Source organism: Lupinus angustifolius, chromosome LG01, assembly GCF_001865875.1.
Source record: "Lupinus angustifolius cultivar Tanjil chromosome LG01, LupAngTanjil_v1.0, whole genome shotgun sequence".
Classification (NCBI taxonomy): Eukaryota; Viridiplantae; Streptophyta; class Magnoliopsida; order Fabales; family Fabaceae; genus Lupinus; species Lupinus angustifolius.
The window spans coordinates 29,181,683-29,239,498 of NC_032009.1; the positions used below are offsets into that span (position 1 = coordinate 29,181,683).

Below are 57,816 nucleotides of genomic sequence, written 5' to 3' on the forward strand. Positions count from 1 at the left end.
TGCTACACCTATTCAACCCCCCCTTCTAGGTGTATTTTAGCCACTGATACCTAACAAATTTATGACTTGAAGCAAATGTGGGAGACATGCATAAATGTATATGATGTGTATAAGGAAGAAGGCTCCAACATGAGGGCTTTGTTGTTCGGCACAATTAGTGATTTCCCTGCATATGGTAATCTGTCTGGATATAGTACAAAAGGACATTTTTCATGCCCTGTATGAAAAGACAATACTCATTCAATGAATTTTGAACACTATAAGAAGAATTTCTTCCTTGGCCATCGTAGATTTTTGCTTTCAGATCATCACTATCGACGATGGAGAAAAGCATTTGATGGAAACAATGAAGAAGGTCATGCTCCTTTTCTGTTGACAGGTGGCCAATTATTTCAAAAGCTAAAGGGTTTGAATACTAACTTTTGTAAACCTTTTGCAAAAGAAATTGTCACAAGTGGGTGGAAGAAAAGGTCAACCTTCTTCGAATTACCATATTGGAGTTCATTATATGTAAGACATTTCCTCGATGTTATGCATATTGAAAAAAAATGTGTTTGAAAGTCTACTTGGTACCTTACTCAATGTCCCTTGTAAGATCATAGATGGCTTGAAATAAAGGTTGGACTTGGTTAGTATGGGAATAAGAAAGGAATTGGGGCCGATAATGAAGGGAAAACGTACATTTCTACCTCCAGCAGCTTATACTTTGTCGAGGAAGGAGAAAATGGAATTTTGTAAATTTATTCATGGTGTTAAAGTTCCAAAAGGGTACTCTTCCAACATTCAGAACCTCGTATCAATGAAATACCTCAAGTTAAAAGGTCTTAAGTCTCATGATTATCATGTACTTATGGAGCATTTCTTGCCTATTGGAATATGGTCAATTCTACCTTAAAGAGTTCGAGGAACCATAACTAGGTTATGCTTCTTCTTCAAGGAAACTTGTAGCAAAGTAATTGACCATGAGAAATTACATACATTTCAAAGACAAATTATTTTGATTTTGTGTGAGCTTGAAATGTAGTTCTCACCTTCGTTTTTGACATAATGGTTCGTCTAAGCATTCATCTTGTTAGAGAGACACAACTATGTGGCTCTTCCTATTTGAGATGGATGTACCCCTTTGAGCGCTATATGAAGACATTAAAAGGGTATATGAAGAACCGATCAAGACAAGAGGGTTGTATTGTCGAGTGGTATGTTGTTGAAGAAGCTCTTGATTTTTGTACCGGATACCTTACCGGTGGTGATTTCATGGGCATTCCAAAACCTCGATATGCAAAAAAGAAAAACATTTGCTAAAGGTATTACTGGGACTGAAATATTGACTATAACAAGAACCAAATTGGAGCAAGCACACTTATATGTTTTACATAATGTCGACGAGGTTGAGCCATATGTTGAAACACATAAGGAGATGCTAAGGAAGTGTTACCCAAGTAAGAATGAAAATTGGATTTCCAAAGAGCATAATCAGTGTTTCATAAAGTGGCTAAAATATTACAATAATGAGGAGTTGAATATAAATGCACATTCGGTCTCCGAAAGATTGAAATGGTTAGCCAATGGTCCAAGCCTTCATGTCTTATCCTACATTGGTTACCTAATTAATGGGTTCACATTTTATACGAAAAAACAAGATGATCAAAGTAAAATTCAAAATAGTGGTGCGAATCTTGTTGCTCAAAATAATGGGTTCATTATGTATGTGAGTGCAATGTTTTATGAAGGAATTTTAAAGTTAAAGGTATATCGTAGATTTCTTATGCGTTAGCTAAGAGAGTCTAATGTATATATAAAGGTGTGCACATCACAACATTGTGTATTTGGTTATAATGCATATATTTAAGTAATTCAGTAATTAATAATTGGAAGGTAGCCAATTAGGTTATAAAGTAGTTACAAATAACAAAGAAATTATGTTCTCACAACATAAAGTGATTTAGTTAGAGATCATTATGTATTGTTATTTAGTCTTATTAGATGTCAATACAGTTGAAAATCCATGTAAGGTTGCATCTGCCTATTAGGTGGATGATGAGCTATTTCAGAAAGTGTTAAGCAAACACTTATAACTTCATCTATAATGATAGTGATTTTTATAGCTTATTATGAGACATCTAATTATGAGATATGATTGCACAATTGTCACTTGGTTGTTGATATAAGATATATTGAAAGATAATTAAAGTTATATTGTGACAAAAGGTTACATTGTTATATCCCATTTCAGGAAACACTTCAGAGTGGTCAAATGTCTATAGAGCATATTGACACAAACTCCAAGATGCAGATCTGCTCACTAAAAGTTTATCATCTAAGATCTTTCTCAAGTACATTACTCATATAAGTATTGTATTATTTAAAGATATTTCGGTTTAGTGGGAGTTTGTATATGGGTGTTCTTTCAGTATAGATATAAAGATCAATAAAGTTTTTCTGCAGAATAAGGTTTATAGTTCAGTTTCAATCTGAAATATATTTATGTGGATCTCGCTAAAGTAAAGGAGAACCAGTTGAAAATCGACATGTATAGATCACCTTCATGTGATTCTCATGTTGCATATTTCATGATTAACCTAATGTCATTTTGTTGTGTTAATATTAATGATCATTGATTGGTTTAGTTATGATTGATATAATGAAAGTCACTTTGGTTCTATATATTAATATAATTAATGAACGAGATAAGGATATGTCTAAGGTTCATAATGACGTATTTTTTAGCTCATAAAGTCTAACACAATTTGTAAAATTACATATGTGACTAGTGGGAGATTGTAAGGAATTTTGGGTCACACATGTAATGTTTAAATGTGTTTAAGGTTATTATTTTAAGTAGCCAAATTAAAGTGATCTAATTCAAGTAAAATATATGGTTATAGACATAATTGTCATGAAAATTAGTGTGTGAATACCTAAAGTCTTATTTCTACTTTTATGATGAGCAAAATTAGAAATAAGAAATCAAGTAGCATCACTCTTCATGGAAGGGAAGCACTTCTTATAAATAAGGGGTTATGGTCCCCGATTGTAGGCCAACCAGATAAGACAACATAATACTAAACAATATAAACCACAACATAAGTCATTCTCTTCATCCCATTAGAGGAGAAACTAAGGCTAAGGATGGTCTACAATTGGAAGACCAAAAAAACCTACACGTTCTACTATGAACATGCATTTGTATACAAGGACATTAAGTTGATGGATACATGATGAAGGATGACGTAAAGTTCATTCACCATATTTTCTATGAATATATTAAGGTACGCTTCCGCTCTAGTTTTTATATTTATTCTCGATAATTTGACATGAAAAATCTTGACTATATATGATGATAGTGTTCATCATCTTTAGTATATGTAGTTTGTATCTTTAAGTATAAAGTCTCCCACTATTAAAATCTCTATCTTAAAGATTTTATCAGACATGAAGAAGTAACAAAACAAGAATTGCTAAAGACTATATGCCCAATTATGTGGCCTATATTGTATACCTAAGAGAAGGATCATGCAAATATCCAAGAAGCCTCTTCTTATTTGGATACATATTGTGGCGAGAAATCATAAATTGTGAGATAAATTCTCTAAATCTAACTCTACTTGGAATTTATTAGACTTTCCTCCTAGTTCCAAATTTATAGATTGCAACTGTATTTTGAAAACAAACTAAAACTAGATGGAACTATAGAAAATTACAAGGTTCATCTCATAGCCAAAGTTTTAGGTAAATAAAGAATGTATATTTTTTCACAAGTCACCATAATAACTTTCATTAGGGTGGGTATTAATATTAATTATTGTGGTTCATGATTTAGTGTTACACCAAATAGATGTTAAAACTATTTTTCTTAACGGTGAGATAGAAGAAAGTTTCATGGAGCAATATGAAAGATTTATAATTCATGGACAAGAAAGCACCCAAACAATGAGATGAAAAAATTTGACAATTTAATTGTATCAAATAAGTTTAAGGTAAATGACAATGACAAATATGAAAATAACATTTGAAGTATCATGTGTTTATATTTAGATAACATTCTTATATTTTGGTTCAAACATTTGTATCATCAATACTATAAAATCATTAGTTTGTTACAATTTTGATATAAAAGATCTCATTAAAGTGAATTTAATCCTTGAAATCATCAAAATGATAGATGAGTAATCCAGTTGGAATAATAAAAAAGATGAAAGACTAACCTTCTAAATATGTTGCATTTAATTGAGGTCTTAACAATATAAATTATTAAATCACGTTTACTAGAAAATATAGATAAATGAGACTATAAAATAATAAAACTTATATAGAGACTAAAATCATAATTTAAAAAACTCAAATTAACATCAACAATTTAAGGATAAAAACATTTCAATCTTACTCTATTAAAATTTTAAGTGTTTTTTATGTTTTCCGTTTTTGAAAATTTGTGCATCTTTTGGTTTTGTCCTTACAAATTATTATTTGTTCTAAGTACTTGAAATTTTAAAACAATTGGGTTTAGTATAAATCAGTGAGGATAAATATAATATTTATACATTGTCAATTGTCAGTATTAAAAAATGTATATGCAATTAATATATAATTTATCTTTTATTTGCATTATTTTTTTCAAAAAATTAATAATAATTGAAATGAATAGCCAATAGTAAATGATAGAGTGACAATACATAAAACAAATATAATTTATACATTTTTTTTCTGATTGAAGTTAAGTGATGTGATACACCACCACTAGCGCCACAGTAGCCAATGTCTAACCTATTAATTGCTAGCATAAAGGGTAGTGATGCTAACATATCATTTAACTTATAAAAGGGACTCAATTCACATATTTTTTAGATTTTAGGAATTCTAAAAAATAAAATTTTCAGAAATGAAAATCTTTTAAAATTTTTTGATTAGGTGAAATATATTTTTTTGGTCCCCGCAAATATGCTATTTTAATCTTATTCTCTCCAAATATGTTTTTTTAGTTCCTATAGTCCATTTCATCTCATTTGTAAGTGTGGATGAAATATCTTATTCGACAAATTAGTGTTTAAAGCGAAAGTTAATTTAAATAACCAAAATCAAAATGATAACAACAATTGGGATTACAAATAATTAAGCTTTTTAATTAAACTAATGGAATCATCCCTCCTATTTCTATCTAATTTACTAATCAGTAGTGTGATGATGACTAGGTATAAGAAGTTATTGATTGTTGTGCATTAGGGGGGAAAAACTTTGTTTTCTCATAAACTTTAGCTATACCAAGGTTTCAAATTTGAAACTGTAAATTTGGAAAGAATTTTACCTCATTATTTAGTCTCACAGCTACATCTAGTGTGAATAAAAAAATAATGGTGACTAGTTCTCTTAATTAGTACCAGAATGATTAGTCTGTCAACTATATAAATCATTCATAATTTGGGATCTACACAATGAACCTTACCTAATAATGGATAGTTGAGAAAGTCATATAATTTAATATGATATATTATAAAAAAAACATTAAATTTATTGTTTCACTCTTTCTTTCATGATACATCTATATAAACTGGAAATATGGTTTAAATGTAAATAAGTAATTGAACATATATAATTTTTTTAATTTTAATATTGCCTTTTTCTATAACACTTCTCTATTCCAAGCCAAAAATAAAATAGTATTAATGAATATAGGTTGAATTTCTGTTACGGTGATTACTTGGCATTATTGCAGAGTATTTAGCACGTAAATGTGTAAAAGATTGATAAATGAAAAAATAACAAATTAAATGGCATTCCATTTAATTTGAACACAAGAAACGTGTAAAAGATTGATAATTAACATTTAGCACGTAAAAATTAGCATGTAATAATTAACATATTTCATTATATAGAAAATTTTGTTACCTAATAATTAGCATATTTTATTTAACATAATTCATTTATCATTCAATCACGTTTTAAACTTTTTGAAAGTTTTGTAACAACTCGAACAAAAGATATCTCAGCTTTAAATATTACATTCAATATAAAGAAATATCACAAGTGAACAACATTTTAAAATTGTAAATTACTATTTGTCAAATTCTCATTTTACATCTCCAATTCATCTTCCAAAGGAAACAATTTATAAATTATGTATTTTTCTGAAACTTTGATTATTTTGTGTCTTTTTCTTGGTTGCTTTTTATCTTTGATTTTGCAGTGGAAGATTGTTATAGATAAAAAACTTGACATTTTTTAAGAGTTGTCAAAAACAATTAGATCAAAGATTATTGACTTGTTCTTTTTGAAAAGATAATTATTTTGTAAGAAGTCCTAAGTCCTAACATCTAAAAACTGTACATTTGATCCTAAAAAATAGGAATATGATTGTAGTGTCAACACGCTGGCCGTTATAAAAATATATAATCTCACAGAAAATAATATATTATCCTATAAAATTACTATAAAATTTCCATACCCTATAATAAAAGTGACGTGTGTGTTATAAAGTGCTATTTCACCTATTAGACAAGTAACACATCCCAATTTTCTGTAATGTAAGAAAGTTTATAACCTGATTTTCTAGTACTCAATCTAAAAGCCTGTGTATTTATTTATAATGCCAAAAGAACTCCTATTTTATATATACACGTTAGAAAGAATAGGACTTGGTAACCTCTGAAGAAGGAAGACAAATAAATACGATTTTGGAGTTCAATTTGTTGCAGGTGTTTGAATTGATGCTGTGATAGGGATTAATTATAATAATTTGTGATTAACGTAACTGGAAAGAAAGACTAAGGTTTTCAAAATAAAATCTGCAGCGCAGAACTTTTCATAGCCTCTTCTGGGCAGACAAGGGAAATTAAATACTAGGAAATTAGGGATAGAAACTATAAGGTCCTGGGCTAATTAATCAAGGCCCAATTCAGTCATTACATTATAAAATAAAAGAGATACTAATTAGAATTATAGTCCACTAGCCATTTGGGTCTTTGCTTGATTCTGTTGGGCCTTGGTGGATTCCTATCATTTCCATCCTCTGCAAGACCAACCTTGTCCTCAAGGTTGTAGTGATTAATAGTGGATGGGCCTTCGTGTGATGTTGCTGGTTGGATGGTCTGTGGATCCAAAAGTGGAGCTTGATCCAACGGTGCATGTGCCTTCCGTGTGGGCATTAATTGAGGTGCGGGAAGTGGGGGCCAGCTGTCCTGCCACACGGTTTGAATTGATGGTGAGATGAGGTTTGGAGCCAAAATTCCAGTCTTATCCGACGGTCCAGAGGATGGTCTTGTTTCCTTGGGCAGTGTAGAATTCTTGGAAGGGGAATCCATTAAAGGCCACAGTTCCCCATGATAGCCGTTTGAATTGTGTGGAGGAGGGTTTACCACAAATTTTAAAGCAGGCTTTTCAGAATTCCTTGAGGGCCGTGAAGCATGAGACAAAGAGCCTTTAATTATAGCAGAGTTGGTGGGATCCCACGGTTGAGGGGCAATAGTGAGATCCAACCGTGGAGATGCAACATAGGGGCTTTTAGTTGGAAGTAAAGATTTAGAACTTGCATTTGTACTTTGAACCAACGTTTTTGTAGTCCCTTCTCTCTCTCTTAAATCCTTCTTCTTTCCACGAAAATCCCTCCCATTATTTGTGTTATGTGTGCCTCGTGCGAACGAAGGTGATTGCTGGTGAGGCTCATCATTGACAATCTCGTGAGGGATATCCAGAGGAAAGTGTGCACTAGTTTGAGGAGGGTCACCCATAAATTTCCTTAAGAGGGAAACGTGGAACACTGGATGTATGCGGCTGCCGCCCGGCAAGTCGAGTCGATAAGCCACTGGACCGACGCAGTCAACCACCTTGTAAGGATCATAGAACCGTCGACTCAGTTTGTGGTGGTCACGCCGAGACACGGAGTGTTGCCGATATGGATGGAGGCGGAGGAGGACCCAATCACCTACTGCGAAGGTAATATCTGTTCTGCCACAGTCGGCGTGATTTTTCATCCTTTGTTGAGCATGTTTAAGATTCTGTTTAAGTGTGATGATTAGTTGTGCTCTGTTATGCAGGACCTCATCGACATGTGGATCCGTTGCTATAAAGCGAACATAATCACGGATGGCTGGTGGTATACGGCCATACAAGGCTTCAAATGGCGACATATTAATTGATGAGTGATGAGATGTGTTATACCAGTAGTCTGCCATGGGAAGAAAACCGAACCACTTTTTTGGTTGGGAGCCTGTGAAACTGCGAAGATAGGTCTGTAAGGTGCGATTTACCACCTCTGTTTGGGCGTCGGACTGAGGGTGATTTGTTGTGCTGTAACAGAGAGAGGTTCCCAAAAGTTTAAAGAGTTCCTTCCAAAAAGCACTGAGAAACAAGGTGTCTCGGTCCGACACGATGGATTTAGGCACCCGTGCAGTCTGCAAATGTCATTAAGGAACCGGTTGGCTAAAGTCTCTGCTGCGAACTTGGTTGGTAAGGCCACATAATGAGCATATTTAGTTAATCGATCCATGATTACCCATATAACTGTATGACCGTGAGAGTTTGGTAAGTGAGTAATGAAATCCATAGAAATGTCTTCCCAAACTTTATCTGGTATTTTCAAAGGTTGAAGTAACCCTTGGTATTTCTTTGGCAGGTACTTGTTGTACTGACAAATAACACACTCACGGATATGCAGCTTAACATCCTTTCCGATGCCTGGCCAGTAAAAAGAGGCACTGAGGCGAGAGAGAGTCGGCCTCCAACCTGAATGACCCACCGAAGGGGTGGAGTGATATTCCTTGATCAACCTTGCCCGTAAACTGTCTACCACAGGTATAAAAATTCGATTATTATAAAACAATAATCTTTGTGTGAACTTGAACTTGGTATTCCACTGTGCATCTTATTCATGACTTGTAATAAAAGATTGTCCCTCTGTTGTTATTTAGTAAGAGCGGAGGTGAGCAAGGATCTCCGGACAAAGGGAATAAATAGTCATGCACATTGGCGCATCGGCTGTGTCGCATCTAGATAGAGTATCAACCACACGGTTTGAGGTACCGGTCCTGTATTTAATGTCAAATTGAAACCCAATAAGTTTAGATGCCCATTTTTGTTGTTCTGGGGTGTGAAACCCTTGGGTCATTAAGTACTTTAAACTTTGTTGATCTGTGAGAATATGAAACTTGCGCCCAACGAGGTACTGACGCCATTTTTTTACAGCTTCGGTGACTACAAACATCTCCCTTACATAAGCGGAGGCGTGCTACATCTGGGTAGACATTTTCTTGTTGAAGTAAGCAAGGGGGTGGCCACATTGGGACAAGACCGCACCTATGGCGATTGTAGAAGCATCTGTTTCAACATTGAAGACAAGGGTGAAATTCGGCAACAGCAAAACTGGAGTTGTAGTCATAGATGTTTTCAAATTTGTAAATGCTGCTTCGGCAGTAGTAGACCATGTAAACTTTTGTTGTTTGAGTAAATCGATGAGAGGAGCAGCGAGTGTGGCGTAGTTTTTAACAAACTTGCGATAGAAACCGGTGAGACCAAGAAATCCTTTGCGTGCCGTGAGAGAATGAGGTTGTGGCCAATTTACCATAGCCTGGATCTTGTCTGGATTTGGTTGAACACCCAGAGCAGAAATAATGTGCCCTAAATAACTCACTGAAGATACAGCAAAAATGCATTTTGACAACTTGGCATAAAACTGATTAGAAATCAATAAGTCTAAAACAAGTTGTAGGTGTAATAGGTGATAAACCAAACATGAACTGTATATTAAAATATCATCAAAAAATACTAGCACAAACCGGCGCAGATAAGGCCGCAGCAAGTCGTTCATGGCGGCCTGAAATGTTGGCGGTGCATTAGTTAGCCCAAACGGCATAACCAGAAATTCATAATGGTCATCAAATGTACGAAAAGCTGTTTTATGAGTGTCTTCTATTTGAACCCGAATTTGATGATAACCTGATCGAAGATCAATTTTGGAAAAAATTGTCGCGCCTCCTAGTTCATCCAATAACTCATCTATTGTGGGTATTGGAAAGCGATCACAGATAGTGATTGCATTCAAGGCGCGATAATCCACACAAAAGTGCCAACTTCCATCTTTCTTTTTGACCAATAAAACCGGGGATGAGAAGGGGCTGGTGCTTGGTGTGACAATCCCTTCATCCAACATTTCGCTCAGCATTTTAGTCATGATATCTTTTTTGGAGTGGGGGTAACGGTACAGTTTCATGGAAATTGGGGTGGAATTAGGTAGGAGTGGGATATTGTGGTCATGTAATCTTTTTGGGGGTAGGCCATGGGGAAGTTGGAAGATTTGTTTATATTTGGTGAGGAGGTCTTTGATTTCGGGTTGGGTAGTTGGTAGGTTAGGGGTATTGTGTGTATTGGATTTTTCTATGGTTTGAATTTGGATTGTATGGACGGATGCTACTGCGTCCATATGGACAAGTCGAGTGAGTTGGTGAAAAGTAGCTTGCTGGCAGGTGGTTGTGGTGTCCCCTTTGAGTGTGATAGTGTTTTCACCCACTGTAAATCTCATTGATGGAATTGCAAAATCAGAAATCACTGGTCCAAGAGTGCGAAGCCATTCAATGCCCAAAACTACGTCCGCACCCTTTATTGGTAATAAGTAAAAAGGAATATGAAACATTTGATTCTGAAGTGTTATTGGTGTGTTTGAACATAGGCCAGTACAATAGATGTGAGCACCATTTCCGACCATCACAGGAAATTGTGGAGTGGGAGAGATGTGAAGTTGGAGGTAGTGAGCCAATCGCGGCTAAAGCACATTGTGTGAGCTGCCGGTATCGACTAAAACAGTGACTGCATGTCCTGCAATAGAGCCAGTAAACCGAAGAGTTTTGGGAGAGGGTTGTCCTTCCAAGGCTTGTTCCGACAATTGAAAGTGAATTAATTCCTCAGTAGGGTCTTCCTGGTCCCACGGAACAGGTTCTAAGGAAATTAGTACATCCTGTGGAATTGTGGTGCCATCGTCCACCAATAACATTAAAAATTGTTTGCCTTGACATTTATGACCTGCAAAGAATTTCTCATCACAATTAAAACATAGACCTTGGGCTCGCCGTTCCTGCATTTGCGTTGTAGTGAGACGTTTGATAGGCATGGTTGATGGAGGCCCATTAGAGGGGGCAACAACCTGTGGGGCCGGGTTTCCACAGTGAATCCAAGTCTGGTTTGGAGCTGCCACACGATTGAAACGTTGGTATGTTGGTGGTTTGGAGTCCTTTATCTTTGCTTCCACCAGTTTGGCTAGCCCCAAGGCCTCTGCTATGTTCGTAGGCCGCAATATTGCTAGTTCCCAACTGATCTCGGGAAGTAAGCCTGAGATGAAACAGTTCAGAATAATTTTTGGAGATAAACCCCAAATTCTATTGCAGATTTTCTCAAACTGGTGTTGAAACTCTGCTACCGTGCCCGTCTGACGGAGTTTAAATAACTCTGCTTGGTGATTTTGATAAGATGGTGGGCCGAAACGAATTTCTAGGGCCCGTGTAAAACTCTCCCAATCCAGTATGCTTCCATTAAAAAATGCCCATTTAAACCAACTTAAGGCTTCCTCTTTCATATAAAATGAAACCATGTGTAAACGTTGATCCAGGGAAACTTGATAAAGTTGAAAAAATTGTTCTGCTTGAAATAGCCAGTCCAAAGGTTCGGATCCATCAAAAGGTATTAACTGTAATTTTGGTGGTCTAGGTGGTGAGGGAATAGTGGGTTGGGGAAACATAGTAGGGCGGCTGTATGGGTGATGTGGGTTAAAAAAAGGTGGAACTGGGGTCTGGATAAATGGTGGTATATGTGCTGGCGTGTTGGAGGGTGAGATGAATGGTGGTTGAAGGTTCTGTGTAGGTGGGGTAGGGGTGGATATAAGGTTGGGGTTTGTAATGTTGGAGGACGAAGCTACATTAGGAGGTTCTGGTGGGGGAGGTTTTAAGGGAGTCATACCTGCCAACTTATCGGTGATGGATTGTAGAGCTTCAGTGATGGTTTCATGCCTTGCATCTTGTTGGTCTTTGTTCTCTTGCAGTTTTTCTGCAAAAATCTGCAAAAGGTTTTCATCCAACTCTTTTATGGCAGCTTTGGGAGGCATAGCACAAGAATGAAAGCACCAAATGATAGGGATTAATTATAATAATTTGTGATTAACGTAACTGGAAAGAAAGACTAAGGTTTTCAAAATAAAATATGCAATGCAGAACTTTTCATAGCCTCTTCTGGGCAGACAAGAGAAATTAAATACTAGGAAATTAGGGATAGAAACTATAAGGTCCTGGGCTAACTAGTCAAGGCTCAATTCAGTCATTACATCATAAAATAAAATAGATACTAATTAGAATTATAGTCCACTAGCCATGGGTCTTTGCTTGATTCTGTTGGGCCTTGGTAGGTTCCTATCATGCTGCTTGCTCTTTTTGTTAATTACCAAAGTGAGACATTTATCACTCACTTATCAAATTGTTGAAGAGTTGAAGTTAACAAGTAAAATGACTCCATGCTATAATTAATAACGATTCAAATAATAATTTATACAACAAAAAGATATGATTAAATTTTAGGTAAGATAATACTTTATCGATTCAAATATATTTAATATTAATTTTAGGATTAGGAAGTAATGTGAAAATGTTATTTGAATTATTAGTACTACTACTAAACTGATGTGATTGATGACAGTTTTAATCAACTGCAGAATCAAACTCCTTCAAGTTAGATAACATTCTTTTATTAAAAATGTGTTTATCTTTACAAGAAAACATTAAAGGTTAACTCAACTTGCATAATCCAATTCCATCAACCCATATAATTTTGTTTTATTAAAAATATGTTTATCTTTACGATAAAAAAAACATGAAATTGATATACTTTAAATTTATAAATCTAAGATTTCATGACAAATTGTCTATATAAAAGCACCATCACAAAACATATTACAACACAGAGATTCATTTTCTACTATAAGCTAAAGAACAAAGATCACCAATCCCAAGAAATGTATATCTAGCTAATCAAATTCTATCAAATGATATAAAAATATTAGTTTTTTTTTTAAGAATTTTATTTTAAATTAAGGAGCAGTTTTTAACTGGACCAGGAACACAAATGGGACACATGATCTCCATATTCACTTAGAATGCCCTTGGTGCACACAAATAAAATATCACAACTGATTGCTCACCTCTTCTACCTCAAGCTGAGGGGTGGAAAGATAACCCACTTGGGGAATCAATCCTCACAATAATATCTTCTTCAACAGCAGAATCATCACTTGAATGCTCTTCATCATGTTGTATCCGTTGTTCTGTGCTTTGTAAAGGTGGATTTGTTTCAATTCTTGTGAACTCCCTCACATCATTATCTTTCTTGGCAGTTGAAGCTCCTTCCGATTTGACTGAAACAAGTGGACGGTCATGACGCGGCACAATGGTTGGATATGACAAACTAAGAGGTGGCTTGGCACGACTGCTTGATGAACCTCTACTCCGGTGATGAATGTCCACCTTGAAAATAAGAAGAATGAATGGAAAAATAAAATGAAATGAAATGAAGCTTGATGTAGAAAGTAGAGACACATCATTATAAGTTCATGACAAATAACTTTTGGTAACTTGATTATCAGGCTATCCTTCTAGAGAAGGGGCAGAATGTAAGATAGGAGTTTCATTGCAAAACCACGTTAGGAAAAATTTTACTTGGGTAATTTCCTATAAACAACACAAAATTAGCCAATTCCACCTAGTGGGATAAAGGTTTGGTTAATGTTGTTGTAACAAAGCAAAATTAGCATTATAGATAACTCAAATTATGACAACAAATCACCAATTTTAGGTGATTTCACTTGTCAAATTTATGATCTATGCTAGACCAGATCCAAATGTATCAGTGTCTACTAAACCATAAATGGGCATAGATAGTCAAGTATTCTCCTTTGAAAACTGTCAGAAAGCTATGTTTATAACAAAGGTATTAAAATTTGGAATGTTGAACTCATGAAATTGAAAAAATAAAATAAAAAATCTATGAAGCTAACGTCTGCATATACTGTCATACCATGCTCCCGTAAATGCTAAGCTGCATTGCCCTTGCAGACAAACTATTGGATTGTTGCCCAGTACCTTCAGAGTTCTGCTTCAGGTGTTCATGCGTGTAGAAGTGTTCAGGCCAACTCATAAGAGTACTATGTTGTCTACCTAAACTTCTGTGGGAATGATCCATGGCATGTGATAACATTGAACTTGACCTTCTAGGAAGAGCAGCATCAGCCTCAAATGCTGCAACGTCAAATATGATTACCCTTGCTCTAGTTTCAACTAGATAGGAGGATCCTTGATGAGAAAAACAAGATTCCTTAGAACCTGGTATAATTGGAATGTAAAGATGTGTCAAATAATTCGAAATGGGGAGAGTGGTAACTAGCCAAGGAAAAAAGCATAGTGATCAAATTATAAAAATTTCCACATGATGAAAAGATAGCAAACTTTAATTTTTTACATAAATACAGTTAGTGGTATAAAAGTAGTAAAGTAACTATATGCAACAGTTTAGCTTATACATTAAGCTAAACTAATATACTCCATTCAGCTTAAGCTCTTAGAAGAATTAGTTAAGAGTAGCCCCTATTCTTCATACAGCAAAATTAAATTCCGGCACAAGTTTATGCTAATGCACCTCTTGCCTGAGGAGTGTGTGTTAGAGACATAAACCAGTATCGTGTGTTCACTTAACAACATAATTATTTTACCAAACATGCAAACAAAATACAATTCATTTCTATCAAAGAGCAAGCAGAGAATATCAAGGAAACAAAGTTACGAACTTCAAAAAAATGGAAATCTTAAATCATCTCGCCTAAATGTTCTCAATGAAGTCCCTTTTTCTCCCAAAACATTAAAGGCTAAAAATCTTATCACCAATAATCAGCACACTTAAGTGAAGGGAAGATATTGTTAGCTATGACAAAAAAGAGAGTAGAAAAGTAAGAATGAAAATGTGTATAATCTTAGACAAACTTAGTTTCCTTATCCAGGCTGATGCTTAAATTCCGCTCTGTGCCTTACTATTCCAATTCTCCATGTACAACCTATTGCTCCCTAACCAGCACTCATAAGGCTAACTCGGCGAAAAAATATTAGACAGGGAAACATATTAACGCATATTTTATTTACAATACCTGAAGTTGTCAAATTTTGGAAGCTTAGGTTCCCATGCGAAGGAAGCAGAGCTGCTGGTGATGTAACCAGCTCTTGAATACCTTGAGTTTTGACATATCCTTCTAATAAGAAGGCAACTGAATGACGAGGGATTTCTATTGTTTCTCCTCTTATGTATATGGCCATTACTGATCGTTCAGCAACAAGAGCCCTTAAATCTTGCATAGTCAATTTCTCAAATATCTGGGGTAGCAATAGTTTGGAAAGAAAAATAGTACTTTCCTGCAAATCATTATATAATTAGTGCAACAGAGAAACATATTCATTATAATTTTGAACATATTTATCATCTACCATTTCTATGTAGTGTACTTCAACCAAACATACACAGCTAGACATATTTTTTTATGAACTATGATATCCTCAATGAACATGATATCTTAAAGATGAATTTTCGAAAATGAAAAACATAATCCATGTTGATCTGCAAAGACATGTGAAATTCATAGACAATATGCTGCAAGTTCAGAGATCATAATACGGTCATAAGCAATTAGAAAATAGTAGAAGACTAGCAGTAGCGATGACCAAATTTTATGTGACCATACCTGCCACAGGAAGTCTTCCACTAAAGGGTCTATTTTGATACTTGAAATTATCTTGTCAGCTTCTAGGAAAAAGCATTGTACCATTGAATCTGTGATGACATCACAGATGTATGGTCTTCCAGTCAGCACTTCATAAAGACCCAATGTGCTCCCGTGTGAAAACGTTGGATACAAAGGGTGCTTGTTTCTTATCATTTTGCTTTCCCACTGGAAAAACAATAATTTTCAACAGCTTCACAATCAGATATTATATGGTAAGCTTCATACTGCAGACAATGAGTTTATTACCTTCACCACTCCATTAGAAATTAACCAAATACCATTTGATTTGGCTCCTTCCTTGTACAGTGTCAAACCACGCAACTTCATCATTTCCTTGGTATTGCGTACAAGTGCTTCACGAACCAAAGATGGAAGAGCACCCAACATAGGATGTAAAATACTTATTTTAGGAAGCTTCACTAGAGGAGGATTTCTAAGAAATTTCTTTAAATCAGTCTGGGAAAAAAACAATTAAAAGATGAACAATCCAATTTTAACTTTCATAAGAGTGACTATAAAGATAAACAAAAAGTATCAATATCACTAGAAGATACCTGTACAGCATCATGAAGGTGTAGCATCTCTTTCTCTTCCAATATCCCAACCTTCTCAAGGTTTTGAACATATTCAAGTACATGATTTAGTACTGAATATGTTGCTTGCCTTGTTTTTACAACACGCAAAACCTGAGAATTAGACATTCATAGTATAAATAAAAGCCAAATTGAGTAAAGGAGCATCTCAATTTGACACTTTGAACTAAAAACAGAAAACTTTGGAGGTATAATGTAACATGCAAACCTGAGGATATGTTGTACGAACATCTTCTAGGAACTTCCTTGCCCCTTCTCCTTCTACAAGACTTTCATTGATAACAGCAGAAGCAACACCACTGTCACCTAAAGATGAAGTATATATGTACAAGAAATAAATTTAAATGATTCTAAACAATTCTAACCAATACAATGCTCAAAAAATAAACAATATAACAACAACATTATAGTACTCTGGAAGGACATTAAGGGTCTATTCGGATTGAGGCTTTTAGAGGTAAAGGAAAGTGAAAATATATTTTACAATTTTGAACTAAAAGAGTTATATGATGCTTTTATAAATAAATAGTAAAATGATAAGGTAATTTCATAATTATTTATTTATAATAACATTATAAATTCTCTTAATTTAAAATGAAAATATGCCTTTCCTTTCCTTGTGTAACTCTCAGTCCAAACAAATGATAAATTGGATATATGCCACAAATTTAAGATAGAAATAGAAAATATAAAAAGGAAGGCAGAAAAACGGAAAGAAACAGACTATTTACCTATAAAGTCATGCAACAGTTGTCGAGCAATTCTGTGGGCACGAAGAAATGCAGCACAAATATAACATGCAGATTCCAACCTTTCTACGGTGAAGTATGTAACTAATTTTGGTGGGAACCTGCCAGAGTGAAGAAAGTTGTAGTAATTTGGGAAGTGAACATTATCTTTTAAACCTTTCCAGTCACATAGAGGCTCATCTGAAGCTAAATCTATTGCTTCCTCGACTGACAGCATTAGGAGATTAGCTGTTGTTTGAGAAATTCTTCCTTCATCAAGCATCTCCCAGTAAGCAGATTGGACACCTAATACGAGCAATAAGCTCTCATATTAGTTATAATATTAATATAGTTGATGAATTCAAGTTCATAGTACTACTACACAAACTGTCATGACTCAACAAAGGTAACTTTTGTACATCAAGTACAAATACACATGGTGGAAAGTGGAAATAATAGTGGCATAATACTAATTCAAGCCTTTAGATGAACACAATCATAATGATAAGTGCTTTGCTTTTACCACCATAACAAATCTCCATTTAAAATTTAATTTTTATGCAGTGAATGGTCAAGCCATAAATTTAAATTAACCCAAAACTCTTTGCTAATAGGAAAAATGCCTAAGAATGTATACTACAATCTAATGCTTCATTAGAACTGCACGTGCCACAAAACTGAAAGTAAAAATACAGATGCACTGCTGAAATGTTAATAGAAAATGCACTTGATCATTTTGAATTGGATAAGTTTCAGACAGAATTCTTGAACACAATGGGGACAAATTGTATCGAAACCTTCAATTAAATAGAAAAGATATCCAAACATGGAATCAAGCATACCCTGGCTGCCCCATAAAAAAATTATTCTTGCATATGCAATACGGTAGAGGGCGATCTTAACACAATGGTAAGGTTGTTTCTTAGTGACCATGGTCACGGGTTCAAATCCTAGAAACAACCTCTCCTTTATTATCACCATTAAAACATTTAAGGACGACAAAGATTCAGAATGCTTGAACCAGTTAATCCAACAGTCTCATTAATTGTGATTAGGCCTAACTCACCCCAAAAGCTAGCTCAAGGGGTGAGGGTTGCCCAAGCCTTACAAAGGATATCTTTGGCCCTTGCCCATTTGATGTGGGATCTCAATAAACATAAAGGCATGGTGCAGACCGGATGAGGTCCTCTTGTTGAAATAGAAATAACTGACGCACGTAATTAGAAACTACAGAATTAACAATAATTAGGATTGAAACAAATGCAAAACTCCCCATACCATTGAGAAGGCGTATCCGTATGTCTTTCACATTCATAGGATCAAGGTTACCATCAGTTTCTGATGCATCATGAGGGTGAACACGTTCACCTTCAATATTATTTAAACAGGAGATATATCTCTTCACTGTACTCCAGTCAGCAGGCCCCAGTTCCTCATCATCTCCAAGCTCACCAAAAGCCTCCAATGCTTTGTTCAGCATTTCATACTTTGTAAAGTCAAGGACACGTTTCTATAATGACATGACCAAAACATGAGGGGCAAGTCTAAATATAGCGAAGAGAAGAGAAAGGCAATATGTAGAGAGTTTCATTTGGAAACAATTTACAACAAGCATTTATGCAACACTGAAGCTTTACAAAACATTAAGGTGCCACATAAAAATATAAGATATCAACAAATTTCATCTCAAATAATAAGTAGTTGAAAGTAGAAGATGGAGAGAACTCTGACCTTAGCTGCTGATAACTTGTCCATGCCTAGGAAGCGTAAGACAAACTGTGTGGTTGAACCGTTCACTATAAGTGTTAAAAACACAATCCCACCAGTGAAAAAAACAAACTGCACAATCATAAAATCATTTGAGTAAGTTTATAAAGACAATTATTATGGGCCTTTCTCTGGTATCCTTATTCTTTAAGGGGTACCAGTACCCTTCCATTCAGTTATTATAGAGAGAATTCCACCACTTGTATTATCTTATCAGCTAAATCTTAACCCAGATTGTCTTTTTTTAACATTTTATAATTTCAGGTTTCATTTCAAAATTTTAATATTACGAAGTAACTTTCTATTATACATTTCATATAACTGGAATCCCATACAATGTCTTACCTAGTTAATGAGGAGAAATGAGAACAAATCACATCATTACAAGTGCACGTATTGATGTGGTTGTTATAGAATTCTAGGATTAAAACGAAGAATTCAGAAAACAAGAAGTAGGAATTCTTGGAATTAAGAAAAGAATTCGAACAAACTTGCCAAACAAGAAAGAATGATGAACAAAGAATTTGAAAAGAAGTTACAAGTTTCCAAAATTAGTCAACTAACTAACTACTTCCTTCCTTATACAGCTAATGTAACTAACTACTCTTCTGCTAGTGCAATACACATGGCAATATCAATTTGAACTCTATCAATGCCCTTCTCTTGAAGCAATTCTTGTCCTCAAGAATGAAAATCGGGGAATTTATTGCATAGATCAAAATAAAATTCCCAAGTAGCATCTTCAGGAAGTTGATGTTTCCACTTGACAAGCACCTTAGTCACAGCTCTTCCTTGGCGTTTAACAGTCATACGGTCTAAAATAGCTTCTGGTTCCTTACCAGCAGAATTTTCAGCAGAAAGTTGAGGAATCTCAGTAGAAGTGATGGCTTGTCCCACATGCTTCTTCAATTGAGAGACATGAAAAACATTATGTATTTTAGAGTGAGAGGGAAGAAGTAATTTATAAGCCACTGCCCCTATCTTGATGATAACTTGGAAGGGTCCAAAATATTTTGGAGCCAATTTCTCATTTGCTCTAGCTGAGACTGAAATCTGTTTGTAAGATTGCAATTTGACATAAACCAGATCACCCTCTTTGAATTGCCTATCACTGCGATGTTTATCAGCAAGTTGTTTCATTTTGTCTTGAGCCCTTCGAAGATGAAACTTAAGAGCTTTCAACATCTCATCTCTTTTTGCCAAACTCCTATCCACAAGTTGCACCTTAGATTCCCCAGGTAGATAAGGCAAATAAGCTGGAGGAGGCTGACCATATACAATTTCATATGGGGTGGCTTGGATAGAAGTATGGAAGGTGGTATTATACCACCACTCTGCAAGTGGCAACCATTTAGACCATTGCTGAGGTACTTCAGCACTTACATCTCAAGTAAGTATCTAGGCATCTATTGACCACCTCAGATTGGCCATCTGTTTGAGGATGATATGAAGTGGAAAGTTGCAACTGCACCCCTTGAAAAGCCATCAAATCTTGCCAGAATTTACTGATGAAAACTGGATCCCTATCACTAGTGATAGAATCAGGAAATCCATGCAGTTTAAAGATGTTATCCAAGAAGTTTTGAGCCACAATACTAGCTGAATAAGGATGAGCCAAGGGTATAAAATGAGCAGTCTTGCTTAGTCTGTCTACCACTACAAAAACAACCTGTTTACCACATGAATTAGGCAATCCCTCAATGAAGTCCATAGTGATGTGTTGCCATACATGACCAGGGATAGGTAGAGGTTGTAATAGCCCAGGATAAGCAGTTGTATCATATTTGCATTTCTGGCAAGTTGGACATTGCTGAATGAAGGATTTTACATCCTTGTTCAACCCCTTCCAATAGATTACAGTTTTGATTCTTTGAGTAGTTGCATGCCTACCAAAATGACCACTTGGTGTTGCAGCATGAAACCACTGCAACAATTCCTGCCTTAGTGGTGCATCTTTTCCAACAACCAGCTTCCCTTTTCTTCTCAATTCTAAGCCATTCCATGTATAGTGCTTATGACTATTAGAGTCTAGTTGCAATTGAGAGATGAGCTTCTGAAGACCATCATCACTGAACCAAGTCTTCTTAATTCTCTCTATCATATTAGAATCTACTGTATGCATAAACAAAGCTTGGCACTCTAACCCATCCACTCTTGACAATGCATCAGCAGCTAAGTTTTCTCTGCCCTGCTTGTATTCAATGGAAAAATCAAACTCCATAAGCTTGACCAACCACTTCTGCTGAAATGTTGTAGTTAACCTCTGATCCAAGATGTACTTGAGGCTTCTATGATCAGTTCTAATAATGAAGGGTTTGTTTAACAAATAATGCCTCCATTTCTGCACTGCAAAAACCACAGCAAGCAATTCTTTCTCATAGGTGGACAAGACTTGTTGTTGCTGATTGAGAACCCTACTAATAAAAGCTATAGGGTGATGGTTTTGCATTAGCACAACCCCAATTCCTTGACCTGAAGCATCAACCTCAAGAATGAATTGTTGTGAGAAATCAGGTGATGCTAGCACAGGGGTTGTGGTGAATAAGTCCTTCAAATTCTGAAATGAGAGCTTGGCTTCCCTTGTCCATTTGAAGTTATCTTTTTTCAATAACTCAGTGAGAGGTCTAGCCACAGTGGCATATCCCTTCACAAACCTTCTATAATAACCAGCCAAGCCCAGGAAACCCCTTAATTGCTTGATGGTTTGAGGCAAGGGCCAATTTTTGACTGCTATTATCTTAGCAGGATCAGTGGCCACCCCCTCTGCTGAGATGAAATGACCCAGATATTCCACTTTAGCAACTCCAAAATAGCATTTGGATTGTTTAGCAAGTAAGTGATGTTGCCTCATGACTGCTAATACTCTTTCCAAATGAACAATGTGCTCATCTATAGTGCCACTGTATATGAGTATGTCATCAAAAAACACAAGCAAGAACTTCCTCAAAAAGTCCTTAAAAATAGAATTCATCAAGCTTTGAAATGTAGCTGGTGCATTTGTAAGACCAAAGGGCATCAGTAAATACTCAAAGTGACCACTGTGTGTCCTAAAAGCGGTTTTATGAACATTCATTGACTCATCCTCACTTGGTGATAACCAGCCCTTAGGTCTATTTTAGAAAAGATAGCAGATCCATGTAGTTCATCCATTAAATCATCAACTAAGGGAATAGGAAATCTATCTTTTATTGTACCTTTGTTTAGCTCCCTGTAATCAACACATAACCTTCAAGTGCCATCCTTCTTGCCAACCAAAACCAATGGACTTGCATAAGGGCTATTACTGTTTTGGATAACACCAGAATCCAGCATTTCTTGCACCAACTTATCAATTGTGTCCTTCTTTTGCTTAGCATACTTGTAGGGTCTTTTGTTTACAGGATCTATATTATGTAACGAGGGAATTTTATGGTCATGGTCCACTCTAATAGGAGGTAACTGAGTAGGAGAAGAAAAGACATCAGCATATTGTTGCAAAATATGTTCAATAGAAGAAGGAATTGCAGCCTACTCAGCATGAGTTGTTAGAGAATGTAGTAAAAACCCTTCTTCTTCACCAACCTGAATCATGGATAAATGAACTTCTTGCTGCAAAAATTTTCCAAATTGTTGATTTTTCACAGTTTTACAACCTAACTGTGATGCACCCCTCAACACATGCCTTCTTCCTTGGACAGAAAACTCCATACTCAACTTGTCAAAGTTCCATATTATATCACCAAGTGTTACTAGCCACTCAATCTCCAGCACTACATCACAACATCCAAGAGGGATCAACATAACATCTAAAGTGAATGTAGTGTGTTGTAAGGTCCATGTAAAATTTCTTACAATAGAAGAAATCTTCACTTTGGTGCCATCAGCTACAGTGACTAAGAGTGGATTTATTTCTTCAATTCTGCATCCCACTCTCCCTGCTACATGGACATCTAGGAAGTTATGAGTGCTTCCACTATCAATTAGGATATGCAAGGGTTTCTTCATGTACTTGCCAGTAACCCTCATAGTCCTAAAATTAGATATTCCAGTCAAGGCATTCACTGAAATTTGGGCTGCCTCAAATTGATCAACCCCCTTACCATCACCAGTATGAGCCTCTTTGCCCTCTTCCTCTTAATCCTCAACTTCTAGTAGGTGGATTTGGAGTTTCTTATGAGAGAGGCCATGCTCCACAGAGTATGGTTCATCACAAAAATAGCACAGACCTTTTGCTCTCCTTTCATTCATAAAAGTTGGAGAGAGATTCTTAGTGAATCTAGGTCTACTCCTTGAATTTTCTGCTTCCACTGACGTAGCAGGTTTTGTGTTGATTAGTGGCTTATTCAGAAGTCCAAATTTACTCTTGCTAGGGAATTCAATCTTTGATCCACTACCACTAGTAGATTCATACAATTTTGCTAAAGCAAAAGCTGTACTAATAGTTGGTGGCTGAAACATTCGACCCATCATCTGAATATCATTTCTCAACCCTCCCAAAAAACAACTTAATGTGTATTCTGCAGGCAAGTCAAGTCGAGTTATGATTGCATCGAATTCTTCATGATAGTCACCGACTGTTCCCTTCTGCCTTAGCTTCATTAAATCTACCATGGGATCATCACACAAGTCCCCAAACCTCTCAACCAGTATGTTGATATATTCATTCCAGCTAGGCAGAGAATTGGTCCATGAAGATTTTACATAAGCATGGTGCCATTTTAAAGCTTTTCCTTCAAAATGCATAATTGCAAGTTTAACCTTAACCTCCTTAGGTCTGATACACCCATTCTTTGACATTTTCACCAGCAAACCTAGGGAAATCAATTCTTGATAATCGCGTTTGACGAGAATAATTGAATTGTCTATCACCTGATTTCTGGTTTTTATCGTGCTTGCCATATCGGTCACGATCATAACCCTTCCACGAAGAATTTTCATCTTCAACATTTTTGTGAATCAATTCATCGATTGATTGTTTAATGGAATCTCCCAGCGTTTTCTGCAATGATCCTGCCAATTCAACCAACCGCAACTCAAGACGTTATGCGATGCGAGCTTCCAACCTTTCCTCCATGTCCCTCATCAAAGCTTGAGATCGAGTTGAATCTGCCATGTCTCCCAGAAAAAAAAAGCTCTAGATACCAATTGATGTGGTTGTTATAGAATTCTAGGATTAAAATGAAGAATTCAGAAAACAAGAAGCAGGAATTCTTGGAATTAAGAAAAGAATTCGAACAAACTTGCCAAACAAGAAAGAATGATGAACAGAGAATTTGAAAAGTTACAAGTTTCCAAAATTAGCCAACCAACTAACTACTTCCTTCCTTATATAGCTAATGTAACTAACTACTCTTCTGCTACTGCAATACACGTGGCAATATCAATTTGAACTCTATCACGTGTGAACCAATTTGTCAAGTTTTAGGTTATTAGCGATAAAGTTTCATATAAATTCAAGTAATAATATTTTTTTCCTTAGCCGAATGCTTGAAAAAACCCAAAGCAATTTCCATCTGTTACAGACTTCTGAACTGTAATGGGAATGGCCAATGGCCATGAAAAATCATAGAAAAACGTCATGCATGTAAATATTACAAGTGCCTTATCCATATAAATTGCAAAACATACCAGTGTTCCTGTTTCTGGAGTCAACTCAGCGGATCTGCCAGATGAACTCTAAACAAACCAAAAATTTCTAATTAGAGGATTACACAACAAAAATGTGAACATCAATATCAGTGATAACCTCATGCCGGAACAAGTTATATTTATAAATTAAAAAAAATGATTTGCACGAAAAGACACTAGAAAAGTTAAGAGACCAAATCAGTTTATTCAAATAAAAAGACAAATGAGTTGTAACTCATGACAGTCCTCAGTGTAAGAGATGTAAACTAATGTAGAAGAGTAACTAAAGAACAAGGGAATAGAGAATGCAAAATTTCTTATTATGATCGACTGACTGAATATGTAAGTACATTGGTCCTTATATAGAACAGAAGGCAAGCTGTCACCAGCCGGCTTTGAGCTCTCGTTGGCTGGCTCACTAACAGAAAACTAACAGCAACTAACTAACTATCAATTATAACTAACTGATACAAACGCTACTTCTGTTCCTCTAATAGTTATAAATTTATTTCTCGTGATTTCCTTCGTTTAATTCTCTCTTGTCTTTGTATTTGGGTGATGTCTCTCATATTAATTTGTGGAAGATATTTGGGTTTGTATTGTTCCGCTTTATGAGGCTTTTCCAAGACTCTTTCACCCATCTTCTTTACATAAAACCTGTAACATAAATTTTTTTTAGAAACTTGAATGATAAGAGGTTGATAAGAAATCAGACTCTGGAATCTTTGACAGTTTTCCCTTCTAAATCTTATTTTCAGCTCTTGACTTAATCACCTAACAGAGAGAGATTTCTTTTGGGAAAGCCATTATGAGACTCCAAAGCTCCCTCAAAGGTTTTGTCTGGACTGTTATTCTTCATAGGGTTAAATGCTCCAAAGCGCAGACAACTCACTGCACTGTCTCCTAATGTGTGTATAACGTGTTGCTCTTGTTCAGAATTCGGGCCCATCTGTTTTTTCATTGTTATGCTGCAAGATTTCTTTGGAATAAGCTATTTGGGATTTTTGGGCAGTCTTGGGTGTACCTAATAAATTTGCATCAATTTTTGTTTGCTGAATTTGGAGGTTTTGGCTCCCATAAAGAAGCTAAAGATCTTGTTACAATGCTCTATGTTGTTTTATGGTGTCTGTGATTGGAACATGATAGGGATAGAAAGACTAAGCCTATGATTACAAATGTGTATAGAAGAGGAAAGAGGAAAGTTTGGCTAAATAAATAAGCAAAACTCCTTCTTTACCTTAGGTAGTTAATTCGGTTAGGCTTTAAGGGCTATAAATAGAAGGGTGGTTGAGTAGTTAGGCAGTTAGAGAATTAATTCATTCTGATTTAGGAAATTAGAGAGACCACTAGGATTCAGGAATCCTAGCAGTGTTCATATTCATCTTCTTCTTGTAACTAATTTCTTCTATCAATAATAATACTCATAGAACCCTTACAGAATCATATTGATTATGTGTTAAGGGTATTCATTTTTCCTATCTTCTTCTAATTTTTTAATCACTAGATACCAGTGTCTAACAGAACAGAATGCTAAATTTTCAATGACTCTTTTTCTCGACCATACACTTAATATGGGATAGGATTACTCGTTTTGCCAGCCTTTGGTGCTCTGTTCATGGGCCTCTTTTATAGGGGTGTTTCTTTGTTAAACATGCATAGAAATTGGCATGCTTTGTTCCGAGACTCTTTCACATGTTTTTCTTGCATCCCTTTTGTTTGTTTTTTAGGATATCTTATCCTCTTTCTTTGTGCTCCTCTTCCCATATATAATCCTAATTTAAAGTTACTCTCATTACCTAACATTATGAATGAAAATCGCAAATAACCATGAAATTCTAATCAATAAGAATGTACCCCATTATTTGTTATACAATACTCCAATATCATTTCTATTCTACACTCCATCAGCTCTTTTTCATAATTCTCTTCCTGTGCTTTAGCTTTGATTAGTTCATCACTTTGTTGAAGGACTTTACGTTAATCTCCCTTCTCTTGTTTGTTACAGTCTAATAAACTTTCTCCTTTATATCAGGAAAATATCGAAAAGATTGTCTCTTTACTTGTAAATAATTATAAGACATGTCTATGAAGAATTATAGCTAAAAGAAGCAAAAACAGTTGCTATAGATATGAATCATGAGTCCATTGAATACTTGCCTTTACTGATAGTGAAAGAGACAAAGCAACTGCCCCACGCAATCCTGACCAGATAAGAATAATAGCTTCCTTCCACTCCAAACCATATCCAAAATATCTCAGAAAGGGAAATAATGCTCCAACTACAATGCATCGAGATACTTGAACATAAGCATAGAGAAGCAACAGGTGGACCCATGATTTTCCTACAACAGAATCAATAGTTTGTAGTCACTCTTTTAGACTCGACAAACATAAGAATTTTAACAAGAAAAGGGCAAGCAACACCGACAAGATCATCAAGAAAATATAGGTTAGAAGAATGTGATTTAAAGATCTTCTATCTCTTTAAATCGGCATTGACTTTCTGTGTTTCAGATTTCCCACCTAGATGAGTCAATGAAAGTACTCAATTACAGAACACCACCAAATTATGGAATACAACTTCATCCAGCAAACTTAAGATGCATCGGCACAATCATACACGAATATAATAAGTTCCAATTTATTAAATAGCAACAGCTTCTTGTGTTAGCATCTGATGTATTTTATGGCATGGCTTCCCTCCCTTGAGTAAAAAGTAAGCATATAATCCATCTGATAATGAAAAGCGAAAAGAATTTAAGAAGTGAATACTACCATCAGAAAAAATATGGTTACCACCACCAAGTATGCTTTCAGCTATAACAACTCCACTGGAAAAAGAAAATACGAAGATATTAGCAAAAGCAGCAGCTCAAAACTGTGTTCAACAAGAAAACCATATTTGTTTGATTCATAATTCCCATATGGGATGAAAGCCTGTTTCAGAAGTAATAGGAGATTATTGATATTATTTCAAAATCAAACAAAGTTCTTACCTCAAGATGAATATTAATGTATTAGCAAAATAAGCAATCATTTCCCTGGAGAAAAATAAAGAAATGAATCAAATGATTAAACGGAATTAAATTTGACAACAAAGTACCAAATTGGAAAACTAAGGACAAAATCCAACATAACACATCTCAAATATGACCTCACTACAAGCACTTATACAGTGATTCACTGCTTTTCCTCCCAGACAGAAATTTTCTTCTTTCTTTATATAAAGAAAAAAAAAATAGAAGGATGTAAAACTCTAATTAAGGGAATGAGTTTATGGGTCTTTCCATTTATATACTCTTCATTTGACTAATTCTTTACCAATATGGGATTTCCAATACTCACTAGAACCCAAATGCAAGTCTTAGCATTAGTATGCTCCCCCTCAAGTGAAGTGATTCCAGGCTTGTTCAATCATAAGGGACCCCAAAAGTCAGGGAGATCACCATTAATGGGCTACGTGAGAAATCACAATAGCGGGTCTGAAATTACAAAAGTGGGTCTGAGATCACCATCAATTACTCCTCATTTAACCCAATCTTTACCAATGTGATACTACTTCAACACTCACATGAATGTAACAGTAACTCTGCCTAAACTAACCAGAACAGCAACTCATTATGGAAAAAATACATCAAAACAATAGATCCTTCCTACCCCTATGCAATTTAGACCACTCAAATTGATCACCATTAGCTGAACATATAAAATTGCAAAAATAAAAATAGAATTCTGCTCATACAAATGACAGTAAAAAAAACAACTTGATCTTACAAAACCCAGTAATCTATCTCAACCATTTCTCATTGCATTTTTCTCTATTCCTTTTATCATCACTGAAATGGGCATCAGGTGAAAATTAATAAACTGCCATAGAATGACTCTGATTTATAGGTCAGGAAAAAGGCATACCAAAAGTGATGCAAGCTTTGTTGACTTTCACCCTTAAAAGCGGTCCTTGCGAACGCAGAATAGAACCTGTAGAAAGATTTCCATAACCATATTTCCAAATTTACGAGGTAAAGACACTTCGTACTAGAAGTCAACTTACATTCCCAATGACATCACCGTCAAAACACCAGAGACAGCAGCACCCTCTTGAGCCTATAAAACATTTTGGCCATCAATTTTTTCCATGCACAAGATGGACTCAAAATAACACCAAGAACAAAAGCCAAATAGATCATATGAACTCGAAAAAGATAATATCACATCTTAGTAAAAGATGCATGCAAAGTACATCACTCTTACAGAATTGTTCACAATTCATATAAAAACTCCCATCTCTTACTAAAGTATGTATCCACAGTACATCCCTATTGTAGAATTATTAATTAATACAAATATAATCTCTCATCATACTACATGATGTGTCCAAGTTTGAAAGCAACTTACAGTGAAGTAAGCAATGTAGCTAACAGCAAGTGTTAGAGAAATCTCTATCACTGTATCGTTAAAAATAAACCCAAGCCACAAAACAGATGCTATCCCAAAAGCAACACCAATTCCTACACTAAACCAAACAAACAATCACATAAGCAAAGTTAATTATTGCCACTTTTTCTGCAGAGAAGATGGTGAAACTTACGCTCCTAGTGAAACTTGTGCAAGAAATTTGATTATGGCAATCCAATTGAAGGTCTCTCCAAGGACCATCCGATAGAATAGTGTATAGACCACAATAGCCGTCCTGTACAAGAATGAACGTTAAGCTTTGCTGAAGACAAAATAAAGAACGTCCAAAGAACCATCAATTGTAGAAATAATATGTTATGATCCAATTTCAAGATATGGGACAAGAGTCCCAAATTAGAAGTATGGGGTTCCGATGTGGGGTTTATATGCCCTTGGGATCTCCAAGACAATGACTAGCTTTGTGGTGTGGACTCCCAAGGTTCATATCCATTGGTATCAGACCATTCCACCATGTCTCTCAGCTGCAAGCCACCGGTGCTATGTTAAGCACTGGTATCCAAGAATAAGAGAAATTGAACGAATTTAGAATAAATATTACCCCTAATCCAGAATCAAAGTGATTCTGTTAGGGTTCTAAGAATTTTATTGAAGATAGCAAGAATTACAATGTAGAAGAAGAGAAAAGAACAATATAGGGTTCCACAACCCCCACCCTCTTTGATTTTCCCAAATCAGAATAATAGTTTTCCTAACTAACTAACTACCAAAGGTAGCTTTCTATTTATAGGCCTAACCGAATTAACTAACTAAGGGTAAAAGGGGGAGTTTGTTTACTATTTACTTAGCCAAACCTTTATTTTCCCTCTTTTATACACATTTCGAATTATAGGCCCTCCCTTACTCCTATCAATACCCCTCCCCCCCTCCCCCCTTCAACAACCAGCTTGTCCTCAAGTGGGAAACCAAGAAACTGATCCTGTAGGGTAGTTGCTAATTCCCATGAACATTCATGTGTAGGAAGATTCTGCCACTTTACTAAGACCTTTGTACTTCCATGTGAATCCTTTCTGCTATCTAAAATATCTTCTGGTGATACCACCAATTCCAGTTCCTCATTCAACATAGGAGGTAAGGACTGGGCCTGTTGGTGAGGCTTGAGGGCCTTCTTCAATAATGATATATGAAATACTGGATGGACCTTGGAGTGCTCAGGAAAATCTAATTGGTATGCTACAGACCCCACCTTTTTTACTATTTGAAATGGCCCATAGTATTTAGGAGCTAGCTTGGCATAAGGCCTGTTAGCCAAAGACTTCATTTTATAAGGTTGCAGCTTCAGAAGTACTCAATCTCCCTCTTGAAATTCCAATTTTCTCCTATGTTTGTCAGCCTGCTATTTCATAAGATTCTGGGCCTTGGCTAAATTGGTCTTCAACTCTGCCAAAACTCCATCCCTTTGAACAAATAACTGATTCACCTCTTCAATCTTAGAAGGAATAGCCCTTGCCTTCAATAAGGTAGGTGGTTCTCTCCCATATAAGGCCTTAAATGGAGTCATCCCAGCTGAAGTGTGATAGTTGGAGTTGAACCAGAACTTTGCCCAATGCAACCAATCCAACCATAGCCTCGGTTTTGGACCTACAAAGCACCTGAGGTAGGTCTCCAAGCACCTGTTGATCACTTCTGTTTGGCCATCAGTTTGAGGATGGTAGGAAGTGCTTAGCTTCAAGCGAGTACCAGCCATTCTAAACAATTCCTTCCAAAACTGACTTAGGAACAGGGGGTCTTATCTGAAACTATAGAGTTAGGGAATCCATGTAGCTTCACCACCTCCCTTAAGAACACCATGGTTACATCCTTGGCAGAGTAAGGATGCCCCAATGCGAAGAAGTGTGCATATTTAGTCAATCTGTCCACTACTATAAATATGGTGTCCTTTCCTCTGGTTCTTGGTAAACCCCCATTGAAGTCCATAGATATATCCATCCAAACTTGCTGAGGAACGGGGAGAGGTTGCAACAACCCTGGAGCAGCTAAAGTTGAGTACTTACTCCTTTGACAAACATCACACTCTTCTACAAAAGTCTTGATGTCAGACCTCATTCCCTCCCAATATAAGAAACTAGTAATCCTCTTAAAAGTTTTGAAGTGCCCTAAGTGTCCTCCCATAGGAGTTTCATGACATTCAGCCATGATAAGGGGAATTCTGTTTGAAGTCTTGGACACTACCAACCTATCTTTATAGTAGAGTACACCCTCCCTGAACTCATAACCAGGATGAGCATTAGGAGACACCACCAATTCTTGCACAACCTTCTTCAACTTAGGGTCTTGCTACAGTTCTTGACACCAAGAATCCAGGTCCTCATTAGTGATCATAGAAATTGCAGAGTACAATTTCTGGTTTTTCCTGGATCTCAAAATCCAACCCAATAAGTTTCAGTGCCCACTTGAACTGCTCTTCTGAAAATAACCTCTGATCAATGAGAAATTTCAGGCTTCTTTGGTCTGTTCTGATTACAAAGTGTCTTCCCATCAAGTAGTGCCTCCACTTTTGAATAGATTGAACTAAGGCCATCAATTCCCTCTCATACACTGATTTTTGTTGGGCTTTCAATGAGAGCCCTTGACTCCAAAAGGCTAAGGGACTTCCTTCTTGCATCAACACAGCCCCCAACCCTTTACTAGAAGCATTAGTTTCTATCACAAATTCCTTGGAAAAATCAGGAACAGCCAACATAGGTAAACTCATCATAGCCTGCCTCAACCCTTCAAAAGTTGTAGTGGCTGCTTCACTCCACTGAAAGGCTTCTTTTTTGAGCAAATCAGTAAGAGGCTTAGCCAATTTACCATAGTTCTGAACAAACTTCCTATAATACCCTGTGAGGCCCAAGAACTCTCTTAGCCCCTTAACATTAGTAGGTCTAGGCCAATTTTTTATGGATTCCACATTAGCTTCATCAGCAGATACCCCTCCTCCTGAGATTACATGCCCCAAATACTCAATGCTAGGCTGCCCAAAGCTACACTTCTTTAAATTAGCCTTTAAAGAATGTTTAACCAACAACTCCAATACTGTTTGCAGATGAGAGTGGGTCATTTCATTAAAGAAGACCAATGTGAACTTCCTCAGATGAGGCTTTAGAATTTCATTCATCAAGGCTTGGAAGGTACAGGGGGCATTAGTCAAACCAAAAAGCATTACTAGGAATTCATAATGCTCCTCATGGGTCCTAAAAGCTGTCTTACCAACATCCTCATCTCTCATCCTTATTTGATGATACCCTGACTTCAAGTCTAGCTTGGAAAAAATCTTGGCACCCCCCAATTCATCTAGCAACTCCTCAACTAAGGGAATAGGGAATTTGTTAGGGATAGTAACCTTATTTAAGACGCTATAATCAACAGAGAATCTCCATCCATCATCCTTTTTTTTCACTAAGATGATGGGACTGGAATAAGGGCTAATGTTAGGTCTAATTACTCCAGCATCAAGCATTTCAGCAACTAACCTTTCAACCTCAGCTTTTTGGTAATGAGGACATTTGTAGGGCCTAAGGTGAGGGATATCAACTTCTTCCTTCAAATGAATTGCATGGTCCTGCCTCTTAGTAGGGGGTAACCCTTGGGGATCTTGGAAGACTGCCTGAAACCACTACAACACTTTGCTGACTTCTGTAGGAATTTTAGATATCAGGTTTCTTATTCAGTGGCTCACACTGCACCAACAATCCCTTCTCTTCTTCTAACAAAACCTGCATGAAGGCCCCCAAAGGTAATTCTTCCTTTGCTAAAGCAGTATCACCCACCACTGTAATTACTAATCCCCCTTGGTTAACCTTTAACCTCATCTTGCCAAAATCAGCTCTTACCTCTCCTAAACTGGATAGCCATTCAAGCCCCAACACCATATCAACCCCCTTCAACCCAAACAGATAGAAATCCTGTACTATTTCTAACTGTGGCATGGAAATTTTGAGTTGGGAACACTTACCTTTACACCTAATGTGGTGTCCATCTCCCACTTCCACCATATATGCCTTGGTCTCATCAACCTTCAACTGTAAGTGATTCACCAGTTCTGTTAATATGAAATTGTGAGAAGCTCCACAATCCAACATGATCACCACTAGATGCAAACCATAGTACCCCTTATTTTCCATGACTTAGTAGAAGTCAACCCCTTCATAGAATACAAGAAAAGTTGTAGGGAATTAAGGCTCTCTAGATCTTCTTCTCCACTTTCTCTAACATCCTCCCCCTCTACTAAGATCAACATTCTCAACTGCTTATTCTTGTACACATGGTCCCTGGTGAAAAGCTCATCACACCTAAAACATAGTCCCTTCTCTCTCTTTTCCTTCATTTCAGCACTGGTGAGTCTCCTGAAATCCCTCTTTCTCTTAACACTTTTTGCTTCTTGTATGGTTTTATGAAATAACCTTCCACTACCCACAGATGAACCCTCCCTCCTAGTACTATTTGTTGATGAAGGGTCTAATGTCACTGTCTTGCTATAAGGCCCCCCTCTGAACGATCTTGCACCTTTAGTATAGGTGGGATTAGGTCTCTTGCTTATCACCATGTTCTTTTGCTCAATGAGTATAGCCTTCTGAATTATCTCATGCGGAGTGGTCAACTCATACAACCTCACTTCTACCCTTATCTCTTCCTTGAGCCCATTGAGGAAGACTCCTCTTACAAACTCTTGGTTAACCTCCCTTAAAGCCCCCACATACTTCTCAAACTCCTCAACATAAGCTTCAACACTACTATCTTGCTTCAAGGAAAGTAGTAATTCAAAAGAATTCTGCACCATAGAAGGTTGGAACTTTCTGACCACAGCTATTTTGAAGCTTTCCCATGTAGGAGAGGGGTTACATCTCTCCCACCATTGAAACCAGCTCAAAGCTCTGTCTTCCAGGGCCACTATTGTGGCTTGCATCTTTTCCTCTTCTGCAATGGCCCCTCACCAAGGAAGGTGCTAGGATACCAGTGTTAAGCACTGGTATCTGAGAATAAGAGAAATTGAACGAATTTAGAATGAATATTGCCCCTAACCCAGAATCAAAGTGATTCTGTTAGGGTTCTAAGAATTTTATTGAAGATAGGAAGAATTATAATGTAGAAGAAGAGAAAAAAACAATATAGGGTTCCACAACCCCCACCCTCTCTGATTTTCCCAAATCAGAATAATAGTTTTCCTAACTAACTACCAAAGGTAGCTTTCTATTTATAGGCCTAACCGAATTAACTAAGGGTAAAAATGGAAGTTTATTTACTATTTACTTAGCCAAACCTTCATTTTCCCTCTTTTATACACATTTCGAATTATAGGCCCTCCCTTACTCCTATCATGCTAGTGGTGATACTAGTGATGCAGTGTTTGCTTAGGACTAGTCAATGAGCCAGTCCACACTCCACAAGCATCCCGCATGGGCGACAAGGCTGCAGAGCATGGTGGAATGTTATGAATCAATAGCTATTGTGGTGTGGTTCTCCCGAGGTTTGATCTGAAGGATATATGTTAGATGAAAGTATGGTGAAGGGAACTAAAACAGAATACCCATCATTCATCAAGGATTCCCCTTCAATTATTGTGCTTAGCTTTTTGCTTGCACCAAGCTCTTTCAGCAAAGCCACAACTGCAACAGGATCAGTTGCACTCAGAAGTCCCCCAAGCAATAGTGATGTTTTCCAACTCCAGTTATATGGAAAAGTAAACTGCATCATGAGTGAAAGTGATAAACATATGACATGAATGACAAAATATAAACAAGCTTCACATACCTTCAAAACAAATCCAAGACAAACAGTTGAAACTGCAACACCTGGACCAGCTAACAAGATCATTTGTGCAACACACCTCTGCATCAGAACAGAAAATAAGGATAAGTTCAGTTCACGATGCAACACCAGATATGTCCTATAAATCAACAGTTAATGATTTGTATTATATGATAATAGAAACGACAATTTTGTTCTCATTTTGCTGCATTCCTCGGAAAGTACATGTAATTTTGTATAGTTTTTAAACTTAACAGGGCACTATGTTATCAAATATTCAACATGATGGAGAATATCATGAATTAACTCTCCCAAAAGTTTAAGCCATTAGGTGAGCGCATTGGAATGACATTATTATATCTCTAACCTTGCCTTTTCAATTAACAGTCATTTGAGCTTGCGGCATGGACAGTGCACAAGCCCCTTTGTACCATATGTTGAAACTCAATTTTTACTAGAAAAATGGTGGTTGCGAGGATCAAACTGCTGACCACTTGTTCATACAAGAACAAGATTAGATACCATTTATTAGGTTTGAGAAGAAAGCATGTGGAAGCCATGACCTTAGTCCAACAAGGCCAATATTATTCGTAGTGGTAAATGAGAAAAGCTGTAAGCGACCTTTATGAAGTGAAGGCTTTGGTATCATGTAAAGAACCAACTCTCCCGAGCACTAGAGTTATTAGGTGAAGGGACATAAATGGCTTCATTATTATTTAACAGGGAACTTTGTTTTGATATTACAGTGGTCTTATTGAGAAATTGGCAAATAGTTTTCAGCTTTCTTTTTCTTTTCGTAATTTTATATAGGATGATTTGATGCTTTCTGTTCTCCATGTACTTTCTTCGATTCAATCTTTCCTACGGAAAAACTGGGGCTCCATAAAATTTTAAGAAAGCAAACTAACATGCACAGCGTTTCTCAAATTACATCATGAAAAAGCACCAAAACATACATAAATTACTTATAAGTAGGCAAGAGTTTATATCTTTAATATGCATACCAAATGAAATGGTCTGTGCATAGTCATGTAAGAGTCTGCCGAGCATGCATGCATATACAAGACAAGAACTAGCATAACAATATGACAACATCACTTTACAATCCACAAGTTTGTATTTATAGGGAAAAAACCTTAATTTGGTGAATTTCCATTGAGAATGAGCTCTCGAAAAGGAGAGCAGGAAGAAAAACAGCTAACAGAAGGTCTGGATCAATCTTTGACCCTGCATATTAAAAATATCAACCTTCAGTTAATCTTAATCATGTCAAAGCTACTTAAGTTGAAACATTTTCTAAATAGGTAGTCTATACGCGTGTTCCAAAGCTGTGCAACTAAACGCCTGGTCCTTGCTTTCTTTATTTGGTAAGTACATAATTTTCATCATAATAAGAAACACTTACAAAGACGAATTCCAGTCCCAATCTTTCCCAGCCGATGATGAGTACCATATTCTGTTCAAAAACCCATAATTAATCAGTCAAGTTACATACAGTTTATATATATATATATAAATGGAAAACAGTGTAAATTGTATGTAAATGCAAAAAAGCATTAAATGAGAAAAACCATTGGACCCTGTTATAAGAGCAAAAGTATAAAAAACATAGAGTCTATCCATCAGCAGTTACATAGTTTGATAGCAAATAGTTTTCCATCTATATCAAACCTAGGAAACACCACATACTTTCAAGAATATTTTCTATTTCCAGGATTCGAACTGGGAAGCACAACACTTTCCAACAATAGGAAAGTTTAAAGCTATTAATAGACCCAAGTGGTATCTAACGAAACAAAGAATGAAGGAAATTATTAACAAAAAAAGGATATCAGCATTGAAAAGCTTCAAATTAAATACTTTCTGCAGATCTGAAACCAAAGACAACCTTTCTAACTCTTCAAGTCTGCTTGGGAAAGCTGTCATCCCAAGGTAGCAAAATGTTATTGGGCTTATGTATGCTAGCAAAGATTGTTTGGAATATAACTAGTTGAAAAACTTTCAGTAAATTAAGAAAAGATTCACCAAAAATCACTTGTCTGGCCTATGTTGGACTCTTTAATTATCACTCTGCATGATTTCTGTTAATAACATGATACTGATATACATATAAGCTTACACTGTCCTTTCTTTCTTTCTTTATTTTGAATTCAACAAATACATATATTGATTGTCTGAAACATGTCTTATTTATGCACTTGTCCTTGATTTGAATTTCAAAACTCTAATCTTTTTGACTGACTTAAAAGTTAGAAAGAGAATATCATCTTAGCCCATCCCTGCAACAAATATATATGGAAAAAACTATACAAATAGAGGATTTGCACTATAAGAAGCTCCAAAAGATTAAACAAAGATTGCATAGAGAATCAATAAAATAAAGAAGTTCCACTATAAACTACTTATTTCCTTTACATATACTTTCTTACAAAAGAATAAATTATTTATAGAAAGAGGATATATTCTCTTTGAAGTTCCACGGTAAACTAGTTATTTCCTTTACTTGTACTTTCTTACAAAAGAATAAATTAGTCATAGAAAGGGGAAATATTCTCTTTCCCCTAGCCAACCATGATGAAAAACACTATGACTGCATGATCCTGGGGCATAGGACCAGAAGTTCAAAGTAGAATTAAATAAAATTGAAATTCTCTATTATGGATTGAGAATTTCATATGGATTATATTCTAAACCATAATTGAAAATCAAAAGTACCTTATGCTTAAACATGATCTTCACTACAACCCAAAAAAACAAAATCAAGTGAAAACCACAACAATCAATATATTTTTTATACTACCAAAAGTATTTTCTCACCCTTCTTTATGGGTAAGGAACTAATCATTTCGGTTGTATGGTCTCCCAACAAGTGTCAGTGTCAGGAATAGAACTTTTGACCTTTCGGTCTTCAATCCTGAGGATCTAGTAAGATCTTACACCAATAGACTAACACTTTGTTGGTCCCACAGCAATCAATATCAATATAACATCAAATATAATCCAACGATACGCGGTTGAAAAAAAACTCAAGTGGGTAACCAAAAAAGAAAGAAAGAAGCAAAACGAATAAAAGGGTGACCTAAAGATCCAAGACCAATTCCAACGACGAGAAGGGCAACAGTATAAGGAATTCTGGTCCCACGGAGAAGGTGTCTGCAAGCTATTCCAATAGCCAGACTAAGACCAAAGAAGATAACAGCATCAGAAGGAGTCCCATCATTTTCATAAGAAACAGAATCAGAAATTGAAACTGGGAGAGGTTGTTCTTGCTCCATGATTCTGTATCTAATCAGTGATCCAGCCACTGCTTCCATTGGAATGGGAATAGTAGTAGAAACTGAAAGGGGTTTTGTAACAGTTGTTGTTGTTATTGTTATGAGGTTGGTTCAGGTGATTTTATTGTGAGTCAAGAAGTAGTAGAGAGAATAAAACATGTCACATGTATAAGGTACAAAGTAAATATGCAGACAAAAATGCACTGTGAGTGACAATGTCGTTGACCATCTTAAATATTCGGTATTAAAGTTTTTTTTCATATTTCTAAGATTACGCATATATTTATTTTATAGTAAATACTTTTTTCAATTCATGGGAAAAATATCTACTAGGAGAGTTAGCCTCATATACATGTAGATGTTTCCGACTCGAAGGATTGCCTCCAGTGCAAGGATACCTATGAGAAACAAAAAGAAAATACTTCTTTCACTTCAAAAAATTTAGATGTAGGTTAAATTAGTTTTTTTTGTCAAATTAGTCCTTATTAGGATCTGCTGCGAGAGTAGCCTCATATACATGTAGATGTTTCCGACTCGAATGATTGCCTCTAGTGCAAGGATACCTGTGAGAAACAAAAAAAAATACTTCTTTCACTTCAAAAAATTTAGATGTAGGTTAAATTAGTTTTTTTTGTCAAATTAGCCTCACACTATTATCTACCATTTATTTGTGTTACTTTTTTTGAAAAGTCAACAATAATTAAACATCAATGGTAGATGATACAATAATAGTGTATAAATCTTGTATACTGTCAATGCATACATCCTTTTCTCTTATAAAATATGCTAAAAATAATTAATTTACTACCTTTTCAAAAGTTTGGGAACCATTTTTTATTTTGAAGATCAAATTAGTAAAGTTGAAAATCATATGGGACCCAAAAGAGTATGTAATCTTTATTTTATGTGTAATATTTTCCTTAAATAAGAAATGACTACTAGTATTATAGAGGAAAATATAGCAAAGTTTCATACTTGTTTAAGTCAAAGATAAAAAATTCATGATATTTAATGAAATTTGGTAAATTCCACTTAACTATGTTTTAAGGGTCTTTCTTTATTTATATTTATGTAGGTTGCTTTTACTTAATTTAACTTTTAATTTTGTAAGGTTTAAATTTATTAGATGCACTTTTTTATTTGATTTGAATGTGTATGGCTATATGTATTATGCAAGACACACTATTCATAAATATATTATTCTCCTCTATCATAAACTTGGAATTCATAAGTATTTAGTAATTATATAACATTGATTTTTAGTAATGTGAACCAAAGTATTTGTACAAAAATACACATTTTATATTATTTTGCACAACTTAAGTGTTAAGGTCGGCGTAGTTGTAACTTATAGGGTGTGTTTGGTTTCAAGAAATATTTTCTATTTCTATTTCCTATTTTCATTTTTAAGAAACAATTTTCATTTCCATGTTTTCATTTCCTGAAAATATGTTTGTTATTATCATTTTCATTTTCATAACTATGCACTCTAAACTTTATAAACAAGGATAATTACTCTTGCAAAATGAATCCAATTCTAAATTCTAATCACTAAAGTAGTCAAACCAATAATTTTATAGAATGTCTACATATTTGATACTTACATTTTTTTCCAATATATTTTATGTCAATAATACGTTGAACATTTTTAGTTGTTGGACTTGGTCATTTGCTATTATTACAAAAGCGTGCGAAAAGTCATAATGAGCATAATGCAGTTGCAGATGCTCTCCAAAAAAGGTAAAGTTAAAATAAATTACTTACGTACAAGTGTTATACTATTTAATTAAGGTTGCAGTAACATCAAAAAGCGTCAAATTTCATCCCTAAATCATATATTATCATAATCATCATCGAACTATTTCAACAATATCATAAGAGAGACGAATAAAAATTATTACGTTGAGAGATAAAGAAATAAATTTTATTATGAAGATGTGTCATAGTAAGGACAAGGGATGCCCTCATCAATTGATTTCAGCATTTTGTTGATTAGTGAAGAGAGTAATTGAAAATAATATTCCCCTCCTTCCATATCTTTTGATGTTTAACGTTATGCACATATTTTCAAAAAATATTAAATGAAGTAAAAATTCAATAAAATTTGACTAAAATAGTCACATTTAATACACGTAAAAAACTGGATTAAAAATGAAATGAAGAAACATGTGGAGAAAATATTAGTAATAAATAAGGGTATAATTGGAAAGTAAAATATAAATGTATATTGGGTTTCCAAAACATCAAAAGATTTGGAATAACATGAAAATGTTAAAACATCAAAAGATATAGTTCGAATGGAGTAATAAAAGTCTTAAAATTTTCAGCAAAATGTCATTGTCTTATAATTGAAAATATTGGAAATGATATTTTTTCATTTTCAAAATTTCCGGAAATGAAGCTCATGTTTTCAAAAATATAAAAGGAAAACAACACAACAAACATGTTTTCACCCTCATTTTCTGATTTCATTGAAAATGAAAACAGAAAATGGTCAAAGCAAACACACCTAATTATTCATTTTTTTGTTTTCATTTTCCATGAATTAGTTGTGGTTAGTTTTTAGTTTTTAATTTTATTTTTAGGTATAAGATATGATTAAATAGATACCTAAGTGCTTATATCTTATATCATTAAACTTGTAAATCATGATACATTTTAAAAGTGATTTAGATTGAAATATATGAGTAAAATAAAATATTTCTTTCAGTGGTTTACCTCATTATGAATCATCTTTTAAAGTGATTTATGGTGAATTATCAAATAAAATGTTGTTATAATAGCAAAGTGATTTACCTCATTATAATTATGATATTGAATACATTAATGAAAATATAATTTAGTAGCTAATTATCTCATTAGAATACAAGAAATTTACTAATGTTTTTGTTAAAGATGACATATTTCTGAAATAATAAAAAATAACATAAGAATGAGTTGAATTGTAATTATTAATTTTGACTAAAATTAAAACTTGGAACTGGTTAAAAATTTATTTAAACACTAGTTTAGAAATTAAGGCAATTGGATTAAATATTATTAAATAAATGTGTAACGTCCCGAAAATTACGCCAACAATATTGCCAAAAAATGGGTAAAAAAAATTTTGCATTGTAAAACTCCTCCATTTACATTTGATTCCTTTTCGAGACATCACGTTAAGTAACCTAAATTGCAGAAAATACAACAATAGTTACATAATGGTAAGGGTGGAAGTAGGCCAAGTTAGGCTCTGCCTTAAACAGGCCCAGCCTATATAGCATATAGGAGCTTGGGTCTGGCCTATTAGCTTGTTTAAAAAAAATTCAAAGCCTAGGTCTGACATGTTTAAAAGTCTGGTATGGTCTGTTAGTCTGTTTAAATGCCTATTATACTATATGCTCATGAAATAGGCTATTATGTCTACATTTTAATGGGCTTATAGACTTATTTTTAGTTAGGTCAATCTAATTCTAATAATTAAATTATATTTTTATATACATTTTTACATTAATATTACATATATAATAATATTACTTATATTAAAATAGTATAATTTTAACATTCTCATATAATATAACTAAATAGGCCGGTCTGTTAGACTTAATAGGCCTTTTAGGTGACCTAAAGTCTGGCTTGTTAAGCTAAATATGCTTTTTAGAAAGCCTGATTCTAGCATGTTCGTGAAAAAAGTCTGGCCTGATCTAGCCTATTATAGGCTAGGTAATAGGCGGCATGGCCTGTTTCCACTTTTACCTAATGGTAACCAAAAGCCACTTAATATATCGTGAAATAATTCTTTATTGAAAATGATAGAAAATGTTTATACAAAACTAAAGACGGAAATACAATCTTTGTCTGAACTGAAAACATATACAATATAAATCATCACCTTAAAAGTACCCTATACGGATACTCGTCTCAAGAGCAAAATCGAAATGGAAATGGCTGCTAGTGACTAGCTCTAGTGTTAGAGGGTGTGCTAGGTCACTCGTTGGGGTCCTCCTCTGTCTCAGAATCGGAGGAAATGTCTACCACCTCAATGGAGTCTTCTATACAAACTAAGTCCACACAATCTTCCTCTTCGGCTTCTAGCTTCTCCTCTTCAACCTCCATCTCCTCTTCCTGGTCATTGGACGCACCTTGCGACTTACCTCCCACTCTCGCATCTGCCTGAAGAACGGGCAGCATCCGTCGAGCAGCTCTCCTCCCTGATAGGGAATTGAGCACGTCGTCCCAACTCTGTATCCTAGTAGATGGCCCTACAGTAGTAGGTCTATGAGGAATCACAGACTGGACGGATGGGGCAATAGGTGCTAGTCTCCGAGCAGGTAAAGTGAAAGAAGCCTCCAAGTCCGCATGATGTGAGGGAAAGCGCATCGTAGAACCATTACAAACCATCTCTAGCTCTAAGGCACAAGAGCCTGTGTACGTGTATTGATGTCTGTCACTGCTCTATGTCCCTTCCTGGGATATCAAGAATCGATAGCTCTGAATCCTCGCGGTACGATCCATCTAAATGAGAACACGAACCAAAGACAAGCAGAAATAAAAGAGAGTAAGACATCTAATGAATATTATTCATTGACGGCGTGGAATTACATGAAATATCACATTCAGACAGACACACATAATATACACAATATATAGCTCATACATAAATGCATAATGATGAATAATGTTACAACTTAGATCATGAGGATCAATATCCACGATCTTAATGTATGAATGGTATGCTTATTTCATCCATCCTTACACCAATATTCTCCCAATAAACTATTCGTAAATAACTAAGAGTACAGGTACAATAACAAGTCGATTTGAACGCACCAAAAATTATTCATCGCAATGATATATGATCGATCTGTTACGAAGAACTGTCCATTTCAGGACGGTGTCCTATCAAACACTTTTTGGGCATCCCTCTCATTGATCTTGATTACAAAGAGGGGTTGTCAGAGATCGTCTAGTTTGGGCTGTGAGAACTGTCCAATCCAACAGAATACCTCATCCAGGAATATAAAGGACTCGTCTCACCTAGACTCACCCTCAAGACTTTGCTGACGAATCACAGCCATCATCGTCCCTCTCAACATCGTGGGGCTCATTCGTCTACCGTAAATTTCCTCTCTACTACTTCGTTATTCATAATGAGTATACACACTAACCGAGGTAATTTCCCGATCTTATGTTATCATGTAATATAGGAATAACATCCCTACCACTATGAACCATTGTTGAATTATCCTGGACGACCATATGGTCAAGCCTCTTACGGTCAGACGACCTCACTGCGTGGTACCATGTAATCCTTTTTAGGCATCGCCTTGCTCGCCCTTTTGGGCCACCAGATTGAAAATCTCCGTTGTTATCGATCCCTACGTGTTTTAGTTTCTCAAGTGATGTTCCTTCATGGATAACAACCAAAATACTTGATATTTTAATCTATCATAGGGCGTACAACTTAAGAAATCATCCATACTTAATCCAGGCACACAATCATTTGGTTAAGTACGGGTTTCTAAATAAAAACAAATATAGCTCCCAACTTTTGAGGTAGTTGGGAGATCCGGGTGTCATATTCGGACACCACTATATCACGATGTATTCTACCTCACCTTGGGTTGTAGCGTAGTTGATCTCCTTTACGTGAATGGGTAGGTTGTCCGACTTCGAACGCCTCGAACCTAAACACAAAAACCAATTAGTGATTTACGAGTTAAATCGTTTTCCTACTATTTTAAGATAAAGACATCATGTTAATCTATTTTAAGAACATCCGAGACTTTCATCCATCCGATCCAAGATTCATATTCTTGAACCATCCTTTATCCTCGAAAGTCTCATTCACGATTCCTATTGTGTTCGTGATCATTTTAACACCTTCTTCACAAGTGTTGATCTCATGCTCAAAACAACATTTTTAAATCAAGGTAACCTTGATTTCATAAAAATCAACAACATGCATATTTTTAAACACTAAAACAGCCCCATGCATGAACTGTATTTCATGGTTTCAAAACGATGATTTCTAAATTCACGAAAACCCAATTTTTGATTTCTTGGTTAAAACAAGAGTTAGGAAGATTATTAGAAAATTTTGACGGTTGAAAACATTCGTAACAGCGTATAAACATCATACTAAAATTTCGTAAACAACTAACGGTTAGATTCCAAGAGATGAAGAACGAAAGGGGTGAGAGCTTACCTTTGAGTTTTTTGAGAATCCAAATGAAGAAGAAGAAGAGTGAAATGAAATGCCAAGGGTTTTCTAACTAGAGAGGGCTCTTTAAAAAGGAAAGGAATCAGATTTAGAGAGGGAAAACCAAATGTTGTCAAGAGTAAATGGTGTAATGGGTAGATGAAGGGTTTAAGGGGTTTTGTGTAATAGATGAGTATTTTTGTTTGCTTGACAAATAAGGTTCACTCGTGAAAGTGAAGTGACTTCATCGGTGAAACATTCACGACTAAACCATGTCCGAGTATTGTCAGCTAATACTCAGCTGGAAATTAAAATCTTCTGATTTCAATTTACGGTTAGAATTTCGAAATACCAAATTCAAAGTGAAAAATATTTAGAAATGTGTCATGAACAAACTTGATATCTATCTTGACTTGAAATAATATTTCAAAGCCAATGGCGCATTCAGAATTCAATTCCGAGCTATGGAACTCAAAAACACGTTATTGGGCCGAATTCGGGCAAATTTTGGTCCGACAGCAATCCAAAAATTTTCCGTCACGTAAAATTATGAAAATTTACCATAAAATAGGAATTCATAAAACAAGACTAATATTCAACTATGGCGTAACCTAAATCATTACCGATTAATTTCCAAAATTATTTTTTTGTTAATCTAAATAATTAATAAAATATATATCGAAATTTCACGGTGTTACAAGAAGAGTTTTTCATATGATTGAAAAATATTTGAGAAAAGCCTTGATATGACAATGCAAAACTCCCCACGTTAGAAATGTAATTTAAATATAGAAATTTAATTAAATGGAGTTAAGAGATAGAACGTTAATACATATTTTATAATGGTTCACCCAATATCGTAAGTTATATTTAATTTTTTGGCAATACCAAGATTCCACTATAGTCTAACACTCATTACAATGACAAATATTACTTTTAGATCTAGCATCTTGAGGCTTAACAACTCGAATATTATCTACCCACCTAAGTCTTTAGGCTAAACACTAAACAATGGTTTGTATTAAAAATAGTTAGAATTTTACATATCTTACAATCAAACAAACAAAGTGGAATAAATATGAAATAGAAACACAGGGAATTCATTGACAAATAATTGAATATAAATACTCAATTTAACTTGGTGTTATTTAATATAAGTGATGAATATAATGTTGGAAATAAAGAGGAACTTTTAATGAGTTTCACATTATTTTCTCTTGTTATCTAATGTTATATTTTGTTCTTCAATTCTAAGCTAAATTTGCAGTGGATTTGTCTGTGTTGTTGTGAAAGATGGACTTTTGTGGACACTAGAAGAAGCTAAGGAAAGCTTTCAAGGGGTGACTGCCAGTAGCCAGTTCATACAGTAGTTTTTGTGTCTTGTACGCCATACTTAGTTCTATGCGATTCGTCAATTCTCATATTATTACGAAAACTTTTTTATATGGAATCCCGATGCTTTAAACCGTATACATAATTAGTAGACTAAATTAGAGAATTATATACCTATTTTTTATGAATTCCTTAATCCTTAGTGTTTGCTCAGCATTTCACTAGTTTCTCTACTAAATATAGAATTTTTCCTGTTTTTTAATGGTTGTTGGTCTGAGATTTGATGTGGCGATGACTTGGTAGATAGAGTAAGGTGCTATAAAGTTAAAAGGAGACAATTCTTACACATTTCAAGTTTGTAATTCATTTTTGATGAAACTTCTCATTCACCTATTATTCATATTTTATACTTCTAAAGTATATTTTTACGTAAGAGTAAACATTCATTTCAGTTTTTTATATTTTTTGACCTTACCATTTTAGTCCCTCAAAAATTAAAAAAAACTAAAATGATTCTAAATTTTTTTAAATGGTGCTCATTTAATTATTTTTAAGGTCAAATTAGTTTATATCATATGTTGTAAAACATGCTAAAATAACTAATTTGACCACAATTTAAAATTTTTAGAGACTATTTGGGTTTTCCAATTTTTGAAGGGTCAAATAAATAAGATTGAAAATTATAAGGAACTAAAATACATATTTAATCTAAAATAAATTGGCCTATATTAATGTTATTTTAAAATAAAAAGAAATAAACATTCATGAAGTTCATTTATAAAAAAATATAAAGGTTCACAAACTATTTCACATTATACAACTCACTATGCCAACTATGAAACAACTTATTAGAAACATAAGATAATCAATTCGAAATGTCACGAAATCTCTCGCGCTTCGGGGATGCCCTTAGCACCTAGGAACATATACTAAGGTATATGCGCGACTCGTTCAAATTTATAGACTAAAATAAAGAAAATAAAACAATTGATTCCGGTATTGGTGAGGTGGTCGATTAAAATTACAGATATTGTAGATGATTACAGCTGTATAGGCAGATTCTACATAAGAGAATAAGAATATAATTCCCCATCAACAATAACAAAGATAAAGTAGATTCTAGAGTGATTCTAATTCTAAGCAAAATAAAAATCTAAAAAGTGTTTACGGCCATAAAGCTAGATATTCATTCTTGTTTGTAGCTATCTAACTATTCACTTACGAAAGTCTTCATCGTTTTTTAGAAGAGTATAAAATCTTTGCTATATTAATATAAAGACTTATATACATATATTATATAAATTATCATTCATTTGTATTATTTTTTTCAAAAAATAAACGATAATTAAATATAAATGGTAAATGATACAATAACAACAGTTTATAACATTCATAAATTGTTAGTACACATATTTTTTTCCTATTCAGAAACCATCTTTTTTATGATCAACCGGGTGATGCATAAAGACCATAACTATTGTTTCTATTTTTTTATTAAATATATGCAGATGGATTTACAGAATGGTTTTTTCACATATCATTCTTCATTACAACTCATTGGATAAAACTAATATTGCAATCCCCCCTGAATTAAATCATATAAACTTGCTGGGTGCATAAGGTTGTACGTTTTCCTTTCAATGCAATAGAATGTTGGGAATAAAGTAAACTTCCAAATCACTCCTCACACAGGAATCCTTGATGGGCTTAGAAAATATTAAATACTAATGGATTCTGATGAAAAATCATCTATCAATTTATATAAATTTATTTAAATTATATTTTAAGTTATTCAATTCAACCATATACAAGTTTAATGGATGAATTTCAATCCACTAACAAATTTATTTTCATGAATTTAGGTGGAAATAGTGATGCTAGACATTCAAACCGGTTGTAAAAGATGTTGCTGTTATGAGGTTGCTTCAGGTGATTTTAATGTTTGGGTCAACAAGTAGTAGAGAGAATCAAACATGTCAGATGTACAAGGTACAAAGTAAATATGCTTGAGAAAGAGATAGAGATTTCAGATTTATGTGTAGTGGTACAGGACAAAAAGGCAGGGTGAGTGACAATCACGTTGACTATCCGAAATATTCAATATTAGTTTTTTTTTAATATTTGTAACATTATGCAGATATTTATTTTATGTGTGATATTTTCCTTAAATATGAAATGAGTAGGAGTATTATGGAGGAAAATGTAGCAAAGATGAGTAGGAGTATTATGGAGGAAAACATAGAGCACAGTTTCACGCTTGTTTAAGTCAAAGATTAAAAAATATATATAATATATTTAATGGAATTAGGTAAGTTCCACTTAGCTATGTTTTACTTGAAGTACTTCAGCAGATTCTTATTTATATATATTGCTTCTACTTAATTTAACTTTTGATTTATAATTCTAATTTTATAAGGCTTAAATTTATTAAATGTACTTTTTTTTACTTGATTTGAATGTGTATGACTATATGTATTCTGCGAGACACAATATGGATGTTTAATCATCCATTATTAACTTGGAATTCATAAGTATTTATTCAAAGTTTAAAATCTAGGTAACATAATGTTATTTACGTTATCAGCATATTATTTATCATTCATTTGAATTACTTTTGTTTGAGAGTCAATGATGATGAACACATGAATGATAGATAATTTAATGTAAAAAATACTTGCATTATCAGTGTATACATATTAAACTCATTTATTAATTGTATAATATATATTTTTGGTTTCCCACATGTATTCTCGCACTAGAGGCAATCTTGTCCGAGCTGGGAACATCCATAGGTATGTGAGGCTAACTCTCCCAGTGGGTATTTTTTTCTTCCACAAGACTCAAACCTGAGACCTTACTTAAAGGAAATCAAACATATATCACTTGAACCAATAGCGTTTGTACATATATCACTTGAACCAATAGCGTTTGTCATTATATAATAAATATATATATATATATATATATATATATATATGATGTGATGTGTTCTAACATTTTAACCTATTAAATTATTTAGAGATTATATGAGAACTCTTCTAATTTAGTGTTTCTCTTGAATCATCACATTTATTTTTAAACCAAAATATTTATACAAAAATTAACATTTTATATTATTTTGCACAACTTAAATCTAAGGGCATAGTTGTAAAGTTAATTATTCTCAATAAATTAAAAAACAAATGTCACTTCCCCAAACAAACAGAGAAGGTTCATTTTGTTTGGTTTTCATTTTCCAGGTTTTCAATTTTTAATTTTACTATAGGTATAAGATATTATTAGATAGAGTTATAAGTTCTTATATCTTATATCATTGAATTTGTAAATCATGATACATCTTTTAAAAGTAATTTAGATTGAGATGAATGGGTAAAATAAAGTATTCTCTTGATTATCGATTAGGTATCAATTAAGGTGGATTAATTGATTACACTATCGATCAAGTGAGTCATAATTGTTATGAAACTAATTTTTACGCTAGATAATCGATCACAACTTGTTCTTAATTGATTACAAGTTGTTGAAACATGATAATTGTTTATGATTTAGTGTTAATTGATTAACGTATGCCTTTAGCTGAAAAATAACTATTTTTGAGAGTTGGAAGCTTCACACAATTCATATTATCAATTTGCAATTTCTTTTCATGATTATTAAGTTTTAACAATTTTTAAAAAGTAACCAATTTAGAGAAAATAAGAGAGAAATCCTATTCATAGAATTCTATTCATTTCCATAGTTGCATATACCCCCATTCTCTCTAACCTACAAGATCATGATTGTTCGACTTACTGATTAAGAATTGTTAGAGATTGATTTTATTTTGATTTCCATTTTAATTCTACACAATCAAGGCGCAATTCGTTCAGTGCAAACCATATCAAGAAGAAAAAAAATCAAGTTTGATTATGATTTTACAAAATTAAAAAGTTAGTGGTTAGAAATAGACATCATATACCTACGATGGGACTGGTTTAATTTAATAAAAGGAAAAAAATAATTAGTAAATTTGATTGTAAATCAAGTTTTTATCCAATAAAATTAGTAGAAGGAAATAAAAATATATAGCGATTTTAGTGTATTTGAAAGATTATGTAAGTAAAACGTATTAGCAATGAGATTTCATAATAGTTCCAATATATTTCAAAAGTATATACCTTTTATGGATAATAATATATAAATGTCCAAGATAGTGGGAAATTGGATTCAAGATAATAATATATAAAATATAACAAAATAAAAAAACTTCTGCAACATTTGCCTAAATTAGTTATACCTATGGATGCTAATTGTAGATGAATTATTAATACATGTGCATCATCAATGACTGGGGAACAACATTATACTCTGAGAACAAGAAGAATGAAGAGTTTATAAGTAAATATTGTAGTAGAAAATTAAATGAGAGTGAAAGCAAATGTCATATTCCATGGAAGGAGTTTCTAGCGATAATAAAATCTATAGAGAAAATTGAATTCTTTTTTTGTAAATTATCAAATAAAATGTTGCTATAATGGCAAAGTGATTTACCTCATTATGAGTGAATACAATAATGGAAAATATGATTTAGTAGTAGTTTATCTCACTATAATACAATAAATTTACTAATATTTTCTTTAAAGATAACATATTTTTCGGAAAAAATCAAAAGTAACACAATATTTGAGGCAGCACACGCGAGAATCTTAGATCTACATTTCACTTCTTGTAATATAATTTCTACGATTATTGTAGTTTTCCCCGTTCCGGGAGGTCTATGTAGCAAAACACATTCTTCAATGATAGAGCTTTTGAAATTGCATCTTTTTTGGGATAAAAATAAAAATCCATAACATTGTGAATACAAGGCAGATGTGCAAAGCAAAAAAATGATATACTCATGCTGAAATACCACTATTACAATAACATGTACATTTTGTATTGGTTAATTGATATCCTAAAACCATACAAAATAAGCCACCAACATACTAAAACCACTTGAATTTGATTTATGGTATTTAAGAAAATTCAAACCTTTTATTAAAATTTGTAGTTTCAAACCTTTTAAAGTAACAAATTTAATAATTAATGAGTGGAACCAGAAGTATAATGATTTTCAAGTCATGAATGAAATGACATACAAATAAAGGTTTTCATTTTTGAAGTTACAAAAACTAAAATAATGAGTTCTTCACTTCAATACATTAAAGTCATAAAAGTGCATTAATGAACTTATATACTATTTACATTTGAAGTTCCATCTATACTGTCAGTCCATCTCAAAAAATACAATTTTTTAGCAAAAGATTTGGAACTAAAAATGTCAAGTTATCTTAAAAGGCAAAATGGAAAATATTGAACACTAAAAATATTGTTGCATGTTGCAAGCTGCTTTATGACAAAAGAGGTGAATAATATTTGAAGAAAAAAAGTGAAGTAATTGAGAAGTAAAACAAGATATGAAAAGATATAATGTGGAATGAATATTTTAAAATCAATATAATGTAAGTTAACTAAATGCCCTTAAAATGAAGTTGTGTGAATGTCGCGCCCCGATTTTCAGCTGTACGATCTCTTTCAGAGTCGCCACCATGTCTTGTGTGATTAAAACACGGAAAACTCAATTTAAGCCCAAATTGGATAAAATGATCTTTTATATCATAGTTATGAGTTCGGGAGTCGATTATGGATCGATGAATGTATTAACATCCTATCCGCTCTTTGTTAAACGGTACCCAACTAATTACATGAATTAAATTTACCATTGATTTATTATATTAAATTGTTTAAATATTTATTTTTTATTTTTGTGTATGACAAGAATTAATTTTGCTCTTACGTATCCCTAAATGCTTTAGGGAATCAAGAATACATAGTTCTAATAGAAATTTGTTTATTGGTTTGTTTTGATTTTAACTTTATAATAAATTACTTAAATTTGATTGGAAGGGGAATTGATAGGTGAAAAGTTGACATTGATCGCTTACCCCTTTTCACTTCAGTAAATAACAGAGACAATACTAATACTACAAGAAAAGATCCTATCAACACACTAAATGGCTCATGTCTAAATTAATGCTTAAGCCCATCCACTTGCTACTCTAAATGGCTCATGCCAAAAATAAGACACCAAAACATGTATGAACCTGGAGTTATCTCAGTTTTTTTAATATTCGCCACCATCTCCGCCATAGGAATCAATAGGTCCATTTACTATTTATAAACCTTCAATTTTCTCTTCTATTAGATCTTTACCATTCTTAGGTTTTCACCTTTGAAATCAAATCACGAAGTTCATTCTTCATGAAACCTTCATCCTCATTCCTCTGATCTTTCACCTTTCATCGTATTATGCGATCATTTTGTAATTCAATGCGTTGTTTGTGACTTGGTGCTTCTATTCTTCTATAATATGTGCAAAATAAGCAAAAGAGAAGAGGACAAATTCAGTTGAGGATAGAGAAAATGAAATGAAATTAGTTACATCAACATGACATATGGCTGAAGATCCTGAGGTAGAAAGATTGAGAAGCAACAAACGGGTCAGGAAAAAGAATATAGAATGAAAGGATTATGTGATGATTGGGGCATGAAAATGATGAAGATAATCTTCTCTCTCTTTCAGTTTATTCTTCCACTCACTAAATCTTCTTCTTCTATACAATCACTTTAACTTTTCTGCTAATAATATACTAAGCCATGAACCCCTACTATTTCATGAGCTATAGCTTTTATGTACCCTTTTTCTACTGAATGACATGATCCTTTTTCCTTGATTCAACTTTTCATTTTCTACCTTGTTCCAATTGATGCTTTCATTGAGCTTCCATGGCGGAGAACACCAGATTGAAGGATTTATAAGCCATAGTGACGTTTTACTCTAATGAGCTTCATAGATTGACTCAAACAATGGATGCTAGATTCAACGAGCATAATGATCGAATGGATCAAATCCAACGACCACTGCAACAAATTCTGCTCAATACTTCTCCTGTTGGTGGAAGTCAATCGAACTCAGGTACATCTCTTGTTGCTTCCGAGCATGCAGTTCTCCCAGTGAAGTTCATTTCCCTCAGATTTCCTCATTTTGATGGTTCTACACTAGTTTTGGAGTGGATTTTTAAGGTTGAGAATTTTTTTAACTATCACAATACACCTGATGTCTCTCGAGTTGATATTGTTGCAATGCATTTTGATAAAGATGTCATACCATGGTTTCAAATGCTGCATCGTATTTCGGTGATTAATACCTGGATTGACCTGACATGGGCCTTGGAGTCACAATTTGGGCCTTCTCCATATGATTGTCCAATGGCAGAGTTGTTCAAGTTAACTCAATCATATTCTCTCTCTGAATACTACCTTAAGTTTATGGCATTGGAAAATATATCTATAGGTTTGAATGATGAGGCACTATTGAATTTCTTTATTGGGGGATTACATAAGGAAATTAGACGGGATGTCGTGGCTATGGCTCCGCTTTCCTTGCTGCGTGTAGTAGCTTTAGCAAGACTATATGAGGAGCGATATACACCCGTGACTAAAGCAAGTAACTCCAATTACACCCATAAATATTCCCCAATTACTCCTCACACTTCTTCCACTCTTAATTCCAATGTTGGGGCACAAAAGTTCTGGGTTGTTATCTACTCATGTGGGCCTTCCCTTGCTCAATCCAACAGTTAAGAAGATTAGCCCTGCTGAAATGCAATTCCGCAGATAAAAAGGGTTATGCTAATGTTGTGATGATAAGTTTACCTTTAATCACAAATGTCCTAATAGACAAATGTTATTCTTGCAATTGGAGGAAGGGAATGAGGACAGTTTAGCACCTGAGGTGCACAATGGGGAGACAAAGGATGAACTTATTACTGGCCATCATTTGTCATTAAATGCACTAAAAGGTGGGTTGGATGTTGGTACTATGAGATTATTGTTCTAGTTGATTGTGGAAGCTCTAATAATTTCCTTCAACCCATAGTGGCTAAGTTTCTCAAATTGCCCATTGAAACGGATCCTAGATTCAAAGTTATGGTACGCAATGGCAATTACATGAATGTTGAAGGGTTAATACAACATCTCAATGTACATGTTCATGGGAACTCATTCCAATTACCTGTTTTCTCCTGCTCATTTGTGGGGATGATCTCATATTAAGAGCTAGCTGGTTGAAAACTATTGGTCCTCACCTTGCAGATTATGAAGCATTGTAGTTGAAATTTATGTGGAAGGGCGAGTTCACATCTCTCAAAGGGGATTTGGATCTCACTCCTGTCCATGCTGAACTTCATCACATCAGAAGATTGGTGTACACAAAGTCCACTGCTGAAGTTTACAGCACACACTTATTGGAACATGACTGCAATGATCATACTTTGAAGCAATTTCCTGAAGATATGGATCCTAAGTTAGCAATGTTACTACAAAAGTACAGTGAGGTGTTTCCCACTCTTGTTTCACTTCCCTCATCTAAGTCTCATGACCATTATATTCCATTGTTGCAAGGCTCTAACCTTGTTAAGGTAAAACCTTACAGGTATCCTCACAGTCAGAAAGAGGAATTGAAAGATTGGTCAGTGAGATGTTGACTCAAGAAATCATTCAACCAAGCAAGAGCCTTTTTTCCTCTCCAATCATCTTGGTTAAAAAGAAGGATGGTTCATGGAGAGCGTTTACGGATTATAGAGCTCTAAACACAATTAACATCAAAGACTCTTTTCCAATTCCAACTATAGATGAACTCATTGATGAATTGTTTGGTGCATGTTTTTTCTCCAAGTTAGATCTCAGATCAGGCTATCACCAAATTTTGCTAACCCTTCAGACAGATTCTAGACCGCATTCAGAGCTCATCAAGGTCACCATGAATGATTAGTCATGCCATTTGGCTTGACCAATGCACCATCTACATTTCAGAGTCTCATGAATGACATTTTGATAGGTCTTTGAAGAAGTTTGTACTTGTTTTGTTTATGACATTTTGGTCTATAGCACTTCTTGGAAAGATCACTTATTTCAGTTGGAAATAGTATTGCAAATCCTAAAGACCTATAAGTTGTTTGCCAAAATCTCCAAGTGCTCATTTTGGGTTCAACAAATTGAATATTTGGGCCATACAATTTCTGGTGCATGGGTTGCTATGGGTTCAGATAAACTGGTAGTTATACAATAGTAGCCACAACCTATGAGTTTGAAGCAACCAAGATGTTTTCTTGGCCTTACTAGTTATTACCAGATATTTATCAAGAATTATGCTTCCATTGTTGCCCCCTTATCTGATTTACTCATGAAGGATTCCTTCAAATGGTCTCAGCATGCCTCTACTGCCTTCTCATAACTCAAACAAGCCATGATGTCAGCCCCTATCTCAGCAGCCCCGTATTTTAAGGCTCCTTTCATTCTTGAGACTGATGCCTCTAGTTATGGCATTGGTGCCATTCTTAGTCAAGATCATCATCCAATTGCTTTTTTATCCAAGAAGTTGTCCCCTAGGATGCAAAGGCAATCTGCTTATGCTAGGGAATTCTTTGCTATCACTGAAGCCTTAGCCAAATTCAAGCATTATCTCTTAGGTCATAAGTTTGTAATCAAGACTGAACAAAAGAGTCTGAAGGAGTTGTTGGAATAGTCCTTACAAACACCCGAGCAACAATAATGGTTGCCTAAGTTTTTAGGCTATGGTTTTAGTATCCAATATAAGACTGGAAAGGATAATATTGCAGTTGGTTCTTTATCCAAAAGCTTCCTTATGGTCTCACCCCAATCTATAAGCACTTGGTTGGAGGAATTGATTGATTTTGCAAGAAAGGGATGTTGTCATCAAACCATTATTAGATGATATCTTATCTGCCTCAGCACACAAATTTGAGTATACATAGTGCCAGGGTGTTCTGCTTTACAAGGGTAGAATTATGGTGCCTTATGTCAAGGAATTCAAAACTAAATTGTTGCAAGAATTCCATGCTTCCAGAACTGGTGGCCATGCTGGTATGACCAAAACCATTGCATCCATCTTCTTTCAATTTTTTTGGCCTTCCATGCACCAAGAGATCCGAAAATTTATAAGAGAATGCCTAGTTTGTCAACAGGCTAAAGTTGATAATGTTATGCCTGCTAGTTTGCTTCAACCTTTACCCATTCCACACCAGATTTCGGAGGATACTGCAATGGACTTCATCACCAAATTACCCAGTTACAATGGTTTAACAACTATCCTAATGGTAATTGATAGGCACTCTAAATTTGGTCATTTTATTGCATTAAAAACTAATTTCAATGGCAAGTCAGTAGTAGAAGCTTTCATCAGCAACATTGTGAAGCTACATGGTATCCCAAAGTCCATTGTTTCTGATAGGGACATGGTCTTTGTCAGTTCCTTTTAGCAACATATCTTTAAAGCTCAAGGAACTAAGTTGGCCATAAGTTCTGCTTATCATCCTCAGTCTGATGGCCAAACTGAAAATTTGAATAAGACATTGGGAATGTATCTCAGATGCTTTGTTTTTTACATTCCAAAATCATGGGTTTGAATGTTGCCTTGGGCTCAATACTGGTATAATTGTACTTATCACCACAATCTCAAAATGACTCCCTTTCAAGCTATGTTTGGCAGAACTCCTCCTACAATTCTCAAATACGAATGACATGCTAAGGACCCTCCTTCAGTGCAAGCATCATTCCACGAATGGGATCAATTGTTGAGACAACTTAAGGCCAATTTGTTGAAGTCTAAGACTTATATGAAATCTTAGGCTGACAAAAAGAGAAGGGATTATAAATTGGAAGTGCGTGACTTAGCCTAGGTAAAACTATTATGCCCGAAGAAGTTTTCATATTTCTCTTTTAAAGAAGTTTCAGGCACCTCAGGTTAGCAGTATTTTCCTCTACCTTTAACTACTATGCCCGAAGGTCCTTGTGTTCAACCTCTTCAAATTCTCAAAACTAGAATTATGGTCCAGCATTTCAGAGAAATTCCTCAAGCTCTTGTTCAATAAGAGGCAACTAATGACAAAGAAGCCACGTGGGAAGACTTGGACTAATTTCAACAAATGTACTAAGCCATGAACCCCAACTAATTCATGAGCTGTAACTTTTATGTACCCTTGTCCTCCTGAATGACATGATCCTTTTTCCTTGATTCTACTTTACATTTTCTGTCTTGTTCCATCTTCATGCCATTTTTGTTTCAACTTTATGATTAGATCTGTGGCACATTTTAACAATTAAATTGTAAGAAGGATTCAAAGAAGAAATAAGTGTAGAGTTGGAATTATCAGAAGAAGAAGAGTAATATCAAACTTGGTTTCAGTGTTCATTACAAGGAAAATGAAGAAAAAAAATATGATAGAAGGTAGAATAATATATTGCAGGGAAAACAAGACTCAGCAGAGAAAACTCAATCATTGCTTAACCAATCCATTCACTATATAATCCTATAAATGGACATTCTCCTTTCTAATTCGCCTGCTTTTCCGTGTGCCATCTACACAAAGATCTGATGCCACGTGTTCATTTGGCATAACTACTTCCTCCATTGATTCTTTGTCCATAACCGAATTGCTCACGTCATCCGTTACCTCATTTCCACACTTTAGAATTCTCCCGCCATCGAAAACAACGTCGTCCTCAAGGTTGAAATGGGGATAAGAAATATGAAATGCTTCTAAATTTTTCCAAGAAGTTGCATTGTCTTCCGTGGCATCCCACTGAAGCAAAACTTGTGGAATTCTTTAGTATTTTTAACGATCACCCTATGTTGCAGTATTTTTACCATTTGTATGAGAGGAACCTCCTCAGAAGTAGTTTAGGGCAATGGAAAACAAGGCTGAGGTGAACTGCCGTGGAATTTCTTCGGTTGCGAGATGTGAAAAATGAAATGTATTTTTGACGATGTATGCAATTGCAACTTATAAGCAACCTCCCCGATCCTTGCAATGATAGCAAAAGGACCAAAGTAGCGTAATCCGTGCTTGTGATTTTTTCTTAAGGCCAATGAATGTTGTCTATATGGTTGAAGTTTAACCAAAACTAAATCTCCCACCTCGAATTTGAAGTCTCTGCGTTTCTTATCAGCTTACAGTTTCATATAAGTCTGGGATTTTAGCAAATTGTGTTTAAGTTGGAGAAGTAACTGATCATTTTCATGTAAAGTTTCTTGAACTGATGGTGGATCCTTGGAATGGAATTCATACATGACCACTAGTGGTGGTGGTCGACCATACACGACCTGAAATGAAGACATTTTGGGACTATGATGATAAGAGTTGTTATACCAAAATTGAGCCCAGTGAAGCAGCTTGACCCATGAGTTGTTAGATATCAGTGACATAATACACCTAAGGGGGGGGGGGGGTTAATAGGGGTC

At 34.8% G+C, this 57,816-nt stretch overlaps 1 protein-coding gene across 3 annotated transcripts; it reads right to left on the bottom strand.

Moving 5' to 3' along the window:
• LOC109359792 (sodium/hydrogen exchanger 8) lies at positions 13,121–38,075 on the bottom strand. 3 transcript variants are annotated; one of them, XM_019604497.1, is made up of 24 exons: positions 37,765–38,074; positions 36,091–36,141; positions 35,821–35,912; positions 34,689–34,766; positions 34,465–34,622; positions 29,071–29,172; positions 28,878–28,995; positions 28,534–28,586; positions 28,395–28,460; positions 27,479–27,523; positions 27,258–27,313; positions 26,640–26,824; positions 24,483–24,530; positions 18,840–18,947; positions 18,387–18,618; positions 17,112–17,414; positions 16,589–16,686; positions 16,342–16,473; positions 16,034–16,243; positions 15,746–15,952; positions 15,158–15,419; positions 14,228–14,342; positions 14,038–14,182; positions 13,121–13,487 (listed from the first exon to the last, which is right to left on the bottom strand). In XM_019604497.1, the coding sequence occupies exons 1-24, from the start codon at positions 37,997–37,999 to the stop codon at positions 13,176–13,178; spliced, it is 3,411 nt and encodes a 1,136-aa protein (XP_019460042.1). In that variant the 5' UTR covers positions 38,000–38,074; the 3' UTR covers positions 13,121–13,175. The 3 variants fall into 3 exon arrangements, with proteins under 3 accessions (XP_019460042.1, XP_019460039.1, XP_019460034.1); XM_019604494.1 differs by having other exon boundaries at positions 13,121–13,489; positions 14,061–14,342; positions 37,765–38,075; XM_019604489.1 differs by having other exon boundaries at positions 14,038–14,342.

What these genes read in the sequence shown, in the direction of transcription:
- LOC109359792 (XM_019604489.1), bottom strand. Translation starts at nt 37,999, where the DNA reads ATGGAAGCAGTGGCTGGATCACTGATTAGATACAGAATCATGGAGCAA. An exon ending in TGGGACTGGAATTCGTCTTT is followed by an intron (nt 35,913 to 36,090) that starts GTAAGTGTTTCT and finishes TTTAATATGCAG; the next exon opens with GGTCAAAGATTGATCCAGAC. An exon ending in TTTCTAATGGAGTGGTGAAG is followed by an intron (nt 15,953 to 16,033) that starts GTAATAAACTCA and finishes TTGTTTTTCCAG; the next exon opens with TGGGAAAGCAAAATGATAAG.